Below are 72,089 nucleotides of genomic sequence, written 5' to 3' on the forward strand. Positions count from 1 at the left end.
AATGACTATGAGCCCAAAGAATACTCAAATGTACTTCGTAGCATTAGTTTGCCTAGTGAAACTCAGTTTGTTGATTGAGAAGTGAATGTAGTCTATTGCAACAAATGAACCAATATAAATTGTTTGTGGTTTTGCTCTCTTCCTTATTCTCTTTACATTATATGTTATTATGTTTTGTACTAACCAAGTAAGAAGAATTTATTATAAACACGCATATTTCAAAAATATATTATTTTTAACTCAGGTTTTAAATTGCATTTGCTATAATCCATTAGACGTAAGAAATGTTGTCCAGTAATTTTTTAAAACAAACTAAAAAATATCTAAGTCAAGTGATTTAGTTTAGTTCCTAAATCGTGTGTGATAATATTTTTCAAACGAAAGAATTATAGTTTGGTTACTTAATGAACTAAACTATCATATGAGTATTTCCAATCAGACGATATTTGCGAATTTTTTTAATTTGATAAAAACAGAATTCAACCACCCCTTTTTGTATTTTTTTTTCTTGTTTTCACACTTTTCGAACACATTGTTAATATTTTTTACCCACTCATATACTTGTTGACCATTGCATGATGTTAGTGCAACTTTAATCTTCTGACATCCACTAAATGTTTTCTTTAATATGTAGTATGGATGACTACAAACAAGAAAGTTTTGATGCCTAATGTATACAATCTTTTGTCCATGCTTTAATTGGGTAAAACTTGTGTTTTCCTCACATATAAGGCACAAATAATTGTTTTCCTCACATATAAGGCACAAATAATGATCCTTCACATTGTACCACTAAAGTCACCATATGTTGAAAAATAATTTATTATGCAAAATAACATTGCACGAAACCTAAAATTATCTTTGCAATATGCATCAAATACATCTACTCCCGTTTCCCACAAAATCTACAAATAATCAACTAAGAGATTAAGATACACATTATGCCATTTTTCAATTGTAGAATAACATACTTTCTCTTCATGGATAACCAAGGAGGTGCATTATAAAGGACTAACAAAACTACCATGAATTGTGTTTAATACTTAAGTTTTAACAAGGATTCATGTTATCTATAACTAGTTCAATTCTTAAGTTTCTTGACTCTGCAACCAAATTCTCGAAATGTTTCATCAATTCTCTTCCATTATGGAGAATCAATTGGATGTCGAATAAATTCGTCACATTTTCTACCATTTGCATGTCATGTCAGGTTTTTTTTTAACCCTCATTAATAACAAATAATCTTTTAAACTTAGGTATTATTGACAAGTACCATAACACATTAGCAATATATCCTTTGTTTCTTCCTCACCATTACTTTGCATTAGTTTTTTTTGAATCATGACAACCCCGTGTCAGATACACATCAATGAAATCATGGATGAACCATAATAAAGGACCACAAAGAAGGATTAAGGTTAGGATAAAAATTTAGTATTTTTGTAATTTTTTATATTAGACATTTATTAGGCCTTGCATTTGTGTTGTAATTTTTTGTAATAGACTTTTATTGAGTCTTTTAATTGTTTTCTATAATTATTTTAATTGGAGACTTTTAGATATTAATTTTTTCAAAAAAACTATTGGATGAGGCTTAATAGTAATTGGGCCTTTGAGTAGAATGTCCATCGTATAAAAGATTATTTATAAACTCTTGTAATTAGAATTGTTTATTTAGAATTTGAATCATTAAGAAATTTTCAATAAGTTTTTCATTAGAATTTTTTATTCTTATATTTGAATTTCAATAACTTAACCGAATATTCCTTCATCTCAAATTTTCTTGAATATGGAGTCAATCAAGTTAAAGTGTGGTATCAATCAACATAAATTGAAATTTCTTCATTTAGTTATCTTCCAAATGGAAATTGTTGGAAACGATCCCACTCTATTTCATCATTTTCAAGTGAGAGTTCATAGATCCCACATTTTCGTGGTAGATCTAGAATTTCAGTAACATTTTCAAAAAAATTCGTAAAGTTCTTTTTGTTATAAAGTGGTGCAATTGGCAATCACATTCTTGGTTATTGTTTTTTCACGCGGGTGAAGTACTTGTTTTGGTTCACATTGATCCACATTTGGCGCGTTATTTGAAAACGTAAAATCGATGCAAATTTCGTTCCATTTGCGTGGATCCAAAACGTGAAGCAACTGTATGAGATTTCGAGAACATGAGAAAATTCAATGTCTCACGTCGAAGTTGATCCTTGTGTTTGAATCATTGATGCCAGCACTTGAAGCGCTGAACTGAAGCCGAATTCAAATTTGTTGAGTGCATTCGTTCATACGTGAACTGAAACTGACGCAAGTTGTTCGTCGAATTGCATAAACGCAGCTAAAGCGAAATTAATTGAAGCTGGTCGTGATCGAAGCAATTCAAGTGGTGGATAAGAATTTGAAGCTTGCGGTGCTGTTGTGGAAGAAAGTTGGTGCCTGTGTGCAATTAAAATGAAGAACTCAGTGTGAATGAAGTGATTCAACCGGTGGCTTTGTTGACTCGGTGCGAATAGTGATTGAAATTTCCGGTGAATATTTCTTGATCCGTTCGGTAAACTTGTCCTTTTTGGAGAAATTAAATTTTTGATCCAGAGCAAATCGGAAGCATTGGTGTTGGTCTGTTCAATCAGAAAACATGAACCCTTGCTGATGAAGGCCTTGAAGCAATGGTGAATTCAATTCGTAAGTCGTACGAGTAAGTCAAATTGAAGCCAAAACTTGATTCGCGACAATTATAGCGATCTGTTGTGTGGTTGAAACTGTTGATTCAGATTTCAATTTTGTTGTTCAGTGCTAAGTTGCGAATTTCTGAAAGCATCATAGAGTAGCCAGTTCAAATTCACGTGAAGGAGATTTCCTAATTCGTGAAGCAGCTCAATTTTATATGATTAACTGAATCAGAATGATTAGTTCCACGTCTAGTCTTTGCGGGTGTTGGAGGAGACTAATACCCATTTACTTTTTTAGTGCAGAATTTTTTGGTTATTGTAGAATTATTATTGTGTATGGTTGGATGTGCAGATCGTGTTTCTCAATGCTCCATTACATAATTTTTTTCAGTTTAGGATGAGCAACGCGCCTGCTTTGGTGAATGAGGTTTGGAAAGTTATTTAGATCTTAGTAGTCAACGAGATTTGGAAGTATAGAAACAAGGTAATCTTTAAAGGAGAAGTAGATGTAGTGGAAGTTTTTGCTTTAGTCCAATTAAAGGCTTGGTCTTGAGTCAGATCCAAGTCAAGTCTGTGCATTTTTCCTTTTCTGATTGGTGCATAGATCCGTTGTTTTGTATGAGGATGATCTCATGATGTATTCATTTAAGTTGTATGATTGTTTGCCTCAGATGACTTTATTTGGATTAAGCTATGAGTGTTCTGTATAGATATACATGAGAGTATATCTAATGAGTAAGGTTAAAGTTGTATTCATGTATAAGAGTTTAATTATATTTCTCAAGTGATTCACATTTATTTATTTTTTATTACGGATAAAAAAATAAAAAAATTGTGTAGAATAAGAATGAGAATTAAAGCAGTTATTATTGAAGTTTTTCAATTGGTGCACTAGTAGCAGTGAAGAAATAAAGCGTACAAACTTCATGTTCGCGTAATCATAAGTATCCATAATTTTTAAATATTAACTTTGTATAAATATATAATTCTTTTTTGTGTGTTTGAGTTATTCTTAGCTAAAAAAATAAGAGTAAATATATTTTAAAAAGTTTAATTATTTTAAAAATAGATATTTTTAGAGGAGAAATAAAGTTGATATGTGAGCAGTATTAATGTCAATTAAAAAGAATTTAAATTAGTGTATAACTACTCATGAATCACAATTAGGAGGAATACTGATAATAAAAATATAATTTTCTTATTAAAAGAAGTGTTGAAGAGAGTAGATGCATATCATAATTGAATTTTACGATAAGATCAACTAAAGTTTTAGAACTTAAGAAAAGAGGTAGAATAGGAAGGAAATAGAGAAATTAGTTCATGAAGAAGGAAGTTATTATTTTTATTATAATTCTTTTATAATAAGGGAAGTCCTTTTTTTATTTTATTTATTATAATTTTTATATTATTGTTAGGATTAAAAAGAAAGAATTGAGAATCCTTCGTTAGATTCTTTGTTCTTGTTTAACCCTTTATTCACATTAATAGATGAATATTTCTCTATTTTGGTTTTTGATTCGTTTTTCTGTAAATCTGCAATATCATTTTTAAGATCTCATAATTTTCTATCAATATAAGAAAATTTGTTGAATTCTAATATTTATGGTTTCTTCTACAATCAATGCGTGAGTTGTAAACTTTGTATGCCTTTGATTTTTCAAGAAATGTACCTTTGTTAGCTTTGGAGTCAAAATTTCCAATTTAATCCTTGGTGTTATGGATATAACATATACAACTGAAAGCATGAAACTGAAAGCATGAAAATAATTTAGGTTGGATTTCCTTTTCCTCCATAACTCATAAGGAGCCTCTTCCAGAATGGGAATTATACTATTCTATTATGTACATAGCAAGCAGTTAACTGCCTCTGCCCAGAAATGCTTTTGAATTGAGTTTTCTTAAATAATGGTTCTTGTGATCTCCTAAAGAGTTTAGTTGAGTTTTCTTGATGAAGAGAAATTGTGGTGTATATTTGTTTCACAAAATATTTGAAATTATCCATTTTTAAACTTTGTTCCATGGTCAATTTTGATACTAGAGATATAGTAATCTTGTTCAATTTGTACTCTATTGTTGAATACTTCAAATACATGGAAAGACTCTTTTTGTGAGCTAGGAAGAAAATCATGCTTACAACATATCTCTCTTTCTTGCAAAAGTTTTATTTTTTTAAGCATCTAACTTTTTTGTTTGTTTAAAAGACAATATATTTTCACTGGTTGTAACTTGATCTCTTTGAGCTTCTCATTTTCTAAATGTAAGGCTTTAAACCTTTGTGTTAACTTAAAATATTTTTTAGAGATAAAGTTACAATTAATGAGGAGATCCTCAAAAAGATATATCATTATCTTCATCTTCATCAAATGATGAGTATAATGAGTCTGAGACTCTTTTAAAACAGGTGTTAGGTTTATAAATTACCTCTTTTGTATCTTCCATAAGACAGGGTGTGTTCGTTTATGCCTGAATTTGACCTCGAGCCTGAGTCTTTCCAAGTTTCTATTAGACTTTTCTTTGTTACGCCATGCTTTCTACTTAGCTTGGGACATTCATTTCTTACATGTTAAAGTTTATTGCACCCGAAGCAGACAATGTCCTATAAGGCTTTTTTTTTATCTTTCTACCTATATGAGCTTTCTCTTCTTCAGAAAGGAAACTTTCTATTTCCTTGCCCTCTTCTTTTGAGTAGTTTCTTAAACCTTTAAGATATTAGGGAGATTTCATCATTAGTTGAATAGTCTAACTCCTCCCCTAATATGTTTAAGTTATTTTCTTGACTCTTAACAACCTTGTTTTTCTTCTGTCTATTGGTCATCCACCTTGAGGAAGCTTTGGCTTACAATCCTTTCTCTATGACTTTTGTAGCTTCCTTCTATTCTCTATCATGCAATGAACTTTATGAACTCTTAGGATCTTGAAAAACTCATCCCAAGTGATCTTTTTAAGGTCTCTAGCCTTAGAAATGGTTGTTGCCTTAGGTTCCCAAATCTTAGGCATGTTGTCCAACAACTTCAGATTGATATGGGCCTTCAAGAAGCCTTGTCCAAGAGCTTCTAACCCATTTAGGAGTACCTGCATCCTCCCAAACATGTTGGCAATGCTTTCACCATCCTTTATAGTGAAAGATTTGTATGGGCGGGTAAGAGTGACAACTTTATGAAGTTGTACATCCTCATTTCTTTCGTAGTTGACAACTAGAGAATCCCAATTTTTTTTTGTAGTTTTCAGTATGCACACTTTGTTATACTCATTCTTATAAAGTGCACAAATAAGGGTATATCTTGCCTTGTTTTTTAATTACTATTTATTGTTTTCTCCCACGTCCTAATCTTCCTTTGAGGATGAGATCTTTATATCACCCTTAGTGATGATTTTCCATAATTGGTAATGCATAGACTTTATATACATTTCCATCATATCTTTCCAGTATGGAAAACCTTCTCCTAAAAAATCAGAGAGAGATGCTTCTTGTGCGATCATTTATGGTTCCATGCTTGCCATATTTGTTGTTTGATCTTTTCCTCTAACCGCAATCAAGTGTTCAACCCTTTAGTGGCTGAGCTTTGATACAACCTGTTAAAAACAGGAAAAACACCAAGGAGGATTGACTTGTGTTTTTAAAACTTGTCACTTTTTTCCGCAAGTATCGTTTGATATTGTGTTATCAAATGATAAGTTTGATTCATATTAGATATTTTGATAAAATATTTTCAAAAACTTAGTTTTATAGCTCCTCCTTCTTATTAATTATAGATAGATAATATGCAAACACATAAGAGAGTTTGTGTGTGTGTGTTTGTATAATATTCTATATTGGTTTGTATGCCACAACAGACTATGTCTAGTTCTTGACTAACCAATCAAGTTCTACTAGGCAGACTACCCTTGCAAAGTACACTTAAGTATTCTTTCACCAAGCCACTTTTGGCTTAACTCGAGGATTCTTTTATCTCGCAACCACTCCTTGCTGATCTCGTTTAAGTATTTTTTATCACAAGTCACTTCTGACTTAACTAAGTACTCTTTGGGCAGTCTACTCTTAGCTTAGGACAAATAGAATCTCCGAGTGATCAAAAGATCATAATTTTTCTCATTATAGAGGATAACGTCTTTCGATGTATACAATGATTTAGGCTCTCTCTACTAGTTTCCTAGGATGAACACAAACAATGTTCTTACAAAGCTTTAAGGTGTAGAGAAATTTTAACAGAGTTTCAGCACTTGCAAAATCTCTTCTTCTTGATCTTATCTTTGAAGTATGTCTTTATATATGCTTGGAAAAAGTAGTCATTGCATTCCGTTTTTTGGCATTGAGTAGCTTTTAACTCTCTTGGTTGTCTTATTCTTCTATTACTATTGTACGATGAGCTTTAGTTGTTGAGAAGCATTAAATACATAACATGTAGCATTAATCTCTCTTCTCTACTTCTGATATGACCTAACTTTACAAAAAGTTGACCTCGAACCCAAATGACTATTCAAGGCTAGGCCAAACATCTCAGGAGGAGACACAAGGCCCCATCATCCATTAGAAGATTCTTAGGAGAAGAACAATCGGTCATGGGTCAAAGACACGAGGCCCAACCTTCTAGTCTTTTTAAGACAAATTTAATTTGTAATCAATTGGGCTCACATTGGCCCAATTAGAAGAAGAATAAGCTAGTTTATGCTTCTAAAAACCCTAGTTTCTAGAAGATCACCCATGTGTCACTCATGTGCTCATCTTTGACCTAGATTCTAGAAGACTCCCCTATGTGCTCACATTTGACCTAGTTTCTAGAAGTTTGTAGTCATTTACGACCCTACCCTTCCTCTCTTCCTCTCTAATGTACTCATATCTATAAATAGGGTGTCTTAACTCTTGTAAATCACATTGAATATTGAAGAAAAGAAACTTTATTAGAGTGTGCTTCAAGTGGCGGCTCACTGATGACTTTTCTACTGCAAGTGATTGTGTTGTCAAAAGTAATAGTTTTTCTCTAAGGACGGATATCGAACCCAAGGGAACAGTTGAATAATCAAGTAAAAGATTCACTAAATATAAAACAGAATAATAAAAATTGTTGGTATTTGTTAAGATGACAATGATTAATAAGGAAACAAGTCAAAGAGTTTGTTGTTTCAATTGGAAAAGTAGAGATTGGGTTCATCTTTATCTCTCTTTTCTATTTTGATTAGCATGATAATATTGTGTCATTTGATTGATATTCATGCCCGCATAAAAATCATTTATATTGATTCCTCGTATATTTATAAAAACAACTTATCATTAAGATTAAACGTTGATAGCAATTAACATTTCAAATCTATTCCTAACATTCAAATATGTTAAGCATTATCGTTTGGGTCAGAACCTTAGAAGTACTTTCCAGTCAAATCTAAGTTTCGAGATCATGGAAAACCAAGCATTATGAACAAAACAATAATACCAATCATCAATCAAGAACAAAATATTATGTTTAGATATCATCTCAACACATAAGAGTTTGAATAGATTACTCCCAATCATAAAGGCTAGAATTAGCCACACATGATGGCTCTAACAAATAGGGAGAGCAAGAAAAGAAGATTCTGGGTGTTTCTCCTTGATAGATGCCTCATCTAGAGTTTCTAACACCTTTTATCCTCCCAATTCAGTTACAATTCACTCAATGGTGTTTTCCTCCCAATCTTGCACACTAGGGTTGTGTCTCAAGCCTCCTATTTAACCTAATTTTCTTGGGCTTAAGTGACTTTTCACTTGGACGTTAATGGGCTCTCTTGGGCGAGTAAAACGTTGAACAACCCAATGTTTATGGCGCTATTTCGCTCAAGTGAGATTGAGCTCACTTGAGTGAGATCCGCTGGTGGCGTCTTGACTTTATGCGAGTTTGGGGCAGCTTTGGTGATGCTGGTGAATTCCAACTTTCCCTTTTTAGCTTTGTATATTCTCGTTTTTCCCAGTTATCTCCATTCTTCCTTAGAATCCTGAAATTAACACAAATTTGGGAATAAATTGTTCTTATTTAAATTAAAATCACAAAACATGTTAAATGGTATAATTTCATAAATTAGGGGTTATTTTATACTTATTTTAGCAATTAACATCCATAAGTGCCTATATTTTAATATGAAATATTACTGAAATTTGACACTTATCACTCACTCCTCACTCATCTTGGAGCTTTCTCCCCCAAGTGGCGTGACTCTATCTCAATTTCTATCCATTATTCCTAAGCTTTCTCTACTCCGTCTTACTCTTCATTTCCGCCTTTTATCTTCATCTTCTTTGTTCCTTATTGCTTTACTGATTCCGCCATTATGCTTTCCATTTCTTGTTCCTTTTCTTTATTTTAGTTTCAGATTCCTCATTTATGTGCTTTATTATAATTTCTGCAATCATTATCATCATCATCTTAATTTTGTTTTCTCTTTGCTTTCTTGAAGAGAACCTTCACACTTACTTAATCACTTGGTTAAGTTTGTATCCAGTGACAATCTTCATTGAGTCTCACCATATCCTGTTAAATAAAAATTCATAATCCAAGTAAACACATCTAAAATGTGCAATTCAAAAATCAACTTCACAGAATCTCTTTGATAAATGACAATACTTATCTTCCTCGGTAACAAAACCTTTTACACCAAACAATGGTAAAAGTGTAACTGCATAGGATAGATAGTTGGGGTAGAGTTGAAAATAGCTCATGTAAAGAGAGTTGACGAATGTTGGAGCTTTTTCTCGAAACCCATGAGATATTTGAATGATGTTTTGTTTTATTGTGGTCTCTCTTTGTGACAGACTTTGAAGACATTCTCTAAGTGACAAATTTTAATCTTCAAGATATTCAGAGTTTAAGTCAGCTTATGGTCTTCATGTGTACTTATCGTATGATCTTCATTTATTTTTTATCAAACGCAATTGATAGTATGCTTTGTGCTCTTATCATTTGTCAGAGGATGCACTTGTATGATTTGATCAGACGCATCTTCATGCCTTGTTGGTTTAATCACTTAATCAAAATTGTAAGGTGTTTGAATATTGGTCTAACAATTCCAATTTTTATATTGAATTGTTGAAATTCTTCTTCTTTTAATTGTAATTGACTTGTTCTTGAGTTCTTGAACTCATACTATTGTACTAAGACCAATACAAGTCATTGAAGGAGATTCCAACAACTTCAAGTGATTAAATAATTTGTTCTTGGTTTTTAAGGATTAATCCATCAAATTACTTCCATTTCAATCAATTAGTTTTGTTATATTATATGATTCTATGAGTTCTATTGATTGGTTTGACTCATTAATCATTTTACTGTAAGTTCTTGGTTCGTCATTGATTTTAAGTCATGTTTGATTGATCCTACTTGCCTTGTTCATACATTGAACCCTATCACTCTTTCAAAGTTGGTGTGTCCTTCAGATCTCTTTCCTTAATTCATTTTCTATCTCTTTTTTCATCTTGTACTTATTTTCATCTTGTTTTCCATTGTTACGAAAATGAATCAGCGTGGAACCCATGCTCTAACAAGCTTTCAATGTTCATCCATGAAGTTACCTCTTGAGTTTATCAAAATCATATCACCCTCTAAAGAATTGTGTTAACATAATCAATTATATTGTTCCAATTATGTTTCCAAAAACATCAAAGAACAAATAATCAATTATTGACAGATAAAAATTCCTTTTACAAGTTATTACTTTAGACATTCAAGAATCTCTCCAAGAAGCTTCTACCTCTATGAAATACATGTTTTTTTTCATAAGATCATTTGAAGATTGTTTGGTGATTTTCTTTCTTGATTACTCATTATCCTACACCTTTGAAATTCATCACTTTGAGGTGATATATTTCTAAATTCTTTTAATATCTTACTATACATCTGATTGGTTGTATTCGTTGTAGAGTATCTGAATTATTTGATAATTTATCTTGAGGTTTATTCAAGCGAATTGTAGGTGCATTGTCTAGAAGTATGATTGCAAAATCCACATGTGCAAATGTGGTTGTAATCTGAATATTTTGAGATAGAGAAAATAATCACTCTATATGAAGAACAAAATTTGTCGATTATTACTTAGCGTAGTGAATTAAATAACATCTGCTATATTTTCTATACAATTTTATTGGAGATTTATTGACAGATACAAATTAATTTTACAAGTTACTACTTTCATGCATTCAAGAATATTTCCAAAAAGCTTTTATCTACATGAAAAACACTTTCTTGTCATAAGATTATTAGAAGACTCTTGGGTGTTATTTGTTTATTTACTCCCTGTTCTACATCTTTGTAATGCATAACTGTGATAACTGTGAGGCCATATCTTTATAAATTTTTGTAATCTCTTGCCGTACATTTGTTCGGTGTATTTGTTGCATAGTATATTTACATTACTTAGTATTTTTTCTTTGGAATGAGAATTGTAGTTACATTGTCTTGGATTGTGATTGCATGTTTCATATATGAAATGTAGTTGTAATATAAACATTTTAAAATATTTAAAAGTGTCACTTTAAGGTTTAGTTGATTGACATTAGATGTATAATTAGTTATCTTCAAATCTCACTCTCTGTACCTTTAGTATACTTGTTTCTTTGTCTTTCTAATCTCTATTGTTCTTATTTCTTTATTTTATCCTAACTCTTTATGAAATGTTTCAAGAAAGTTTTCAAAATTTATTAATTGGAAAAATATTTAAAAAAAACACCAATTCATCTTTTTTCTTACATTTTGTCATAGAATACTTGTTATAGGTTTTCTAGTTTTGTCCATTACTATATATTTGCCATTTTCAAGTCTATTCATCACATCTATATATGATAGCACTCAAAGAAAGTGACTATCCTTTATTTTTAGTATTCATAATTCTCTCCTTTAAACAAATGGAATATTTTTATTTAAACAAATGGAATATTTTTATTCTCTTATATTCGTTTTTCATGTATGTTCAAAGTCTACTCTTCTAAAAAAGTTGATACTAACTCAAATAAAATATTAATTCTAGAAAATGAAATATAAAATAAAGCCATAACAAAATTTGAAATTTTGTTACTCAAGAAATTATAGTTTTATAAAAAAAAAATCTTCATAAATATTTTTAAAAGTAAAGTTAAAAATTAATGAATCATGTAATAGAAGAGAACAACAATGTCACAAACTTTATATTAATTTACTCAAAAAAACCATGTTACCTATTATAGAGAATTCCACTAATTAGAAATATGTACCACTTCTACTTATAAAAACTATATAAAATTACTCCTTTCTCTACTAAGAGGGTAGTGTGTGTTTAACAGTTCATGGTTACATTTTGCATCATCCCTGTTGAAATTTAAGATATTTTTTTTTTAAAATGGAATGTACTTTTATTCTAAATATTCTAAATAAAAACCTGTATGTATGCCATTATCATATCTTTGACGTTTTATGGGATAGTTGCCGTACATGCGCGCGCTGTGACCAATTGCCATGCCAGCAAGCTAGTGACATTATTATTTTCTCCGAAATTGGTAGCTCATTTAGATTGGTGCTTCCGTATATTTTGGCTTTATTTAATGAAGCCAATTTAAGTGAATCTGTACACAAAAAACCATGAATGTAGCTACTACAGCTACAAGAGAACGATGTGACCACTTCTGCCCAAAAGCAAAGATCCTTCCACATACAAGTTTTTTTCAAGAATCTTATTTTTAACTACTGCTGTTGGACTTGCATCTTTGTGCAGTTTACTTTCATATGAGATATTATTGTAACATTAAATCATAGACTGTATTAAACTTCTTTACTTTTTTAGGTTTTATTTTCTTATCTTTTCAAATATTTGATATAACCTTTTGAGGATCTCATTTTTAACTACTGCTGTTGGACTTGCATATTTGTGCAGTTTAGTTTAGTTTCATGAGATATTACTGTGACATTAAATCATAGGCTAAATTCTCCTTCTAGTTCTTTGTTTTTTTAAGTTTTATTTTTTTATCTTTTAAAAAAATTGTATAACTTTTAATGTTTTAACGTGATTGAAAAAATTCTGTAGTTAAAAATGGACTGTTTTGAATATTTTCAAAATATAAAGAATTGAATTTAACTTTTAATAAAGTAAATGAACAAATTGAATAAGTGCTAAATTCATAATCACATTGTTATTTCCGTTGATAATGAAATATATGTTTCAGTGAAGGTGTATTAAGGTTGAGTTCAACTTTTTTATTTACCTTGATCATTTTTTTCTATAAAACTCATATTAGATCACTATGAATTTAACATTTCAAGTAGGTTCAAATATGTCATCATTTAAAACATATATAACATAAAAGAGAAAAGAAAAAACAAACAAACATGGAAGACAAAATAAATTCATGAAATTTTTTTTAAAAAAAAACTTCCTAAAACAATCTAAGCAAAACTATACATAAAAAGTTTATAATTATTATAACAAAAATCTAAAGAAATGATAGATAACATACTGCTCTATCACACTTTCAAATTTATCAGCAGCGTAATGATTGTCTTTTTTTAAAAATTAGTTTAGTTGTATCTATATTATATAATTATTTTGTATTTGTGTAGTATTAGATCAAATTTATTAACTTATCATTTATGCTATGTTTAGATTAGACGTTTTGGGGGAGTGAAAAGTTGAGGGTGAGAGAGAGTGAAAATGTGAGAATTTGAGAAGAAAGTGTGAAGAAAGTTGAAGGTGTTTGAATTGAGATATGTTAGAGTGGATGTGTGAGAAAAATTTATTGAATTTTGTGAGTGATGTGATAGTTGTGATAAAATTTTAATTTTTTTAAATATAAAAAATGTAAGTTTACAAATTTACCGTTGTTTTTAAAATATTTAAATAATAAAATATGAAATATAAAAAATTTAAGTTCCTTTTAGAACATAAAATTTGTCATAAAAAATTATAAATAATACGATGAATGTGATTGATAAAAAATTTAAAATTTACAAATTCATTTAATATATAAAAAATAATTAAGTATTTTGAATATTACAAATTTATCCTTGTTTTTTAAATATTTAAATAATAAAATATGAAATATAAAAAAAATACAGGTCTCTTTTATATTTTTTTTATTTGACTTTTACCTTTGGTTGTAAAGTTATTTTTTTAGGAATCATTACAAAATTCCAAGATTTAGATTTTGTTACGCTTCTTGCTGTTTTGGTTATGCTTGTGTATTTTATTTTTAATTGTTTATTGGACATTTATGTGATAACAGATGGTGATTGAAGTTTTCGGGTGTAAGCTTAAAAATACTAAAATGTTATAGTAGCAGCACCTAACATGATTTAAAATGATAAAATTAAAATGACAATGGTTAAAAATTGACACTAATTAGCTTCTATTTAAAGTCACCAAAATTTCAAAAACTAATTAATGATACTAATTTATGTTGGATCGAGAGTATCGTGCATAGATTTTGAAATTTAATGGACTAAATTAAACTTTATAATAACAAAATGAAAAGATTTAATCAATAAGAAATAAAAAAAAATTACAAGACTCCGAAATTTATATATCACATGGTTAAGTCCATTTCACATTAAAATTAAACTTGATAGGTTTAGTCGACGTATATTTAAAGATAATTTGGTTTTTCAGGTAAGATTTATCTAGTTATTAATTAAGTTGGAGGAAATTTAGAGAAAATTATTTAATAGTTTGGTATGAGCTAGGTAATTATTTAAGTGATATTCTTGTTTGGTCTTTGATATTTTTATTATTGGTGGTATTTTATTACTCAATTTGGATTAATAGTACCATTTTTTCAACCCTTAGCAAAATAGTACGAGTTCTACTGAGGATGAAATTATTGTTGGGAAAAACGGGTAATTTTTCCACTAAAACAAAACCCTAACAGAGCTACCCGACAAATAATATTGAATAAATAAAGTGGAATAATAAAAGAGATAAAGAGGAAAATACACACCAGAAAATTGTTAACGGAGTTCGGCCAATTTAGCCTAATATCCAAGCACAGCAAAAACAGCTCACTTTTACTATTATGAGAGAAGATATTACAAATTGGGATATATAACAGTGAAGGAGGAGAGTTTAATTTATAACCCTCAAACCTCCTTCCCAAACAATGAACCCACCGAGACTTGGGATTAAGCCAAAATCAACAAATCTCCACCTTGGCTTAATTTCAAGTCCTACCTAAAACAAATCTTCTCAAAACATAACAAAAACAAACTTTACAGTGCTTCAAATTTGCGCCTCCAGGCGCCAACTTCAAATGTGCAAGATATTAACCAAGTCTAAACAGTGTTCAAACTTGGTCCTTGTAACCACCTTGGTGAGCATATCTGCAGGATTCTCCGTAGTGTGAATCTTCTGGAGAACAATCTCCTCTTCTTCGAGAATCTCACGCACAAAGTGATAACGAACATCAATGTGCTTCGTCCGTGCATGAAAGACTTGATTCTTTGCTAAATGAATAGCACTCTGACTGTCAAAATATAACTCAAGTTGTTTCTGACCAACTCCCAAGTCTTTAAGCAACCCATGAAGCCAAATTGCTTCATTCACAGCCTCTGTAATCGCCATATACTCTGCCTCTGTTGTAGACAAAGCCACCGTAGACTTCAAGGTAGACTTCCAACTAACTGGCGCTTTTGCTAAAGTGAACAAATAGCCAGTTGTAGACCGTGGTTTATCCAAATCACCTGCATAATCAGAATCACAATATCCAACTATGCATTGACCAAGTGATTCATCTTGCTCAAATATCAATCCAACATCTAAGGTATTTTAGAGGTACCGTAGAATCCATCTCACAGCTTGCCAATGACCTTTGCCCGGATTATGCATGTACCTGCTAACAACACTCACAGCCTGTGAAATATCCAGTCTTGTACACACCATTGCATACATCAAGCTTCCAACTGCATTTGCATATGGGACTTTCGCCATGTATTCTCGTTCTTCATCAGTCGTCGGAGATAAACGACTACTCAATTTCAAATGAGGAGCAAGTGGGGTACTTACAGGTTTTGTATCTTCGTGTATACCAAAACGTTGTAGTACCTTCTGCAAATACTGCTTCTGTGACAGCCAAAGTTTTCCCCTCTCTCTGTCCCTGTTTATCTCCATGCCGAGAATCTTCTTGACTTCCCCCAAATCCTTCATCTCGAACTCTTTACTCAACTGAGCCTTTAACCTGTCAATCTCAACTTGGCTCTTTGCTGCAATCAGCATATCATCAACATATAAGAGTAAGTAAATGTAGGAACCATCTTCAAGTCTGCGCAAATACACACAGTGATCATATTTGCTTCTCTTGTACTTCTGATCCTTCATGAACTTATCAAATCGTTTGTACCACTGTCTCGGATATTGTTTCAGTCCGTACAACGATTTGCTAAGTTTACAAACCCAATCTTCTTTACCATCAACCTTGTATCCTTCTGGTTGAGTCATATAGATTTCCTCCTCCAAATCACCGTGTAGGAACGCGGTCTTTACATCAAGTTGAGCAAGCTCCAAATTCAACTGTGCTACCAAGGCCAACAAAATTCGAATGGAGGAATGTTTAACAACTGGAGAAAATACCTCATTATAATAAATTCCCTCCCTCTGAGCAAAGCCTTTAGTAACCAACCTTGCCTTGTAGCGAACAACTTCTTTATTAGGAAATCCTTCTTTCTTTGCAAATACCCATTTGCACCCAATTGCCTTCTTACCTTTTGGTAATTGTGTCAGCTTCCACGTCTTGTTCTTCATCAAAGACTGAATCTCCTCTTCCATCGCACCTACCCAATTACCACTCTCTGAACTCATAATGGCTTCTGGGTAAGTGGATGGAATGTCATCAACAACTGGAAGTGCATAGGCAACCATATCCATGAAACGAGCAGGCTTCTGAATATCTCATCTCTGTCTTCTAACTGCAATTGGTGTTGATTGCTGTTGAGGTTCTTGGGTAGGAACCTCTTCCTCATCTGACTCTTCTTCTGCCATAGGAGAGTCACTTGTGATATTTTGTGTTGGGATCACCACTGTCTGCTCAAACTCCACCTGCTTCCGGACACACTCCACCTGTTGTGGAGTACTATCAGCTCCTTCTGGATTTACCTTCTTTAACATGGCAGATTCATCAAATGTAACATCCCTGCTGATAATCGTCTTCTTTGCCTCTAGACACCACAAACGGTATCCCTTCACTCCAGGACTAAAGCCCATGAAAAGAGCCTTCTTTGCCCGTGGATCCAACTTTGATTCAATCACATGATAATAAGCAATAGAACCAAAAACATGCAAAGAATCATAATCAGTTGCAGGTTTTCCAGACCATACCTCTAACGGGGTTTTGCCATCTATAGCAGATAATGGCAAACGATTGACAAGATGTTGAGCGTATGTCACAGCCTCAGCCCAAAACTCTCTCCCTAACTCAACATTAGACAACATACAACGAACTTTCTCCACAAGTGTCTTGTTCATACGCTCCGACACCCCATTTTGTTGTGGTGTTTTTCTAACAGTGAAGTGTCGAACTATGCCACAATCTTGGCATACCTTCAGGAACGGATCACTCTTGTATTCTCCTCCATTGTCTGTTCGGAGAACCTTAATCTTCCTTCCTGTCTGGTTTTCAACTTGAGCTTTCCACTTAAGGAAAATTTCAAGCACATCATTTTTGTTCTTCATAGTAAACACCCAAACTCTCCTGGAAAAATCATCCACAAAAGTGACAAAATAATGCCTACCTCTGATTGACGGAGTCTTGGCAGGTCCCCACACATCTGAATGCACATAATCCAAAATACCCTTAGTATTGTGAATTGCAGTGCCAAACTTCACTCTTCGTTGTTTTCCCAGAACACAATGCTCACAAAATTCAAGTTTGCAAGCCTTCGTACCTTTCAACAATCCCTGCTTGGTAAGAATTTGCAAGGATTTCTCTCCAGCATGTCCAAACCTCATATGCCACAACTTCGTTGCCTCAACATCCTTCTTAGAGCTAGAAGTTGTTGTCACTACTGTCCCCACCACTGTACTACCTTGATAGTAATACAAATTGTTCTTCCTCACGCCTTTCAACATCACCAGTGCTCCTGAAGTTGCTTTAAGAACTCCATCTCGCATCGTCACAACTAGGCCTTTAGATTCTAAATCCCCCAATGAGATGAGATTCTTCTTCAACTTTGGCACATATCGTACATCCCGCAAAATTCTGGTGGATCCATCATGATTCCGCAGCTTGATTGAACCTATCCCAGCTGTCTTACATGGATTATCATTACCCATGTAAACAACCCCGCCATCGAGTTCTTGAAATTCAAAGAACCATTCCTGAATGGGACACATATGATAGGTACAACCTGAATCCAATATCCACTCATCTGGATACGATGATGCTGAAAGCGAGACAATTAAAGAGATATCTGATTCCACATCACTTTTGCATTCTGCAACATTTGCATCTTGTGGAGCCTTCCCTTTCTTCTGCAGTTTTGGACAGTCTTTCTTACAGTGTCCTTTCTCATGATAGAAAGCACACTCATCTTTGGCAACGGCTCGACCTTTAGACTTAGACCTCCCTCTTCTCCCCTTTGTCTGACTTTGCTGACGACCTCTTGCCATCACAAACTCAAAATATTGTATTCAATATTACAAACAACCCAAGGCGAACCTTCGGCTCTGATACCACTTGTTGGGAAAAACGGGTAATTTTCCCACTAAAACAAAACCCTAACAGAGCTACCCGACAAATAATATTGAATAAATAAAGCGGAATAATAAAAGAGATAAAGAGGAAAATACACACCAGAAAATTGTTAACGGAGTTCGGCCAATTTAGCCTAATCTCCGAGCACAGCAAAAACAGCTCACTTTTACTATTATGGGAGAAGATATTACAAATTGGGATATATAACAGTGAAGGAGGAGAGTTTAATTTATAACCCTCAAACCTCCTTCCCAAACAATGAACCCACCGATGTGGGACTTGGGATTAAGCCAAAATCAACAATTATGATCCATCTAACTCATATTTACGTGCATATTTATAACTTATGAGTTAATTCTTTTAGCTCATAGATTAAACAATTTTTTTTTTCTGGTAAGAAAAGGAAATAAATAAACGTGACTAATGTAGTAAGTTAAGAAGGATTGTATCTTTAATCTTATGACGAGGAATAATAAAATTGATATATATATATATATATATATATTCTTCTTAAAAACTTACAAGAGAGAAGAAAATAAACTTTTTCATAAGTTAAAAGTAACTTATATACAAGTTGAAAAATGAAATTTAGAAAAATCATAACTTTCAAATAAACTTATTTTAGTTTTTTTTTATCTAAGAAGTTTTTATGAAGAAATTTGTTAAAACAAGATATTTATTACTATTAATATTTCAAGCTTCTAAACCATTAATCAATGAATGTGTCAAAATATATATATATATATATATATTATATATTATATATATAAATAAAAGTTTGATATTGATTGGTTAGTCATGAACTAATATATTTTAAATCTACAAAGCATTAATACACATTTGGTAGTAATCTATCTCTTCGACTTAATGATACATAAATCCTAAACTCTAAACTCTAATTCTTAACCTCTAAATTCTAAACTCTAAATCATAAATTCTAAATATCTAATAGATCAAGCATAACAATACTTATTCTCACATTTTCTAGCTCCACAAGCAAGACCTCGTACGTCGACAAAAATATAAAAGTCAAAGATCTCGTTATCTTGATTATCCTAATAACATCATCAATTCGTATTGCATTATGTCTTAATCAAACTTTATCATTATTCAGTTTGACAAACATAGTCCATTCCTGGTGCATTATGTCTTAATCAAAAAAGAGTCCAAGTATTATTTGCAAGTTGATTTTTTTTATCTTGTTTCTCCAATAACAATGGAATTCTAAGATTCTTTTTTAGCATAGTAACATAATATGATGTGTTCCAATTATATAACAAGAATATGAAATGTTCCAATGATCTAACAAAAATATGATATCTTCCAATGATTTGACAAGAAGGATTGTTAACATCCGAGATTTTTTCTATAAAACAAAATCTTAGTTAAGCCAGAGTAGGTATCCATATTGGGAAAATTTACGTATGAGGACAATTTAAAAGATATATTATGAAAATGAGTAAAAAAATATTACGAAAATAGGTAAGTCATGCCAATATGACACAACTTCACTTTACTAAAGTCGTTCCAAGCAAAGACAATTTTAATCAAGCAAAGAAGTCATAATGTGCTCCCACGACTTTAGTGTTATAGGTGAATTCGTGCTTTTGTTTCACAAATTTGTTTAAGATATCAAGTAATTCATTTAAAGAAATTGTGCTAAGTAAAGATGACTTCAACATAAAAGTCATTAGAGAGTAACACGACTTCACCTTCAATACCATTTTGCAATTAAATTCCCAGAAACTCAGTTATTTAACCCGCCCCAAAAGATATGACTAAATTTCTATTTATTAACATGCAAATTCCTTACAATTAGTTCTTGAGAAGGAGACTGCTAAGAGAAATCCTGCAAGATCGCAACAATAAATATAAATCCAAGAAATTAGCATATTCAATAAATAAGTTGACTTCATGTAATATGGTCTTTTTCACAAAGGTTTACCAATGTAGGAACATTTTTTTTAGCTGCACGATGAGGTATAGAGAATCTCTCATGACTGCTTGTGTCACTTGCAATCACTTTTTGCAGAAATAGTTCATTAGCTGTTAATTGAGAGTACCCAACTTTACTGAACAGTATGCTTCCTTTGCTCTTGCTGAAACACATACATAGTTAAAAGATGAAAAATGACCACAACTCTAAAAGCTCCAAAACCATTTATCACTTAAGATTTGAGATCGTGATATCATACAGGATTCAGAGGTTGAAAGGTCATTTGTGCACACACTTCATGAGTCTCTTGCATAAGCCTAAATCCTAAATAAAAAAATAGATAAATAAAGCAAAAAGGTTGCAAGATCCAATAAGAAACAATTTAAACAATCAAAGGTCAAAACAAACCAATCTTATCACTAAAAAAATAAGTAATTCGTACATGCATGGTCATGTTATGAAGTTGACAAATGAGTTGAGGAGATAAGCTTAGGTAGTTTAGGATATGAGCATCTACTTCCTTGTTGGTCAAGACAACCGCTTGAGAAAAAATAGTGCAAAGTTAGGATATAATTGTTCATGTAGTTTATGCAAAAAAAAAAAAAAGGAGAAAGTTTTGAATGAGAAGGTTCGTGTGGTGATTTATGGGAGGTAAGTGAAGTTACTTCCTTAGCCTTCAACATTTCAAGATTAAAGAATTGAGCTTGGGAACACCAAGTACGCATAAATATAAAGTAATTGGCTAAAGGTGTGTTAAAGGTATAGTTGTGTTACTCTCTAACGACTTCTATGTTGAAGTCGTCATTATTAGGCATGATTTCTTTACACTAATTATTGAATAACTTAAACAAAGTCGTCGAAGAAGAGCACAAATTCACCTATAATACTAAAGTCGTGGGAGCACATCACAACTTTTTTTTCGTTTAGTTAAAATCATATTTGCTTGGAAGAACTTTAATAAGATGAAATTGCATCGCGTTGGCTCAACTTAACTATTTTTGTAATAAATATTTTTATCTATTTTTATATTATATTCTTTAAATTGCCTCATGAGAACATCAAAGTTGAAAATTCATTAAGCTTTAAATTATATGTAAATTTATTGATAATTTCTTATTCATACCATGCTATTTCAAATGAGTTCTTAGGAATGCCAATATTATTAATTGTCGGATGTGTTGGTAGTTGTATAAAAAATCTACCAAAGTTCCAATTTTCTCGAGACTCTACAATATTGACATATGAAATTCATAACAAAGTTTATTTGTAAAACCAACTTTTTCTATCGAAAATTTGATCGAACAACACTTAGTTTGAGTCTAAAAGTTTTTGTATTTTTTTTGCATTTAAATAATTATCATAATGAAGATATTTACGCTTGTGATCTAAACCCATGACATTGAAAGAAATTATAAGAATTCTTATAATATATTGTGAAGGAGAGATATTTGTAGCTTGAGTCTCTTTAACATGTAACTCAATGACATGTTTGACTTTTATTACTTTTTTCCATGTCAATAAATTCAAACCTCTATCTATTCTTATACCATAACACATACCTATAATACATATTTATATATGGATAAAACATAATTTAAAAAATCAGAATAATTATAATATATAATATTTAATTAATATAGTAACTAATTAATTTTTATTTTTAAAAATAGTTTATATTTAATAATTTTCTTATAGTGTTTGTTTTTTTTTTATTTTACTTCATTTTACAAATTAAAAAAAATATACAAAAATTGATTTTTTTTTCAATGAGAAATTTGTGAATGATATAACAATTGAATGATAAAATGTAAAATTAAATCTATTTTTATTTAAATCAATTACTAGCTTGTAGACCAATAAAAATATATCCTGGGCAATCCAAATTGACTTATATACGTGGCTTTAATACCATATACGAACTCATATTCAACCTTTTGGCCTTTTATAGAGAGTGTACAATTTTCCAACTTCGTCATAATACTTTTTTTTTTCTTTCATAAGGATTAGCTAAATGTAAAGTCAATAAAATAGTATTTTAATTCAACATTTCTTTCATTTTTAAAATATTCTTATTGTAATTTAACTATAATTTACAACATTAATTATTCTTTTACCAACTATTATGTTTGTCAAATGTTTTTAATGAATTTATTTATATATATATATATTATGATGTATAAACTAAAAAATAAGTTGTATTACTATTTTATTAAGATGAAAAAAGATTATATTTTTAAAAATAATTTTAAAAGAGAGATAAAAAAAAGTAAAAGTAAAAAGTCAATTGATTTAGGAGTCCTGGAAGATACTGTTTAATCCTGATTAATGAACGTGATTGAATTGGGTTTGACTTATTTTCTTAATGTAATTATTGAATTAAATATCATAATAAATCTGAACAAAGTAAAATGTGCTGATAAGTAAGTACTTCATAAATCGTTATTATTGCATATTTATGTTATGATATTTTAATATTTTTATTTTTAACGTTTAAATAATTTGATTAAATAACTTGTTTAATCTACCGAGTCAATTGAATTAACTCATTTTGAGTTATGACGAACTGGGAAGTAAAAATAACTCTATTGCCTTCATAGGTAGCATTTGAAAGAAAGGAAAAAAAATAGACTAAAAAAGGAGGTAAGTTGACAGAAAAAAATACAGTGTAAATTAATTTTGATTTTTTTAGTTTCAAAATAGAAATATTATTATTAATAATATTAATAATATTTTGGAAGAGTTTCTAAAGTTGCAAACTATGGCTCACTTCTTTGTTCCTCTCTATGAAGCATGTCTTGTTACAAGCTTGTGAAAAGTAGTCATTGCATTTTATTTTCTGGTCATTGAGTAACTTTGATCTCTCTTCATTGTCTTCTTCTTCTTTTGTTATTGTTTTATGAGCTCTTATGTTGAAAAACATTAAATGCAAGACATGCAACATCAGTTTCTCTTCTCTTCTTTATGCAAATTCTCTAATAGCTAAAAATACTTATCTTTCTTGGTAGTAGGACCGTCCATGATAGACAACTGGGTCATAATTGAAAAATAGTTGTGTTAGGAGTTGATGGTTATTATAGCTTTAACTCACACCCCAAGAGATATTTGAACATTATTCTTTGACACGAATCTTCTTGAAGGAAAACGTATAATACATTATTTGTATCCTCATACTCAAGTTTTAGAATATTATTCATGCGTATCAGCTTGAAGTCTTGGTCTATACTAATTGTCTGATTGATCTTCAATTAATTGATCAAACGAAGTGAAACTTGACATAATGTTTTATCGTTTGTCAAACAAATCATGTAGACTCATGATTTGATCAACGTCTGTCAGATGCAACTGCTTCATGTTTTTCAAGCTCTCGGCTTGTTGTGTTTAAGCGTATAATCAAAACATTCAGGGTGTTGTATTTTTGTGATAACATTCACATAGGCAAATCAAATGAAAAAAAAGTCATAAGATCTGGTCAAAGAGTCATGTGCAGTTAAAGAGTCAGACAAAGGACCATTAGACCCAATTCATACTTGTTAGACCTTTCAAAGGGAGTAGAGATATGTTTCGTCTCATCCTCAAAATCAGATCTTAGGAGAAAGAAATGAAGGTGTCAGAACCAGATCATTTTTCAAAGACATAACTACTGGCTTTGGAGTCTCAAGTAAAATGAAAGAATATAGAGGAGGCTATGACAAATGGAGGTAGAGCTCAACCAATTTATTAGAAACTATGTCTAGACGTTGGTGCCTCCGCCATCTGACCAAAGTGTGATTGGAACGAGATGGGTCTTTATGAACAAATTGGATGAAGATGTCAACATGGTAAGAAATAAGGCTATATTGGTTTCACATTGCTACAATTAACAAGAAGATATTGATTTCATATAAACCTTTGCTTCTGTTGTGCATTGATAAGTGTCATATTTCAATAATATTTCATTTTAAAAGACAAACACTTATGGATATTTACTATAATTTAACCCCTAATTTATAAATTTAAACTTTTTTTTTTTACATATTTTGTGATTATAATATGAATAAGAACGATTTATTCTTAAATTTGTGTTAATTTCAGGATTCTATGAGAAAATGGAAATGAAAGGGCTAAAGGAGAATAAACAAGATGAAAAGGGAAGGTTGGAATGCTCAAAACTTGCCTTTACAACTCGCCTAAGCCAAACCACTCCAGAGGAACTCGTCCAAGCAAGCCCAATCTCACCCAGGCGAGATCACTCCAGAGAAGTTGGGCTTTTTCTCGTCCAACTCGCCCAAGCAAGTTGTAGCTCGCCCAGGCCATAAGTCACATAGCCCAAGCCCAACTAGGTTAAATATGAGGCGTGAGACATAACCCTAGAGATTATTGGAAGAATAGAAGGTGATTGATGAGCACATATTTATTCACACTCAATAGCTTTAATCATGGATTATTGAACTATAATAATAATTAAATCCATTGTTTTAATTTAGATTCATATAATTGGGTTTATTTGGGCTTTAACTATTATTATAGTTAACTTTGTGTTTTTAGAGTAAATTATCCGGAGGAAGCAACTACCTTTGTGAATGAGCCAAATATGCAAAAGTTCAAACCAAAACAGGAAACAAATTCTGAGGAGAAGAAAGAGAAAATAAAATCTACAATATCTCAGAAACAGAATTGGAAGCAAATCTTTTGCAAAATACAAGAATTCTGGAAAGTTGGAAACTTGGAAAATGTTAACAAAATATAAACTACAATATTTTCCCAAGATCCTTGGAGCATAAAAGCCTATAAAAGGACACAAGCATCAAAGAGAAAAGGAGGAGCTTCATAGGGTTTTCTTAGTTTATTTTCTTCTTAGTAATTCTTTTGTTTTGCCTCCGCATGGAAGCCTAAACCTTTTTGGTTAATTCTTTTGAAATTCCCCATTGAGTTTTGAGGTTTTGCTCAATAAAAGTTTCGATTTTTAATTCTCTATAGCGGTTGTTTTAATAGTCCAATCTCTTGGAAAACTGGTTTTTGTGAGAAGTTGTACTTGAACGCTTGATTGAGAGTCTTCCTTATCTTAAACTTTGGTTTCTATGTTAGTTCACATTGTTCTAATTAATTTCTTGGGCGCATGATTCAAGAGAGAGGAGGTAAGCATTCTCATGGAGTATACACATGGAACAAAGTGGGTATTGATTAAACCAGTAGACACATGTTTTTACTGGTGAGTTTCAATTGAATTAAATTGGCGCATGTTCAATCTGGTTTAAATCTGTTGGAGGATTGAGAAAAGATTAATCTTTAGAGAATCTGTGAAGAATTCAATGGTGGAAGAACTTGGGGATCTACCGCTTTTTATTTGTTGTTTCAAATCTCTTTTATATTTCCTGCATAACTATCTCAATCCCATTTTTATTATTATTGTTATTATTAACTCTTATTATTGCAGATAGATTCTAAACACCGATCTGTTAATTTCATTATTGGATTCATTGGGAGAAAACTTAGGGTCATCTGACCACAATTATACTATCATCTCTCTAGTGTTAGACAAATCTACACTAGAATTATATTAATTTGACAACAAAACGACAACTATCAGTGATAGAAAACCCTATAGAAGGCAACTGTCAAGGAGAAACATTCTGGATCTTCTACTATACTTGATTATACTTCTTACACTATTGGTACATGTACTTTTATTAATTTCTGGAATGATAAATGGTGTTCTACTACTTCTTTAGCAAATATTACGGGGTTATCTAATGGTGCTAGCATTCCGGATACAATCTTTCAATTTTGGACAAGTTGTGATTGGAATATTCGCTTGTCTTTACAACAGATGTCTCATTTTTTTAATCATATCATGGTTAGGGAGGAACAAGATATTCCTAATTGGATTCTATATGAGTTTGGTCGTTTCTCTCTTAAATCGACTAGGACTTTTTTCTTGGAACCAAGAGTTCCATGTGGTTGGGGTAAATTCATTTGGTCTTCATCTATTCCGGCTTCCAAAACTCAGTACTCTGGAAAGTTTTTCATGGTACAAATCAATATATTCAGAATAAAGGTTTGCATATATGTTTTATGTGTACGCTTTGTGAAAAGCATGAGAAATCTATCCAACATTTATTTTTGAATGTTCTAATGCTTTGCATATTTGGAGTTGGGTTCGACAGATTTTTCTTACTTCTCATTTTTCTAATAAGGATTATCTTCTTTCTCTTTATTAAGAGTGATGGTAGTCATTTGGTTAAATTGATTAAGCTTACTGTGATAATTTTTTCTATTTGGATGATATGGCGTATGAGGAATTATGCTAGATTTCAGGATAAGATTATGGCTATTTCGGTAATTAAAGACTTAACTTGCCTAGTGGGAAATTCGTCTAAAACTTCAATGAAGAATGATATGTTGGATTTCAACGTGATTAATTTTTTTGATATTAATACTTGTAGTGGTAAAGTTCTTCGTCCTCTTCCTGTTATATGAGAGTTTCCTTCACCAGGTTGGGTTAAAATTAACACTGATGGGGCTGCTAGGGGGTATCCTGGTCTTGCTACTTGTGGAGGTATTTTCCGTGGGCGTATAAAGGAGTTTATTGGTGCTTTCTCTGCATTTCTTGAAGTTCAAACTGTTATGATTGTTGAGTTTTATGGAGTTATACATGCTATGGAGGAAGCTAAAAAGATGGGACTTACTAATGTTTGGCTTGAATGTGATTCTGCCTTGGTTTGTATTGCGTTTACTACTAGGACTAATGTTCCATGGATGTTTCGTAATCGATGAAATACTTGTCTTAATTATTGTGAGAAAATCAGGTTTAGGGTTACTCATATTTTTCGTGAAGGAAATGCATGTGCTGATAAGTTGGCTAATTTAGGATTTATTCATAGAGAACCATTTCATTGGTATAATAGACTTCCATCTAGTTTGTTCTTAGAATTCTTTATGAATAGGTATAGTCTACTTATGTATCGTTTTTGTTAGCATATGAGTTTTGATCTAATCTCCCCATATTTTTGTATTTTCTTTCTTTTTTCTTTTTTTTAATAACATTTTTTTTCATGTGATGACATATAATTGTTGTTGCATGAGGTGTCAGCCTACCTGAGATGTCAAGTTGCATAGTAATGCGTAACATGAAAACTTTTATATAAAAAAAATAAAGATAGAGGGTTTATAAAGTAAAATTTTTATAATTTATCTTCTCTTAATCACCATCACACTAATATAATCTGCTTTAAAAAAAATAGCTCTCAAAAAGCTAAAAAAAGTTTTTTTTTCAAAAGATGATAATATTTAAAAAAGAAATAACTAAATTTTTTGAAATTTTATTTTATATTCGTATACATAACTTCAAATTTAACCTTTAAAAGAAATAATTAAAATTCTATTTTATATACTTAAATTATAACTTACCATTTTAATCTTAATTTTTTTAACCATTCTCTACTAAACAGAAAATAGAGTCATACTGTTTAACACTATAAATCTGTAACTTATTTAAAAAAAAAGTATAATCTATAGATCTTATAATCTTTAGTAAATTTTAACATTCTTAAAATATATCAAGTTATTTTAAAAGTAATTTTAAGGGTCATTCTTTATTCTTAAGTTTTATTTTTTGAATTTAATGTTTTAAAAATGAGCTCACCTTTAATCTTTAACTAAAAATAAAATAAAAGTTTAAGATACAAAAATTTAAAACTATTTTTAAAATAATCTAATTTCTCCACTTAAAAAAAGGTTTGAAAATATATTACTATACACTTATCAGACTCTGTTAAAAAACCAATATCTCTTCCTGCCAGATCAACACAACAGTTAACAGCAGAAAAGAAAAGAAAAAGTAACATGATAATAGATTCTGTCTTTCATAGTTTTGCCCCCATTTTACTTGCAGTATTTTTTCAGTTTTTACCATCATGTGTTGCATGATGCTGCAGAAATGATTATTTTGGTGTAAGATAAAAGGCCTTTTGACACTTTTTGACTTTGTTGCCTATTACCTATTGCCTATTGGGCATGGATGGAGAGTTTAGGTAAAGTCTCAGAGTTGGAGCAGATAATTGTATTGACAAAACTAAAATCACTGCATACATCTGCAAGCTGATCAATTCCACCTTTGCATAAGTGCTTCTCCAATAAGTTGCTTTCCAATGATGCTCCAAGATCCTCAACATGCTATTGCTACTACTCCTTATCCTACCTTCCATGCATGTTAAATCAGCCCTACTTTTCTTCTTCCTTCATAATTAATATTAACATCAAGACCATCATATAAATAATACTAATATAACTAATAATTTCTTTTTGTTTCCACTGCACCAGACCCAACATTATACAGTGTTCTTCACCTTCACTGCTGTAACATGTTTACTGCTGTAAATGAAGTAAACACATACTTAAATGTTTTGACCTGAGAAATTAAAGGGTTAGTTTAGTTTTACAGCAATAAAAGCTTTTTATGCATTAAAAGTAAAACTAAATGACTATTAGTTTTTAAAAAATTATATTATTAAAATATAATTTTAAAAAAGTTAAAAAGTACTTTTAAGACTAAAAATGACTTATTTACATTAAAAGTTATTAATTGTAGAAATTATTAACTGTCATTTTCACATTAAAAAGGGAAAATAATTACAAGAGGGCAGCTGTAGTAAGGAACAGTGAAGGTAATCCTGATGTATTTTCACATTAATTTTTTTAACACAAAAAAAGAATGTCATATCACATTCACATGTGTACATAAATACTTAGACTAGATATAAAGAAATAATGTATAAATATTTATAAAGCAAAATGCTATCAACTGTGAAACCTTCTCCTCTCCCTTTTCTCTCCCTACAAAAGATAAATCATCTGACATAGAAACACACTCTCTTTCTCCTCCTTAAAAAACACCCAAAAACAATGGCGCTTCTGTCTTCATTCTTTCAAGCAGCATAGAAAGAGAAAAATAACAGTAACAGCACGACCAGAGTCCCTGCGCCGAAATTGCTACCCATTTTCCATCAACTTGGAAAAACACAACCCGACCCGTTTTTTTTTTTTCTTTTTTTAATCTCTAAAAGGAGGTGTGTTACACACTGTTTTCTTGTCTGCTCCGTGTGAAAAAGGACTACCTACGCTTGTAACTGTGGTCGTTTTCAGTTGCAAGTTTGTTTCAGTTTTTTATATTCTGTAGGGAGCGTGGTGTGTTGATTCAGAGTTCATTTTGTGTTTTTTTTTCTGGCTTTGCCCGAGATCCGTTACCCTTTTGGATTTGTAGCTTCTTTAACTGAGATCTGTTTGTTTTTGGAGTTTCTTTTCTTGTATGGTTTCTGGGCTGTGCTTGGTTTTTTGAGTTGTTGTCAATTTTATTGGTGATATAAAAAGAGAAGAAAAAAGGATACTGGTGGGTTACTTGCTGTTGGTGCTTCAAGCTTTGTAGGATGAAGTGTTTGGTTGAAGATTGGAACTTGGGGTTGTGGGGGTTGAAGAGGATTGGTAGCGAATGAAGGGTAGGAGTAGAATAAGTGCGTATTGTAGTGAGACTGGTATTGGATGAGAGTTGAAACTGTGGGGATTTCAGAGTTTATTAGCATGTCTCTTTGATGGTTGAAGGAATTTTGTATTTTGGGTGGTTGAGTTTTGTTTAGATTCAAATTTGTTTTGGTTGGTGAAGTAGTAAAGGTAAAAGAAGAATGATATTGTGGAGTAAGAAAGAAGAGAAAAAAGGGATTGTTATTTGGTTCTGGGTGAAGGTTGTAGGAATTTTATAGCTCCTAAATTGGTCTATTTAAAAGTGTGCTTAAAATCATTGATTTTGGGACTGGGTCAAGGTTTGAAATTGCTGAAACTTTACTGAAATGAAACTTTCATCAGCAGGTTTTAGTACTCCACCCCAGGAAGGTACGTTTTATGGTCTTTGTTGTATTATGTTTTTCTTCCATTTCCTCTCTCCTTGTATTCTCCATTTCTATTTTTGGGGAGCTAGTTGTTTCTTCCCGGTTCCTGTGGAATTTGTGCTCAATACATACAGTTTTATGTCTAACATGGTGGCGGGACTCCCTTGATTTTTTTGAGGTGGTGATTTGGAGAATTTCTCCCTTGTAGCTACAGTTTATCTTCTTTCTGATGTAGCTAAGAGATCAGAGAAGGGATTCGGTTTTCGTTTGATATTTTGAGATCTTGGCTCTGTCAACAACGTGCCAAAATCCATTTTGTCCTTTGAGGCATTTAGGGGGCAGTAATGAGCTTTAACTGCCATATTCATGACATTGGGATGGGTTTTTTGCAGGAGAAAAGCGAGTACTAGATTCAGAACTTTGGCATGCATGTGCTGGTCCACTTGTTTCTTTACCAGCTGTTGGAAGCCGTGTAGTATATTTTCCACAAGGTCACAGTGAACAGGTGAGTTGGATTATAGCATGCACAGAGAAATCCTTATGGGTGTTATCTGGATTTTCTGTTACTATGGTATGTTAAAGTAATAAAACGAATCTTCTGCCCGTGGACATGAAGATGCGGTTTTGGTTGCTTGTCTTCTAAATTGTGACTCAAATTGGTTCTTTTGCCTTGTCTCTTTGGTCCATATGACCCTGTGGGCTGCTAATCTAAGGGCTGGGTTACTTCTACACTTTCATAACAAAACTGGCTTTAGTCTTTCACTATAGTAACTCTTTTGTATACTAATGCTTAACTCACTCTTGAGAATAATTCTTTAGTCTTAAACTGTTGCAGTTTAATGAATTAGCTCTTAGAAATTAGAAATATAATATCTTCACCAACTACCCTGAGACTATCAGCACCTGAACCTTTTACATTTTATAACAGCTATGTTCTTTTTCTGCATAAGCTACACGCATAACCAGTATCGGAATTTTTCTGCTTAGGTTGCTGTGTCTACCAACAGGGAAGTGGATGGCCATATACCCAATTATCCAAGCTTACCACCACAGCTTATTTGTCAACTTCATAATGTGACTATGCATGTAAGGCTTATTTATTTATTTGTTCTTTTTACAGTAATAATCTTATTTATCTTGGTTTCCTTGTTTTAAAATTCTCCCAATGCTGATTTCTGCACTCTCTTTTTCTTTTAACTTTTGTTCATTTCTTTTGTATTCAGGCAGATACCGAGACTGATGAAGTATATGCACAGATGACTTTACAACCTCTGAGTCCTGTATGATTCTCTTTCTTAACTGATAACTTATTGTGTGGGTTTTATGTTTAGATTCTAATACAATCTTTTGACTATGGCCGTGTGTTCAGCAAGAGCAGAAAGAGGCATACCTTCCAGCAGAGTTGGGCACTCCAAGTAAACAGCCAACAAACTACTTTTGCAAAATTCTGACTGCCAGTGACACCAGCACTCATGGGGGATTTTCTGTTCCTCGTAGGGCAGCTGAAAAAGTTTTTCCTCCTTTGGTAAAATATTATAGCATTATGCTCTAAAACTTTTAACTTGTCCATAAAATCTCTGGATTTCTTAACTTTGTAATTTTGACCTACAGGACTTTTCACAACAGCCTCCTGCTCAAGAGTTAATTGCAAGGGATTTGCATGGTAACGAATGGAAATTCAGACATATCTTCCGAGGTGGGTTGTAAAATCTGATTTGCCTTGCGTCTTTTTCATTGCAAATGTAGGAGTTATTTTTTCTTTAAATAATTAATAAATTTTTACTTCAGTATGTTTCTTAGTGGGATAGGGTTTCTGTTGTATGTTTCTTGCCTGATGCTGAAAGTAAGTGCTCTTTCCATTTGTAATGTTTGAATTTGGTGTTTTTTTTTTCTGCAGGTCAGCCCAAAAGGCATCTACTTACAACTGGATGGAGTGTCTTTGTGAGTGCTAAAAGACTTGTTGCTGGCGATTCAGTTCTGTTTATCTGGTAAGTAATTTATTGCTCCTCTCGTTCCAAATTTTTTATCATGTGTGTTGAAATGGCCTTTGGCAGTAATATTCGGTTGGTTAATTTGTCTCCTTGAACCAAGCCATATGATTTGTATGTCATTTGGCCATTCAAAAGAATATAGGAAAATCTTTTTATTGATGTGTGTTAGGAACTAAGAAATAAAGAGAGAAAGAAAAAGAAAGATTTTTATTGAATAGAATGATAAGAACAATAGGAGAGCACTCTCTCCTCCAAGGCTTTTCCCTTCACAAAGAGCTTCAATCTACAAAATTAACATCCTTTTCTCGTCTCCTTCTTCCCCTATTTATATATCTAACGAACACCTCAACTAACTAACTCATTAATATTATAATTCTTAACTAATTTTTCTTTTCCTTATATCCTAACAATATGCTCCTCCTAAAATAAGCTTTATCCCATGGCTCATCTTCATCACCATGATCTTCGTCTGCCCTTCCTGAAAGCATTGTGATACTTTCCTGCCATAGGAGGGAAACCCACTGGCAACTGCTAGCAAATTCAAGGTTTGGGTTGTGGTGGGGATGAGGGTGGATTTTGTATAACAGCCTCTGAACCTGCCTTCTGCTTTGACTCCATTACCAAGCTGTCATCCATAGATGCAGTGAAGTTTATGCTTGCCCAGTAAGTTGAAATTTCAATCTTCCAATGCCATTGATGTTCCAACCACCTTCATTATCAAATCTGGGTCCAACAACTTACTGATCCATATTATGGAAATCTGAATTTGGTAAAAAAATGATGCTTGGTTCCCCTCTTCAACTTCCTTATCGGTTGACTATACAATTGGGTTATCAAGAAACTGATCTGTACAGCCCATAATTTTCACTCTATTTATTGATGCATTCACTTCTTCCTCCATTTAATCTTTGTTTCTCTTGCTAATCTCATTTCATTTGTGGTTTCTCATGCTCTACAAAGGGTGTGATTCTTGATTACTGAACCTTCTTTACTTCTACCTTCTGATTTCAAGAATGGCAATGGATTACCATCACACTTAAAACTGCTACTCTTTGAATCAGTTTCCCCTTCTATATACTTCCATCAATGGTGGGTAGTTCCACCTTTCTTGTCCTAGAACTTGCCTCTGCTTCAATGCATTTTGACCCACTTCCCTCAATGCTATTTTTTGTCTTGCTCAACATCTTGTGCAGCAATGGTTTGAGCTCTAAATGGTTGGTTCTCTCTTTCAAGGACATTGGAGAAGTCTCCATTTCTTTGCTGCAAGATTCCATCTCAGTTTGCTCTTGTGCTTCATGGCAGTCAATCTTTCAAAAATGTGGCTGCAATAGCTATCTTTGAATCTTTTCATCAAATCTGTGGAAAATGCTTCTCAATCTGAATCTGGGTTGTCTTGACACCAATCATAGAACCAAAGCATTACCATGCCATCCATGCTCATGAATACAATGCATCTTATCAAATGAATGAATATCTTGCACGTCAAAGATTTTTTCAGCCCTTGCAATCCAACCAATTGGATCTGGCCCCACAAAGGCTGGCAGCTTCCATGTGACCCAAATTTGTGCTTCCTCCATCTCTAACACTGGCTCTCCCTCGAAGATCTGGCAGGCCAAACCAATTTGTTAGGAACCAAGAATTGAAAACATAAAGAAAAGAATTTTTTTTTTTATTGAATAGAACAAGAAACAAGAGAGCAATCTATCATTGAAGGGTTTTGCCTTCAGAAAGAGCTAATCCCAATCTACAAAATTAACATCCTTTTCTCTCCTCTCTTCCTTCTCCTATTTATATCTAACTAATACCTCGAGTAACTAACTTAATATTCTAACTATCTTAACTAATTTCTGTTCTCCTTAACTTATATCCTAATAACATGTTTCATGTGTTGTAATATTTAATCAGTTTCTATTTTGACCCAGGGATCCTTAATTGGGTTTCCATTGACGTATGGTCTTCCTGATTATTGTGATGATTCAGGCTTTATGGGAGTTGTTGCTTCTTATTTCTTCCAGCCATTTGCTTTTTTATCCAGACTTGAATGATACTATGTTGAGCATGGTTACTTTTATTATTAATTATCTAACAATTGGTCTAATTAAAGTGTATTTTCTTCAACAGGAATGAAAAGAATCAATTGCTTCTTGGCATTCGGCGTGCTAATCGTCCTCAACCTGTGATGCCGTCATCAGTCTTGTCAAGTGATAGCATGCACTTGGGGCTTCTTGCTGCAGCAGCTCATGCAGCTGCGACTAATAGTCGTTTCACCATCTTTTATAACCCACGGTACAACTGCCATACATTTGTAGACTTTCATGTTGTGATATATTTACTTAAATTGACAATTTTTTTCTTTTGAATTCAGAGCTAGCCCATCAGAATTTGTCATACCTTTAGCAAAGTATGTTAAAGCTGTATACCATACTCGAGTTTCAGTCGGCATGCGCTTCAGGATGCTGTTTGAAACAGAGGAATCCGGTGTTCGTCGGTATGTTTTTATAACTCATTGAAAATGATAGTGGAAATGCTTTGATTTCTTATTTTCTACATTCTGGTAATGGAGGCCAGTATTCAATATGATTTAAGAAATCATATAGGGTTTAAATTTGAAAATTTTCAATACGCATAAGCTGCAACCTGTATTTGTAATTCTTGGCTTGTTTTGAATGATGACTATGATTTTCTCTTTTGATGAGCTTTTAGTTGCTCATACTTTTGTATACATATAATTGGGGAGCCAAATATTCTACAAGGCTGGGAGCTATAGAAAACATTAATCTGGTCACTGCATTTATGTCGTAAATATTAGATTAATGAATTTCATTATGTGCTTATTCTGATAAAGAATTAATGTGGAGCTTTATTCTAACTGTTGCTATGTGCATAAGATTTTCTCTAAAATAAGTTGAAATTCATATATTGTTTCCAATGACATGAAATATAGGTGAATGGCGTTATAAAGTATGATTTTTTATTGACACTTGAATCAAATGCAGCGGACACATTTTTAATTCATTTATCTAGAGATGGTGTAAATCAATTGCTTTGGCATCACTTGGCCTTCTTTTTATTTTTTTCACTGATGGTCTATAATTTGTTACAATGAGATGAAATGGAAACATGAATACAAATGAAATGAATGATTATTTTGACCCTCAATAATACTGTATTATGTATAAAGTTGTTAAAATAAATTCTGATTGACATTGATATGGTCAGTCAGTTCGTAGAGTTGGTGTTCATATGTTTGTACCACTAATTTGTATATGTATCTATATGTTCATGCAGATACATGGGCACAATAACTGGCATTAGTGACCTGGATTCTGTTCGGTGGCCAAATTCCCATTGGCGCTCAGTCAAGGTTTAAATTTGAGATATCTCATTTATGTGATATAGTTATATTAGAAAGATTAATAATATCTTGCTTAGGAAACAGTTTCTGTCTCATTAAGGGTTGAGGAAGGATTTTAAAAATGGTTTTGACTTGAGATGCAGGTTGGCTGGGATGAATCCACAGCAGGAGAGAGGCAACCCCGGGTGTCTCTATGGGAAATTGAGCCATTAACAACATTTCCAATGTATCCTTCTCCATTTCCCCTCAGACTCAAGAGACCATGGCCTCCAGGACTGCCTTCTTTCCATGGTATGCTTGCTAAATTTGAGCTGAAAATATTAATGAACTATGTGATGACCTGATCTATGTTCAACTTAAAAAGCAGTTTTACATTTCTAAGTCAATTTCATTTATGCATCAACGTATTGACTCTCCCCTATGGATCGTAGCAGGCATGAAGGATGATGATTTTGGTATAAATTCTTCACTGATGTGGCTTCGAGACACTGAGAGAGGTCTTCCATCTCTTAATTTTCCGGGGGTTGGTGTTAGTCCTTGGATGCAGCCAAGGCTTGATCCCTCAATGATGAATTATCAAACAGACGTGTACCAAGCTATGGCTGCCGCTGCACTTCAGGATATGTGGACTTCAGATCCTTCTAAACAACATCCTACTTCCTTACTTCAATTTCAGCAACCACAGAACTTCCTGAATAGGAGTTCTCCCTTAGTGCAGACTCAAATCTTGCAGCAGTCTCAATCTCAGCAGTCTTTTCCAAATAGTCAAGAAATACCTCATCCATCTCAATCTCAGGCTCAAACTCATTTTCAGCAGCATTTGCAGCATCAGCATTCATTCAATAATCAGAATCAGCATCATCTTCTACAGCAGCAACAACAGCAGCAACAATCACAACAACCACAGCAGCAACAACAGCAACTGCAGCAGCAACAAGTGGTTGATCATCAGCAGATTTCAAATGCTGTCTCTACGATGTCTCAGTTTGTTTCAGCACCTCAATCTCAATCGCCACCCATGCAAGCTATCTCTTCACTGGGACATCAGCAGAGTTTTTCTGATTCAAACGGAAACCCTGTGACTAATGCTATTGTTTCTCCCCTGCATAGTATTTTGGGTTCATTTTCCCAGGATGAAACATCTCACCTTCTCAATCTTCCTAGAACCTCTTGGGTTCCTGTTCAACCTTCAACTGCATGGCCACCCTCCAAACGTGTTGCAGTGGATCCTCTCTTTTCTTCTGGGGCATCTCAATGTGTTCTGCCTCAAGTGGAGCAGTTAGGGCAACCACAGAGTACCATGGCTCAAAATGCAATTACATTGCCACCCTTTCCTAGTAGGGAGTGTGCTATAGAAGGAAGCACTGATCCGCAAAATCATCTTTTGTTTGGAGTAAATATAGAGCCCTCATCACTGCTAATGCATAATGGGTTGTCAAGCCTCAAGGGAGTTAGCAGTAACAGCGGCCCACCAACTATACCTTTTCAATCATCTAATTACCTGAACACCACAGGCACTGATTCTTCAATGAATCCTGGAATGACACACAATATTGGTGAAGCGGGCTTCCTGCAAACCCCAGAAAATGGAGGGCAAGGAAACCCATCGATCAAAACCTTTGTGAAGGTGAGCTTTTCCAGTGGATGTATTTTCTTTCAAATTAAATGTTCTATTTTTTTCTCATTGCTATGTTTTTGTGATTCACAATAAAAGTGGCCAATTAATAGTCTTGATTTTTATGCCGCATACATAATTTTGACAGGTTTACAAGTCAGGGTCCTTTGGAAGATCATTGGATATCACAAAATTCACCAACTACCATGAGCTACGCGGTGAGCTTGCTCGCATGTTTGGCCTTGAAGGTGAGTTGGAGGACCCTGTGAGATCAGGCTGGCAGCTTGTATTCGTTGACCAAGAGAATGATGTTCTTCTCCTCGGTGATGGCCCATGGCCGTAAGTATTCTTGGTTTCTTTTCTTTCTAAATGAAATCCCATAGCACTTCAGAATATCTGCTTAGACAATCTTCATTGTCTACCATCTGTTCTTATCCTTAAAGTGGTGGTGGTAGCTTGTATATTCTGGATTTCATTTCTCTCTTTAGCTTTTGTAAAGCAAATGAAATGACCAATTCACCAGGTTTCTCTTCTCACATATTTAATTTCATACATGGTCTTTTGGTGTAACAGGGAATTTGTAAATAGTGTAGGGTGCATCAAGATACTTTCCCCTCAGGAAGTGCAGCAAATGGGCAACAATGGCCTTGAGCTTCTTAACTCAGTCCCAATTCAGAGGCTCTCTAGTGGCGTGTGTGATGACTATGCAGGCCATGAGGACCCAAGAAGTATAAGCACTGGGATAACAACTGTGGGTTCTTTAAACTACTGAATGATATGATAAATTAATACTATGAATCTCTTCTCTCACTTGTATTATTACTCCTTCTCCACCCTTTGTCAGTGGTGGGAAGTACTACCTAGTTGTAGTTTATAGGCTACTTGTAAGCCTTTTGTTTTTGTTTTCATGCTTTTTATGCTTAGGACCGCTTATAAGCTAAACATGTAACTATATGGCATCTTGACAACTTGCTATCTACAATATATTGATTACTTGATCTTTTAGAAGCACAATCCCTATCTGGATAATTATTGTTACTTTTCTTGTACTGTTTACTTGTACTAGATCATTGGGGGCATGTATAATGTATTTAACCAAGAATTTACTTCACAACTGAAGATAATATTAGACTTCAATTGGTAAACCTTATCATACATGTAGATTAAGTGGTGGGTGATAGAGGAAATTGCAGTGTTGGACTTATTGATCGTTTTGACATCTAAACATTTTGGGAAAGGTTGATGTGACACTTAAAACATGAAGAGGACACCAAAACCATGTGATGTGTCTCTCTTAACATAAAAGGACGGTGAACAGATCACTTTGTGCTTCCATTAATGTGAAAGTGGCCTGTTTTGTATTCTTCTTGGTTTTGGCGATGCACCCTTTCACTTTAATTGTGATGGATTTGGTTCATGAATGGCAAAGCTGAAAGCTGTATATTTGTCCATTTCAAACTTGTTTATTCCTCCACTTACAAGTATTTGGTATCTAGAATCTGAAACCTAAAAGCATCCAAATTTTGTGCCACTACTAAGGTATCCTTTATATGAGAGCTTGACAATTTGTGTCTTAATGATGGTAGTTGGTTCATTGCAACTTTCAAATCACTTACCTAACTATGAGGGACACCATCACTACTAATTGCCACAGCTAAAGTTAACTCAATAAATCTTCACCTACAAAGTATAGTTTTGGTTAAAGATACATACTTAACTGATGGGAGGAGGCAAAGGAGAAAGACTATATTGCACATATTGACTCTGTTTTCAGAAAGTTTTAAGCAAGTTAGTAATATTATTCATAATAACTAACTATTAAATGTTGTGGTAGGTTATAAACAAATTCTCAATTTCTCTAATAATTTCAGTGACTTGCCGTATACAAATCTGTGCATTGCCATTTTTAACATCCCGGGTGGATTAACTAAAAATGAAAAATTCACCTTAATTTTTTTTTAATATGTTCTTACAATTTATTACCACTTCACTGGTAGAATGCTGACAAAAAAATGAAGATAACAATTTTACACAATGACCGGTCTTTTAAGGAGGGACGAGACTGTGATTTTTCAATTTTATATTGTTTTTAACAATTTTTCAATAATATTTTGAAATTTTGTTACCAAAAAGTTATCTATAAAATGTGTATTTGTGGGTTCATGATGATTTTAACTCGTTGCATAGACATAACACTTGTAAAGGAAACCTTTCACATTGAAAATACATTTTTTGAGTTTTAACTCATGTTGTCTTGGCATACCTTTAAGACCTTTATGAGATGTTGAGGATGATTTTTTGCGAGGGTCCATTAATCGTGAATGTCATATTTTATTCATTTGACAAATGCGTTCTAATCAAACTGTACCCTAAACACGAGTATAAAAAGTTGTTAAGCTCATACCCAATCATGTTATCTACAAGTTGATCTATGTTCGACAAGGGATACATGTCCTTTTGGCATGCTCTAAGTAATATAACCTACCCTGCTCTTTAGCAATTCCAATCGTCCTCCCCGTGGCAAGATTATGGAAAACACAATGGGAATGAAAAAAATATCACTACACAATTTAAATCATGGGTAATATTATGAATAAACAAGATGTTATTAGATAGTTTGGGAACATGAAACACATTTTTTAAAGGAAATGAAGGTTAAAGGTGGATGTTACCACAACTAGTAACGAGGGTATTAGAACCATTAGCAATAGTAATATGTTGGTTACTAGATAAAACATTGTAAGGATGAAAAATAAGAGGAAAGAGGTGTCATATGATCAGTAGCACTAGAGTCTATAATTAATATATTCTCAATACTAGAAACATTAAAAGATAAAGAAAATAGCTAGAAGTCTTACTAAGAGAGTTCATGAGAGCTCATAAACATTCCAACTTTTTTTTTACTGATATTTGGGACCTCCTCTGCTACTTGAGGGAAAAGTAGGGCTACCTCACTTTCAGAGTCAAACGATGCTTCATTAGCATGGCTTTGTATGATACCTTTGAATCCTCTGGTACGTTCCAAGACCTTCTCCTTTCCATGAAGTTTGAAGCACCTTTCCTTAGTATGACCCGTCTTCTTACAATAGTTGCACCAACGATCATCACAATTAGCCTTTGTGGGAGTCTTTCCAAATGAAGGGAATGGACCTCTCACAGTGCCCTTGCCAGTAGCCAGAGCTGAACTATCAACAAAGTTGCCCCTATCCAACATATTGACCTTTGAGTTTCTTCCCCTCGTACAACGTGAAAACTTCTCAGAGAGAAGGGAGTTTTTCCTTACCCACAATCTGAATATGAATTGGATCAAATTTAGAGTTTATTCCACAAAGAAATTTTCACGAAACTGTGTTGGTGTGATAGAGTCATATGTGATATTGATCTAATTTGATCCACAAACCATTCAACATACCATAGTACTTTGTTACTAAAAGGCTCCCTTGGTTGGTATTGAAGATCTTGTTTTCTATCTCGTAACATGCTGTAATATCCTTTTTCATAGAGTACGTCTGACAAAGGAATTTCGGCTGATCTCTGGTGTCATAGAATGCCATAACCAAGTCATAATAAGAGAGTTTTCATCGTCCCAGTCTTCATATTTAGGATCGGTATTTGTTACGAAGTGGACTTTAAGCCTAACTCAACCCCATAAAACCGGCTCATAGGGTTGAGGTTTGCACCCACTTATATACTATGAAAGGCTCTCATCTCTAGTCGATGTGGGATCTCCAACACACCCCCCTCACGCCGAGAGTGATAGATAGAAGCTCGTGCGTGGGACTATATATTATGGGTGGTCCGATAGCGGCCCGATAGCGGGTGGCACGATAGGCCCAACACAAATACTCGCTAGGATAGGCTCGAAATGGCTCTGATACCATGTTACGAAGTGGACTTTAAGCCTAACTCAACCCCATAAAACCGACTCATAGGGTTGAGGTTTGCACCCACTTATATACTATGAAAGGCTCTCATCTCTAGTCGATGTGGGATCTCCAACAATATTGGTTGGAGGGTTCCCTTCTAGGTGATTCAATTTCTTTCTCCCCTTGAGGGTAGCACGAACCAACTAGACCCATTGCAGGTAGTTCAGTCCATCAAGACAATAGTTGCTTTGCAACACCCCAAATCGTTGGGGCTAAGAGGGGTTGTTTTTCAATCCGATATCGGTAAGAGTTGGCATTAATGAGACAAAATCGATTGGGTTTTGTAGATCGGAAAAAAATTTGGTGGTGGTCTTGTTAAAAAAAATTTGCCGAAATTTTTTTTTGGTGGCGATCAACGGTGGTAGCGGTGGTCAACAATGCAAGGTGGTGGTCAACAAAGAAATAAAAAACAGTTGTAGCAATGAAGGCTACGCAGAAAAAAAAATTGTAGCAATGAAGACTACCCAGAAAAATAATTACAACAATGAAGACTATCCAGAAAAAAAAAAAAAAAATTACAGAAGCAAAGTCTCCCAGATATACCATGTTGAAAGAAATAGATGAAATGCATTTATGAGATGTGTTTACAAATATGATTATAATATAAATTTACAGACTATTTACAACCTAAATAAGGAAAAAAATAATTAAAGCAAGAAACAATAGGTAATTAAAGCTATACAAATCAAATCACTTAAATATATCAAATTTGTCCTAATTAGTAAAGAATGAAATTTGCACTTAATTATGGAATAATTATCTCCTAATTATGCAATAGAAGCTTTAACTCCAATTAACTTGAGTATTTTGTTCAAATTTGCATAGTTGTTATTTCTTCATGTAGTAGACAACACTCTATAATGCAACTTTGACTTTGATGCAATTTGTGCATCTTAATAACATATTTAACCTTTTAAAAAGTTTATTTATCTGTATAAATTTGAACGTTGAAGCTTTAACACGTTGAAATATTCTGGTATTGGAGTTTTACTGTGTCTTGATCACTCATTGTACTTTGAATCATTTCTCTGCTTTTATATCTTTGTTGATAGAAGCTTGATATTGCTTTAATCATCATTCGCACAAATCTCGTAGTGTAGCATCATTGTGTTCCCATTAGACGCTTAATAAGAAAACTTTAGGTTTGATGTTTTCTTCACGTCTTTATCAATTAATATCACATTGTTGCATTTTATAGTCCGTCTTTGCTCATATATATTTGAACTTTGAAGTATTTCTTTGAAACTACACAAATCTCGTTTTACACTTCATCCTTTTACCATTAGACGTTTGAAGAGTAAACTTTTGATTTGATCTTCCTACACATCTTTAAGTGTTGTAAATTCTTCTAGACATGTTTTGAATATTAGAATAAATAAATAATAATCATTATTTAAAGGCAGAGGTATCACTAAAACATAATATATAATATGTTAATTTTCAAAATTATTTAAATCTTTTATTCCAAAATTTCAATTTTAAATATACTTTCAAATATTTTCTAAGTTTGTGCAAATTATATTTGTTGAGGTAAATTAAACCTATAAATGAAATTCAATTTATCAAAACACATTTTTGAAAAATCCATTCAATATCAAAATCAAGATGTATCTCTGTTTTACAAACACTCTTCAACGTTTTTCAAAAACTTTCCATATTAATATAATTTTAGTAAAGCATATTAGTACTTGAAACACTTTGTGATCATCATTAAAATGTATTTCCTTCAAAATTCGTTTAATCAAACAAGATTCACACTTTTCATGATGCTCTATTTTCATTCAGAAATACAAAAACTCTTTCCATACCAGGTTAATCAACAATTCCTACTTAATGTGAAAGAGTCTAAAATAAGTTAAAAATTGTTCTTAAAGTTTTTTTGTGTGTGTAAATTATGTGATCAACACTTGTAAATTAGATCAAGAAATAGAAATCTTAATCTCTTTAGTTGTTTCTTGATTTAATTTAGTTTTAAATGTGTGCACTCGTTTTAAAAACAACCAAATTTTGAAATTTCAAAGATTTAATAAGATTCTTATCCAAGTATCTATAAAATTTTTTATTAAACTTCTTTTGAACTCTTCTAGCAAAGTAACAGCTTATTGGTTTGTCTAGTATGCATTGAGATAGGAAAAAGAATTAGTTGAGGTTTTAAAAGAACACTTTACAATAGAAAAAAGTCTTGCAAATTATAAAAGATTTTGTAAAATCTTATGAATTATAATATTTTTTTAAAATACCTTTATAATTAAAATTTGGTAATTTGAATTTATTGGATTTATATAATAAGAAATTAAAAAAATTTAAAAGAAATTTATGGATTTATAACTTTTAAAAAATTCAACGGGATTTATAAGATTTATGGATTTATAATTTGAATGTTACCATATCCTTTATTAACTTTTAAAAAATCTTAATTCGTCAATTATACTTCTTCATAGCCATTAAGTTATCCTGGTTAGAATTGTTAAAATGAAAGTGTTTGTGGATTCTATTATTGGGTATTTCTTGCTGCACCCCATCAAAGTTTGCATCCCATCAATATTCTAAAAGACGATTTTACCCCTTTTCTTAAAATAATTTATGGATTAACTTTTTCAGAATCTTCCTTAACATCTTTTTCTAGAATTTACAAGTGTATTAAAAAACGTGGATAATACATTTTACAATGTGTTTTTGGAAATAAATTTCCTGAAATATATTTCAGAAAAAGCTTTTCAGAATGAGACTGAATTAGATAAGGTATTTTGATTATTTTCCTTATTTGATGGGGTGCCGAAAGAACATTGACGAAGTGCAGGAAGAATATTTTGTAGATGGAGTCAAATTAGGTTCTAAAAAGAGGCCCAAATTTGATTAGGTTTTCAGCGGGTCAATTTTATTTTGTTGGGTCGGACAGTCCTTTTTCAAAATTAACTAAAGTTAATTTTAGATTTGGTTCCTAATAAATTTTATTTATTTTCTTATTTTTAATTGTTCTTAATTTTGTTTTACCTCGTCTGTATTCACATGTTTTATTCTATTACCCAAAAAATATAAAAAAAATATAAAATTAAATAAGTATTTTTAGAAATTAATTAATAGAGTCAATATAACAACATTAGTAAATAATGTAAACTAAATAGTTTTTAGGGATCAAATGTAAAATCTATAAATAATACAAAATAAAAAAATGAAAATTTATTAAAAACTAGATACAAAATTTGTAAAATTTTCTAGAACTAAAGAACATATTTTAACTAAATTTATGTTATTGAAAGAAATATTAGTTTATTAAAACACATTTATACAAATTTAATAATTATAAGTAGTTTAATTGTAATTAATTTATATGAAAATTATCCCTTTCATGATATAAAAGAATGACTAACATATTCCTATCACAACCTTTCATAACCAATTTGATTCCAAAATATATAATTTACTACATTTTTTATCATATAATTTAAAATAGTCATTTATTAGGAATATATTGACATTTTTTTATATTGTATGGGAGTTAATACGTGAAATAATAATTTTATTTTATTTCCATCTTTTTTATTGACATCTTTCTTCTCATTCTTTTTTCGGATTCATACAATTTTGTACTACAAAAATTCTATAGCTCAAAAGGTATCTTTTAGGTTTAAAAATTAAAATTTGAAAATCTTATAAACTATATAAAAGTTGGAATACAAAATTGTATTCAAACCCCTATAAAATACTATCCAAACTCTAAAATTTGAATTATAGAATTTGGAAGATATACGAATTATACAATTTAAAAATGAAAAAAAAAACAAAAATTCTGCACCTTTTATTCAAGGGTAATTCCGAAATTGAAAACTTGATGGAGGTAAAGAAAGAAACTATGGATGCGAAAAAATAAATTACAAATGGTTTGGGCTTGGGGTTCAGTCCAAACCCAATACCCGATTGATATTCTAGGGTTTACGTAAGTAGTACTGCAACACCGATCTCTACATATTGAAGAGGCGCTCAAATAACCGTGTTTCTTCGCCGTCGCCACTCGCAAGACGAAGTCAAAATGGTAATTGCAATTTCGTTTTCTTGTTCTCTGCTACTTAGGATGTTTATTCGTGTGGAGTCCGATGAATAATGTTGTTTGTGTGACCTTGTGTGACATTACAGCCTAAGCAGATCCACGAGATTAAGGATTTCCTTCTGACGGCGCGGAGGAAGGATGCGAGGTCGGTGAAAATCAAGAGGAGCAGGGATGTGGTTAAGTTCAAGATTCGATGCTCCAAGTATTTGTACACGCTTTGTGTCTTTGACCCTGAGAAAGCCGATAAATTGAAGCAATCTCTCCCTCCCGGTTAGTTACATACAATCTAATACCATGCATTTTTAACTTAATTTTTTGGAATTATGATTGTGAATGTGAATATGTCATTTCCAGGTTTGAGTGTTCAAGACCTATGAAGGTACTCAGTGCGGCAACATTAATTTCTCCTTTTGTTCCTTCATGTTCTAGATTTGTGGCTTGTTTTATATTATCGTAATTGTTACGAGGACATGGTTGTTTTAATTTTGTTATGAAATGTGGAATTTTGATTTTTGAGCACATTTCAATCGAATTACCCATTAATTTTGTGGTTTATATTGTTATTATGCTGTACTGTGCTTCCATTTGCTTACATAGAGTGAAGGATGTCATGTATGTTAACTCACCATTTGTTTGGCTTAATCAATCATACTAATTTTTCATCATAATAACGATTTTAGCAAGGAAAATTGAGTTAATTCACTTCTTAATGCAGTTGCCTGACATGATGTTTAGTCTGTGGGCGATTTGATCAGCTGTGTTGATCAAAGTTGTACAAGTTGTTACCTGGAAAATTGTGCTTCTTAACGTGTGCATTTTCATTTTGATGTATTAGACGTTCTTTGTTTGCTTATATTGATTAAGGGCAAGTTGTACAACGATTTCTTAGATTGATAGTTATTCCCAATGAAATGGGACACTAGGGTAGCTGTTTTAGTTCTCTTAGCTATGGAATGATTTTACTTTTTACAATATAAAATTAATTTTTAGTTCCTAAGAGGATTTTAAAAATAATAATTGCACTAAAATTATAAAATGGTATTGTAGTCATTTTTTGTGGTTCAAACTAAACTCATGCTTGAGGTGAATCGGATTATCAGCCACTAAATTGGCATCCAGACCCATGTGTTGGATAATGGATAAGTTTAGTCTAATAGCTGGTTGTGAATTCATAAGAATACAACAAGCATTATGTAAGTCTACTGCATTTGAATCTCAACAAAAATATCTTTTTAACTGAGAATGACATAATTTTTTTTAGTGAATTACAATGATATTTGTTGAGATTTTCTTGGATTGTACATGCTGTAATTGTTTTCAAACAAGCAAAGTGTGCTATAAAAAGGTTGAGATATTGGACAAAATCCTTAGTACAGGAAGACCGGGATTTACCAGACCGGAATGAAATCTTATCTAGCAGCTCAAGAGTCTTTTGGATTGCAGAAATATATATTATAATATATAGTACTTATTATACAAAAACTTTAGTTTTTGGTTTAATTAGATTTTAATTTGGGCTTATTTACTTGAATTTTATTCAATTTGGGCATATTTATTTGAGTTTTATTAAAAATATTTGTTTTGTTGTTTGTCTAAAACTTAAATTATTCAAATTTTAAAGTTGACAGTTAAATCTTATTAGCTAATTAAATGTCAATTTATAAATTATTTATTAATAATAAAAATTAATTTAAATACTAATATTTTTTTAATCTTTCAAATAACATTTAATTTAATTAATATAATAATTTTTTTTAAATTAGTTTTTATTTGATGATAGATAGAATTAGATGATGTTGAGAGTATTTTTTTCCTAAGATATGATTTTTTTGAATTTTTTTTTTAAAAGCACATGATCATTTATGAAGTCCCTTCATCAACGCTTTAACTAAAAGCTTGACATGGAAAGATATTGTATGCTTCATCATTCACGATTTTGCCTTTAACTGTTATGGAAACAATTTAAACAAGTTTTACATATATAACAATTCAGTTCAGTTAATCAAAGTCGCTCAAATATTGTTTCTTTAATTGTGTGATTGCTTGACCATTTGTCACAAAATCTTTCTAAACTTACATAAACACATATTGAAGATATTACATCATTTAATTTTAAAAACTTTGTTTTTTATGTAGAAATTATTTTATCGTCACAACTTGATTACTGTTTTAATTTACAATATGAATATATAATACTAATGCATGCTCTAGGGATCTTTTAGTTATTTTTTATTTATTTTATTGACAAAAATAAATAAAAAATAAATAAATGTGAATCAGAATCTGAGTTAAAAGATAAATCAAGAGACCATCGTCTTACAGGTCAAAAGTTCGAGACATCACTCAGAAAAGAAGAACAAACCAAAGAAAAGCTTGGACGTAATCCAAGACCAAGCCTTCACTTCTAAATCATCGACAACTCCCCCCTACATTGTTTCTATGTTTCCACAACTCACTTACCATTGCAGTCCAAATTACTTCCCACATCCCATTTGTTGAAGCAGATATACCACTCAGCTAATACAAAAACACAAAACACATTAAAATGTATACTGAACTAATAAATATCGTTTGTTATCATAAAAAAACTCAGATATTTTATTGATATTAGATCATCTAGAAGGATTATATGAATTAAACCGCTTAGGGTATCAGCTAAACAAGCTCAAGGATTACATTAGCATTTCGTGTAACTCCAATAAGTGATATCTAACAAATACATTTACCAATTATCAATTGGTTTGTTTTTTAAGTGCCAATAATTATTGATAGTGTTTGGAACCAGAAATGTAAACTAAAGAAAGAAAGTGGTTGGATTATAAGCGGAAAAAGATGAAATAAAGTACAATTAGGTTAAATTATTGTGGTCACTACGATCCAAATGTGTGTTTCGTTTTTTTCTGTTTATCCGAATCCAAATATTTTGTGGAGCATTGCAGATGTTGCTATGTGGGATTGAACCCAATGCCCTACATCATTGGCGATTCCCTGAGTTTTCTTTCAGTTCTTAGCCAATTCAAAGTCCATTCCTAGTGACCATGTGACTGTGGTCCCTGCTTCTTTCTCCACTTTTACATCCTTATGGAAACTTGTGTCATGCTCAAACCAAAACTAAGCCATGGAATTTGCCCATTACACAGGATGGCTGTGTGGCTAGTGAAAGGGTCGAGTCAATAAAAGGAACTCAGCATGCTCACTAAACAAGGCCAGTGCACATCTTTTCCAAATCCACCACTATTTTATTCTTTTCAAATATCTTAGTTCTCCTTCAGAGTCATGACAGCGGAGGCAACAGCAAGAAGTCCTTGATGAGGTTTTAAATAGCCCAAACCAAAATCTACGTAAACATGTGCATATAAATCTTAAACACAAATCTGATTGCAAGAGTTTTAAACAGCCAGAAATTGCTCAGCACTTATTTATTGCATGTTATGATTTATGAAGAAGTAGCTTTGTGTATTTATTTATGCATTTATCCATATATTATTACACAGTGTGGTTTGTACAAACTTGACAGCTATGTCTTAAGAGTGAGACAGAAGACATAGTCTACTTTATTGTGTATAGCTCTTGTTGCACGCACACAAGCAACCAGTGCAAATTTAACTTATAGTTGCATTTCGTAATAAAGCTCCCCAAAGGGTCAAAACGTGCTTTTGAATATCACAGAAAAAGCAGTTTTACCGGTCAAAGTCTAGGATGTGAAAGAATTTTTTTGTAATAGTGCACAATAAAGTCGCTGAATCACTTGCTGGATGCTAAAAAAGATCTTGTTTACATTGTAACAAACTTTATTAAGAAAGAAAAAAAGGCACAGAACTCAGAAAATATCAGAAAAGTTGAGTGATAAAAGATAACTCACTGTCTTTGTTACGTGTAGAGGATTGGTTTATATACAATGGAAAAACATAGCACACGTAATAGAAAACAACTATAATAAACGAAAGTTATGATCGTGAAATAGAAAGAATTTACCTATGCAAACATATGAGATGGGGGTTAAGAGCTCCTCTCAAGGAATATAGGAATATATGTTTTGCATTCCCATTTTGAAGCCAAAATCTTGAAAAACAGCTAGAAAAAGAGTTTTCGTGAAGATATCTATAATTTGAAAAGGAGATTTAGAACTTTGATTGAATCAACCTTAGCCTTTTAATAAAATGTGGTAATCGGTATCTATATATTTCGTATGGTAATGAAATAAGTAATTTGCAAAAGTAAAAGGTTATCACAATATAGTAAAGATGGATGAATCAACATAAGTTAAATATCTTGTAAGAGAAATATAAACAATTGAAAGTCTTTGGATTCTAATTTTTGTTTTAATAGAATGACAAAGCTTATGCCTTCTAAGGCTTTAAGTTGTGTAGTGGTATTGGCATCAAGAAAAATACTAGATCATGGTGCAACCTTTAAGTAATACAAACTTCGAAAAAGTGTTTAATTAGGTCAAATGTGGGATGAGAGACAAAATAGCTAAGATGTTGAACCACATATGTAATATTAGACAAATTATAATAAGGTAGATTAACTTACTAATTAAACATCAATAAGCAATGAATCAATGAAAGGTGTGTCGAATGTGGCATGTGGACAATCAGTGTTGAATATGCCAAGAGTATATTTTCTTTTATATTAATGAATTTGAGTTTTATTCTGAGTAACTTCTAAACCAAGAAAAACTTTCAAGTAACAAAAGTCTTTGATCTTAAAGTTGTGATAAAGAAGTGAGACGTGTGTAACTTCAAAAATCTTATTACTAGTAAGTACAATACATCAACATATACAAGAAGATAACTTGAGAAACAAAAAGAGAATAGAAGGATATTTTTTTATATCCATGAGATGAGAATAAAGAAGAAAGTCAAGTGTACTCTCAACTAACTTGTTTAAGAATGTATGAATTATCAAGTCTTTTTATTCTCATATATTCAAAAATATTATCAAGATATTCCAAGTTTATACTTAGATTAATTCTTTTTTGTTATTTCTCTTCAATATTTTTTATTAAATTTATTTTGAAAAACCTTTTCAATATGTGATGTATGTGTACTATGTTTTTCAAAATCTTTCTCGTTCAAGCACTGAGTGTACAAAATCATTCTCATACAGTAAAAAAAGTTAATCATCAGTATATAGCGGTATTCAAAATCAGTTTATAATCACTTAGAAAATTATATTTATTCCTTGAAACAATTAAACACATATACTTTCATAAAATCAATTGTGCCTTGTATTTCAAATCAATTTGCAAACACATTATATTCTTGGTTTGAACTATTCGTTTTTATTTAGTTTGTTATCAATGAATACTTAATGTCAAAACAAGTATAGAAAACATTTAAGAATGGTTATAGAATGTAAATTCTGAGTTTGTGAACTTCCTTTTGAAGATCGTCTAATGTGTATCATTGTTTGTCATGTATGACTTGAGTATAGTTTGACACATTGTAGAGCTTTCATCGTCTGTCAGTTGTGTTAGCTTTCTCTAACACTTATGCATTGAGCTTGGTCCATTGAGTTTTTATGTAGACGCAGTTTACTATGCTACTATGCTTTTAGCTAAGACTTCATCTAGCATGTTCTCTAGTTGGTGCTTGTTTCTCAAACTCTAGTAAGTCTTGCTCATCTTCTTTAGATTATCCAAACTTAGATTATAACAATTGTTCACCAGAGAGCTTTGATCGTCTTTTATGAATTTTGTAACATCATCTTTCTCTTTCTTGGATACGTTGTATATATTGAAACTCATGGTCTGTTAAGTTACTTTTGATAGTGTTGTTAGAAATCATAGCACATCTTTCTAATTTCCTGTTATCATCAAAACATACTTAAAGTCTCTTATCATGAGATCGTCTAGTAAGTCAAGGAATCATTTAATAATGATTGGATCGTCTAGTGTCTTAACAATAATGGGTGTAAATATTGAAGTGGAAAAATGAGAAATATTGAGGAAGGTTCAATGGATTAGGTATGATAGTTATACTCAGAAAAATGGTAATGATAGATGAATGATATAGGTAGTGGAAAAGATGGATAAGATATACGTTGGGTTTATTCGAATAAAGAAAACGATATTTGTCAAATATAACATTGCCGAAAACTTCTAAAGATTGAAATTGTAGATTAAAAATTATTTAACCTTTAGTCAGAGGTTTGAAACTAAAAAAAGGGCAAAGGTGGGCATGAGGATCAAGTTTTTTCTTATATATTATGATGATTTCACTATAACATAGACAACTGAAAACAAAACTATTGCATATTTCACATGAATAGTTATATAGCCCTTCAAATGGGAATATATGAATCAAGAAGGGGTAGACATGTAATTAATAGGATATGCAACATGTAAAATAACATAACACCGAAAGTTTGAAAGTAATTTCGATTGAAATAACTAAGCATGAGTAACATTTAAAATATGTTAGTGTTTACTTTCAACCTTGTCATTTTGTTCTCGAGTTTCAATGCATTTTGTTAAGTGCATTATTCATTTTGATTGAAAATATTGATGAATTATGTAATAGTAAGCGTTTAAAATTGTGGAAGTATTCCAATGGTTCACAAGTGTTACTTGAACTTCCACATTAGGCATCCGCCTAGTTTTCATTTTTGTTGAATTTTCTTTCTTTATCTTAAATTTTTTGTTAGTAGTCGAACCTATGAAAAAAAAATTAGGTCTCGTCTTAATACATTTAATAGACCTTCATTTGGTCCAAATAAGAGTTCGTGCACACACACTTAAAAATTTTGGTGATTTTCACTTCATTTTTAAAAAAAACTTAAAAAACTTTTCAGAATATCTTTTGATAAAAAATAGTAATAATTTTCTTTCTAGACATTCTAGTGTACATGGAAACTATAGGAATCACGAAATAAACTTAAAAGAGATGAGATCATAAATTTAAAAAGAAAATTTTGAGAAAAAGGGATAAAGATCCATAGAACATGTTTGTTAACTTATGCAACAAAGAGAAGAAAAAACTAGGAACAAATATGGTGAAGGTTCATAGAAGGGAAAAATATCATGATGACCATATGATAGAGGACCATCCAAGCCACCACACACAAAAATAAAGGTAGAACTATATAAATAGTAGAATAATCATATATAGAAAGTATATTTTGATTTACTTTCAAGGGTATTTTGTAAATGAATTAAAGACACTTTAAAAATCTTCCCTTGTCACATAAGCAATGATCTCTAGAGCATTTCAAGTGGACATACACGACCCTCCTTAAGTCATCATACCTCACCATAGTTAAGTCTACTTAATTAGGATTATGGTAGCTTAAGGAGTAAGCTACTCTCCTCATCTATAAATACCTCAAACAATGTTCATGTATTCAAATTTACCATTATTAAATGAAGTATTCAAACTTTGAAACTCATTCTCTTCCAAATCTTCACATTTTCCTCTCATTTTCAGTGCACAATTCCAATCACTTCCATGCCACCGTTACTCTCCACAAAGTGAAGGGGTGTATAACAATCATCAGTGATGATTATTATCAACCTTCCTCTTTTTTATGGAAAAGATAATGCAAAAGAATATATAAATTTGAGAGATGAAGGTAGAGCAAGTGTTTGAATATCTGCATGTGGCAACCTTAAGTGTCAAGGACATGCAATGCATTTGGTAAAATTCCTTAGTAAGAGATAGAAGTATTCATAATGTGCATCAAGTGAGGCATTGGAAAGAACTTAGGAATACTCTAAGGAAGAAACATGTACTCCAACAAAGAAATATAACTATAAAACAACACTCTCAAGTATGTAGTATGATACAAAGTTCGGGTGCTGTTGACATTTTCATTCAAGCTTGCACCTTGTTAATTTCTATTCCATTCATCCATTGAATATTCTCTGTCCTGCATCACTGATTTGAAATTGCACCAGAAAATAACATAATCTAAAATCAAAATCACAAGAAAATTTACATCAGATTAAAATTAAAAAAAAAAAAGGCCAGGTACATCAAAGCAAACCTTTCTCTCTCATTTTTTTTTTCTTTTTTCTTTAAAAAAGACAAGTTTTGTGACTTGTAAACATCACTCAGCAATGACTTTAATAAAGTAGCAACTTGCACTCTCAGTTGTTTGAAAATTACAAGGTTTCAAGTAACGTATAAGATGATACGAGAGTTTTGATGACCCATATCATCAAGGTAAGAAAGATAAGCAATCTTGAGTGAGGTGCATCTTCTTTTAAGGTATATATCACAGCCAACCACAACATATGTAACTGGAAGAGGGTAATCGTCCTGTTTGGCGTATGTATTCTGCTTGAGCAACAGTTCTTTCTGCTTCTCTATTTTTTCTAGCTTCAGCTGCAACACGCTTTTCTTCGGACCTTTGCCTCGCCATAGCAATCTTTTTCACCATTTTTGCATGCGTCTGTGCTCTCATTTGCTCCACTTTGGCCTAAAATGCATTTAGTTTCAATCAAAAGCAATGCAGTAACAAAGATAACAGACTTCAACTAAAGTATATCCAAACAGTCATATTGCAATTAAATATGACCCAAGAACCATATGCATTAGTTCTTATGTTGACATGTTTTTATCTTTTGATCAAATCTTACAAAATCAAAGACTCACTCCATATTACATCAGATCCAGATACATAAGGCATGAACTATAAATTATGATGCCTCTCTCTCTCTCTCTCTCCTCTTCTCCCTCTCCATATACTTGATTTAAAATGTTCTGTAATCTACAAAACTACATATTAAGTTTTAAACATGCAATAACTTTGTTTGCAGTGAGTAAAATAATTACCTCGGTTCTTCTCATTTCTGCTTCTAATATTGCCTTTTGTTGACTTTCCCATGCTTGAATTTTGATTTCTTCACGCTTAAATCTGCAAATTTAAAATCACATTAGTAACAATGAACAAATTGCATGTTTCTATAATTCTTTTCTAAAAGCATGATTTAATTAGTCTACAGAGAATGTGAGTAAAAATAAAACCTAGCAGTATGTTTAGATTTCTCAGCTTCTTCCCACAGAGCAGCACGTTTTTCAAATTCAATTCTCTCCTGTTCTTGCACATTGGTGCCCCGAGGAGAAGATTGGTTGTTTTCCTGCTCATCTTTGCTTGCCCATGCAGCAATATTCATCTTCCCAAGCTGCACTCCAAGGGCTGCAATCTCTCTCCTTGTCTTTATCTTCATCTCTTCTTCAGACAAATGTGTTCTGCCATTTTCAACATGAAACTGGGAATCCTCATCGGTCATGTTGTCCAAAGGTGTTGGAGCAGGTGCTCCCCCCCTTGGAGTCGACGGCATTGAGGAAACTGGGCTCCGTAGTGGAGTTGCAGACCCAACTGGAGTAGCTGTCCGCGAAGGTTCTTGACTTGGCACAGGGGTCATTTCAGTTCCCATGTCTCTCATGGCAACGGATCTTATCCCAGGCATCACTGTATCATGAAAACCAAGTTAACCTCACTCTCTACACTTTGAAATGTCACAAGTGGAAAAATTCTGCATATAATAAGAACATGCACCAGGAAGTCCAAATGGCACGGTTAATGTTTCAATGTTTCACTCAGAATCTCAGATCATTTATCACCTAAATTAGGAAATTTGTTGTCTATGGATATGGATATTAATCTTGGTCGAGGCACTAGAGCATAGCAAAGCAAACACATCCACACTCTATATCATAACTTCTGGGGTTGAATAGCATACCTGATTGATCATCTGTGCTTCTTGAGCAAGATAGACCCAATTCATTCACTTCCTTCAGATCTTTGCTTTGGGGAAAAGACTCCACTACTGGATTTCCTCCATGTGCTTGACCTGAAACTGAATGAGAATCGGAGGGAACAAAAGAGAACTTTTCAAATCCCATATGTGACGTTGGTTGACAGAAATCAACTCTCTTCGTTTCGGTCACCTTGCCTGCGGGGAGCTTATGATCATAATGAGAAGAATCAGGAGCAACCCTCACCATACTTGTTGCCATGCGATTTGCTTGGTTATGTGCAACATGTTTTTTTGAGTGATTAGCCTGAATGTTTTGCCTATTCATTATCCATTTCTCGGCATCATTCCACTTAGAAGGAATTGGTCTGAATAGAGATCTAGTGGCAGGATTGTTCCCTGCTCTCTCTCCTTTATCAAACTCAAAACTTGACGAGCTAGCATTGCTGTCATAATCAAGATTTTCATCTTCCATTGATCTCAGCGCGTGAATTGTGCTTGAAGTTCCAGTGCCAACCTTCTGAAAATGCTGCATCTTTACTCGACCCGTGTCACCATACTCCTTTGGTTCATAGGAACTCTTCCCACTATGTCTCCTGTCCAGCACAGCATCACTAGATGGCTTTAATGATAGAACCTCTAAGCTTGGAGATGTAACTGGAAGGAATAAGTTTCTAATTAGTCAATAAACAAATCTTTTTATTATTACTATTGCAATGTACATGAAAACATAAATAAATTGCAATTGCAATTGCAGACCTTCGTCATCAAGGTTGTCATTTTTTGAAGCAAGTAAGCTGTTAACAAATTCAGCATCTTCTTCAAGCCTTGCAGGGGAAGTTCTGGATGAATTAGTATTGGATCCATCCTTCTTCCTATGATGGTGAGGCCCTAATAACTTCATCCTCAGTTTACTGGGGGAAATTATTCCAGCCTGCATAACAAATGGCATACTTGTCCTTATCAAAATCCTAGAAGAACTCAAGAACCAAATTTCTACCAGAATCCACCTTGAAGCACACTGCATAATCAATTATACCCAATACATGACCACTTTCTTTTCTACCAAAAGGCCCACCCCACCGTTTCAACCCACACACAACCTTTTTTCACTCAAAAGAAAAATGAGGGCAAATGAATCCTACCCTTTTTCTCTTTCCCTTTTCAGCCTTTTTTTCTCTCTTCCTCACCCACCCACCCACCAAATAATAATGACAAACCCCATCCTTCCATTCAATACAAAAGTAGAAAAAGTAAAAGCGTGATTTTTGAACCATGTTAAAAATTCACTTGGAGGGAATCACTGAAACCAAGCCCTGGAGGAAACAGAAGGGGTTACTATTCTCTACTCCTACAACACAAACCTTGAATTACATGAACTATTCTCCCACCAATCAACCCAAAAGAAAAAAACAATTAATTTTGATGAAGAAACAAACACGAGGAGAGTAGTAGATAAGAGGCAGCAGTGAGTGAGGCTAAATGCCAAACCTGAACTTTCTCTATCCTCTCGTACTCCATTAGATCTCTGACTGTCTCTTTCTCTATAGCTTGGAAACTAGCTCATGCAGCAGTGGAAGGGGAAAAAAGTTGAATTTTGCAGCTTTGGATGGAAGTTATGACTGGTTTACTTGTGAATGAATGATAACAATAACACATGAGAGAGAGAGAGAGAGAGAAAGAGAGAGAGTTTATGAATGTGATGCAGCAAAAAAAGGAGCAGAAGAAGAACAGGAACAGGTGTTTAGTTGGTGAAGAAAGTGTTGAAGTTGGGCTTCTCTGCAGTACCTTAGATGCAGTATCTATCTATCATCTGGCCACGCCATCAGAATGACCCCGCCTGCTACAGTATTAATCAATATTATTATCTCATTTAAAATTATACAAAATAAATAGGTTTATAATCTATACTAATTTATAATTATTTTTAATGTATGATACTTTTTCTTTACAATAATTAACTTAGAACTTTAGAATAACAAAATATGCTTGTTGATTGTATTTGATAATTTAAAATTAGTTCCCAAAAGTTTTAAATCAAATATAGGATAATGTGTGGGAATTACTGTGGTTGTTTTTCACTTCTACTTTTACTTACGGTTTTCCCCTCCAATTGGTCCTCTCCTATTATTAGAGAGAAAAAAACTGGTGAAAGGCTTTACTCGTTACATTTAAAAAAAAACTTGTTTTTTCTTAAATAAATATTCATTTTTTTATTTTTAATAAAATAATACTCTATTTATTTATTTTTTAAATAAATATTTATTCTTATAATATTTTGTAAGACAAATATAAAAAATGTGAAATTAAGCGTAACAAATTTAGTAAAAGTGATTAATAATTATTATATAATATTTAAGCATTTTTTATACGAATATTTTAAAATTTGAAAAGTCTTTCATCTTTCATTTAATTATTTTGTCTGTGAGTCAAACTGAGAATTAACAAGTCTTTATGGATTTAATTGGTTGCTTTATTCTAATTGCTTTTCAAGAGAAAGGGTAGATTAGTAAATGAGTTTAGGGTAGTCTTCGAGATCGAAGCTTGAGCATGATCAGAAGTCTGCATTATCAATTTTCTCTGTATAGTAACTGTTTGTGCTATTATAGGTCGTAATCAATCAATTACGAAAAAATACTACAAAAGAAAAAAAAGTTATAAATTAGAATAAGATTTTATTTTTAATGAAGGATCAGGATACATTTCCAGTGAAACTTTGGATAAAAATAATGTAATGTGCTAGTGTGTGTATGCAAAGATAATCTTATTATTGATAACTCGGATGAAGAATTACAATGTGTTAAAGTTTAGAAAGTCTTACTTAAAAAAGAATTAGACGATCTTTTGAGAGTATCTAATGTTGAATATGTTGTTTTTAAGAAAAAAAATTCTAACGCGATTGTCTTTACATTCTCACTAGATTACCTGAACTTATTCATCCTCATCTTGCTACGTCTAAGTTGATTAAGATTGACAAACCTGTTGGTATACCATTGAATCACTCTCAGCATATAGAAAAGATTTATGTGCAAATACTGTTGATTTGTGCAAAATTGGTAACATAATAATTTAATCATTTGTGAAAAATCATATATTTGTTATTCGTCCAACTATGAAGATGTCTATGGATATTAAGTTCAAAGTTCAATATAACATGATTTGTCTCCGTCTTTTTATATTGAACTTTAGGACGTTTAAGGAGTGTATAAAAAATAATTATATGACTTTATTTTATGTTTGATGGAATTTATGTAACAACTCAAATAGTATATGTATATTTTAAAAAAAATATTTTAAATTTTATATAATCACATTGATGAAATTGAAATGAAATTTAGTCTATTTATTTTCTGAGTTTAAATAAATTATTCCTATTTACACAACTAGATTAATTACAACTTAATAATATGTGTAATAATTACATTACATAAACAAACATTTGATTATATGTGTTTCTAAAATAAAAGAAAAAGTGTAAAGGAAAGAGCATAAAAAAAACAAAAGATAAAATATATTTAATTCTTTGGATAGTGATTGCGTTCAAGAGTTTTCAGAAATGAGTTGTTATTATAAAAAAAAAAACACACACACATACATTTTATATATATATATATATATATTTTGCTACATCTTATTTTGAATTTTAAAATACGTATTGAATTGGAGTTGCACATTCGCGAGGTGGTCCAATCATGTAGTAATTGCTCCATCAAGCATTTTTGAATTTCAATACATAATTGACTTTTAATACTTCCTAAACTACTTTTCTTTCATTCAAAAACTTCTCTAACTTTTTCTCTAAACTATCTCCATCTTCACCATTCCAATTTTATCACTGATATTATTTTTCTGAGCTTATCAATATATAATGTTTCTCTCTATACATATATCATTATTTGTGTTATCTTACTTTTCAGTGAACATTTTTATATTAAAACTCTTTATCGAATTAATTCTTCATATCCTATCAATCATACCTTAAGATTTTAATTGGGTATTTTAGGCTAAAAAAAAGTTTAAGCATATATAATTAATTCTTACATAATAGTTTTTTACTTTTAAAAGCATTTCTGGTTATTTTTACTTTTCTCTGTTATTTGTAACTTTGTTATTATTTATCTATTTTTATATTATTAATTTAATGTTGATATGAAAAAAAAAATCATTTTCTTCAAATAGTTGTATTTTGAAATTAAACAAAATTTTAAAAAAATCATGCATTGATATTTGCTAGCTAGTGGGTATTTTGTACTTGCAAGATCTGAATTTAATTCTAATTGATACTGATAAATTTGAAGTCATTATAAGGGTTAAATTTTGGTTGAGGTTTGCATCTTAAAACATAATTTCAGAATTATTTGTAAAAGAAAATGCTAATAATAAGTATAGTCGGTGTTCAAAGTTCAAACAAAAAATAAAATAAAATTCCCGTTGATGACTTTGGTAGCTCGCTAATTATTCCGATAATCTCGCCTCCGAAAACTTTTCTTAATATAATAAAAAATTACACTAATTAGCAATAATTGGTAAAACAAACAAATACATGGTAGTTTGAAATTTTGAATTCTCGAGGAGGAACTAAACAATTATTGGATAGAAAATTCCACCTTCTTCTCTTTTATCATTTTATTTTATACACTAATCAAAAATTTGTTTTCACGTTTAGCACGTGAATTTATAAATTTTACTAATCAATGATTATCATTTAAAAAAGATATCACTTAATTTTTAGATACATTCTTTTGTGTGCAAATTTTACACATATGTTAAATTTAATAGAATACGAGGTGTAAAAAACCAGAATAATGTTTTTTTACAAACCATCGTTTCAATTAAATTACATTTTCAATAATATAGTTCTGCTTCTTTTATTTTACTTCAAATGAATTTGTATTAAAAAAAAAATCCATTTCTACTTTTTTGACAAACGTAAAAAAGCAAAATATTATTGAAAATTTGAATTTTAAAAATGGAAAATAAATAAGGAGAAAATTAAAAAAAAAAACACTTAAAAGAACAAATAAAGAATATGGTAAAAAAGGAACAATGGTGTACTTTTTATTAAAAGAAAATTGAGATATTTCTTTTAAAAATAAAAATTTAAGTTTTTAAAAAGTTATTTTTTTTTTCTCTCACAGACAATAGGATTAGTATTAGTAGTTAGCTAAAAGTAGATGAGGAAATATCAATAGTAATATATATTAGGGTTGGAATACCCTGAATTGCTTTATTTAATTTAATTAATTTTTTTGATAAAAAAATAGTAATATATATTATTATTGGAAAGTACAATTTAATGAAAGAAAGATAGAGATGAAGATGAAGAGATGAATATATTCCTATTCCTATTCCTATTCCTTGGTGGGTCAAAGATACTTGTGGGAACATGCACAGCACATATGCTTCTATTAAGGCATGTTCATAGTTTTTGTTAAAAAAAATTAAAATATTTTGGCAGAATGGAGGGAATATGAACAAATTAATTGGTGTGTCAGAACACAGAAGCCAAAGGGGTTCAGAATTCTATAATGTGACTCCTTCTTCCTTTCACTCTGCCTCATTTGACCACAGTCATCACCTAATCCACTTTCATTTTTATGCCTCTGTTTATCCCTTCCACACACCATTTCAAATCTATACTTCAAAATAATCACTACAAATACTTCTAAATTATGTTGCTGTTATAACATATTATTTAGATTCAGGAATAAAGGAAAGTGTGAAAAAATAAAAAAGGAATCAAGGAAAAGTTTATAAATGGTTAGAATAGTTTTTTATATTAGTATATTTCATGTAAAAAATTAAAAATACAAATCAAGGTCCAAATAAATGTCAAATTAATATGAAAAACTATTATGAAATACTAATAAATAAATAAAGTTATATTTCGGAATAATAATATTAAAATAAATTATTTCATAATCTTCACACTTATATATGAAATGCCAAACGTTAGAATGGGTATCAATATATGTCTTGCCACATTATTAAGAAGTTTAATGAAATGCAAACACGTACTTCTTTTTATAATTATATTTTTAATTGTTCAACTATTCAAATCAATTAATAAAAGATTAAATAATTATTTATCTAAAAATATTATGTTTTTCTAAATACAATTTTTTTAAAATATATTAAATCCAATAACTGAGATTATTTAATATTGTCGACAAGCCGAAACTTTTTTTTGACTAATTTCAAAGTGCAAATGAGCAACCCTTTGTAGTCAACTAAGAAAGAGAAGTAGAAACAAGTCACTATTTATGACATACGTGCACCATTCAAATCATTTTTTTTAGTTAATTATCATTTTTTTTTAATTTACAAAATCGATCAAATTAGTAAATAACATGCTCCTTAAAACTCAAATAATAATTAGATAAACAAACATCATTATATTGATAAACAAATAGCATGTCTTTGTGTACATAATAAAAATAAATAAAATTAAAAAGTTATTAAAATAATATATTAAATTTGACGCATTGGGCAAAGAAGTGTATATAATTTACATTATCCGAGATGTGAATAAAAATTGAAGAGCTCAAAAGCCAATGAAAAAAGTATGGAACTTTTTGTATGCTTTTCATTATGTAAAATGCTTTTATACAGTAATGTTGCACTTTTGTGTTATTTACTCGAATTAGGAGCTCAAGAAACGTTGTTTAATTATTGTTAATTTGATGAAGTTATTAAGAAAAAGTTGATGAAAGAGGAGAGAGATAACTAGTATTTCACATGGTGTTTCAGTGTCGTTTTGGGGATGACGTGTATCATGCATACCCTTCAAAGGGGCTTTGACCAATTTCTTCTCTTCTTCATTGGTTTTGGTATGCAATGTGAAGTGTGAACTCTTTAACTCGCCTACATCTTTGACCACCTTCCAATTCCACACATGATAAAGGTTTTTCCATTTTCTTCTCATTTTTATTTTTTGGATTAATATAGGTGAGGAGGGAAGAACATCCACTTCTAAAAAATTATTAAATATTAGATTAATATTGGTAAGAGGGAAGAAGATTCACTTTTAAAAAATTATTAAATAAAAATTAATTTGAAAAACTAAAAATAATTAATTATTATATTAATTAAATTAGATATTATTTTAAAAATTTAATTTTTTTTATATCGAATTAATTTCTAGAATAATTTTTAAATTGTATCTAATTGCTATCAAAGTTTTAACTACTAACATAATAATTTTTTTAGTTTTTAAAATAATATATAGTTTAGTTAAAATAACAATTAATTATTTTATTTTTAAAATTAATTTCTATTTAATGATTTTTTAAAATTATTAATTTTTACTTTAAATATTGTAACTTTAAAATTAAAAAAATATAGCCATTTGTTTTATTTTATACTTTTCTAACGCGAGTTCATTTATACAGTTGCAAATTAATAGAGTTCAATTCAACTTTGTATTGCCTATGGAAGAAAGTACAAGGAAGGAAAGGCTCTTGGGTTTTTCAAAACTAGACAAATATGCAGAGAAGCAAAGAATAAAAGTATAAAAATACCCCCAAAAAATGAAAACAATCAAAGTTTGTGTTTTATGGCTAACAAATAAATTTTTCTTTTAAATATATGATTAGTAGTTTGTTAATCTATAAAAACTGAAATGGATAAATAAAAATTCAAGGATTTATAATTAATAACTATATAAATAAGAAGATTGTAAATAAGTATAGAATAAATATTATAATTATTTTAAGTTATATATATATATATATAACATAAAATAAATTTGATTATTTTTTAAAATTACTTTTTACTAGAACTTATAAATCTATTGTTTCCTTGTAAACTTTTGAGGTAGCAGTTTTATTTACTCTTGTAGAATCTACTATCTAGAAGATAATAGATTTTAGGTTAATACTAATATAAAACTTTTTTTTATTTGAATAAGGTTTTTTTAAAGCAAGTCATATATCACAAGTTCTACAAGATTGAAGATTGTTAAAAGTTTATCAACAAAGGTTTGTGTATTTTAAGCAACCAACTTTCTCTTTGGTTAACATAAGATAGATATAGTTAGATTTACTTAGGAGTCTATGAGTTTGTCTTTGTGAAAGATAAGATAGAGGAGATTGAAGATGAGCAAAATTTGCACATAACAAAGTGTAAGAAAAAAGAGCTAGTAGTTGCTAACAATCCATCTATGAGTAGTGACTCATGAGATTGGTCCACCGAAACATCAACAAGAAGAATCATTCACCAAACTCTTACTTAAGGTGATTAATTTTTTCTCCAAAAAAGAATAAGGATAAACCCTTTTATGAGGTCAGAAGGGGAAACAACATCTGATAAAGGCACACACAAAAAGCTCAAGATTATAATTGAACCATCATCTGCTCAAAATCTAAATCATAATACATAGTGAGAGCATTGAATCTCAAAAGTTAGTGTTTACCTCTCTAAGAAAACGGTTTAAAAGAATCTCTCAGGTACAACAACCAACTATCCAAACCTCTGTACTATCTTTAGTAGAGGTAACCCCACCAAAGCATACCCTACAACACCCTAAATCATCCTCTCTTGAAGCAAATACCTTAAAAATCATACCATTAGAAACTACACCTCTCTTTAGAAAATACACCTTTTACCTCTCAACCACAATTATCTGATGTCAACTTGCTATTAGTATCTGATATCATTTTGTGGAATCTAGACAATCCTCGAGGTCATAACCTACCAGAAACTATCATGATTTCAACACAACACATATACCAAAACCTTTTATCGCATGACCTTTATTTAATCTTCCACAACATGTAAACTATCTACCATATGACCTTCTACCCATCGAAAAGCAAACAAATTTTAGCCCCTCATGCACTACACATACAAACATGATACATGACCTTCTCTTTCATCTTAAATATCCTTTACCCTTCTTCAGAATACCTTTACCTTCTAGACGATAGCAACACTTGGAACCTCCTCCTACATGGACTCGACCCTTTTAGCCTAATCTTATATGTCTCCCATGACTCTTCCTACCTGATCAAATCATCCAGAGATATGTTTTTGAAGAATAAGATGTAGAACCAAGACCATCTATCTTGGATAATGAATCTCTTATGATTGTTAAAGGTCACCAATAAAGGAAAGAAGAAATAATCTAAATCAAATGCAACAAAAGAAAAATAACAAAGATAATTGCTTATTGGAATTTCATAAAGCAACATGGTGGCATATGAGTGTTGTAACAACTGACTCTAGAAGGAGGTTTGAATAGAGTCATGGACTCATTTTGCAAAGAATTAGACCAAACTGTCTAATCTATTAGTAACACAAGAAAATTGTATACTGGTTCACCTAAACACATGAGCTACGTTTAGTTCTCCCTTATTCAAACTGCTCAAGAGGTTCCATTAATAAAATAAATGATTACACAAGAACACAAACCACCCCTAATTACAAGGAGTACACAAACCACTCTTGGTTACAAGGAGCACACAAGACACTCTTGGTTATATCGATTTAACCTCCCTTTGAGAATAAGAACTCTCAGAAAAGAAAAAGAACAAATCTCACAGAGAGAAAAATTTTAGCTCACTAGGATTACTTCATATTGTGAAGAGTTGCAATTGCTTTGTTCACCTACAAAGAACACTTAACAGTATTATAGCACTAGAAGATTAAGAATGTATATTGTAGTTCTTTGTTTTTCTTCTTCAGCTTCACTCCTTTACATAATATTTCTTACATGATCGTTGTAACATTTCTCTAGCTAAGATCTTATCTTTGCTTGATCATTGTCATCAACATATAATCTTCTATATTTTCCTTGATAAGCACTTTGACTAGAAGCTTGATATGAGAAGTCTTGATATTTATCTTTATTTTTTCTTATGACATTAACTGATAGGGAAACAATTAAAAAACAAATTGTTTATGTAACAATTAATCATTGTTTATTTCATATAACACATAATATTGTTTCCATAAAAGATTTATTTCTTGACTATTTGTCATTTAAAATCTTTCTATATTTAGATTTTCAACCATTAAAGATATAAGATTGTTTTGTTAAAATAAATATCTTATAATCTATCTTGAAAGTATTTATTATTACGATTTAATTATGAAAGACAATGTTTAAACACAATATAATCATATGAACATGTGAAGAACATTAAAGTGTATGTTATTAAGTCTTATGATACCATTTGATGGTCTAAAGGTCCTTCAACTTGCACAAAACACACATTAGAATGCTCGAATATTAAATGCATGAATACACAAATAATTCAAAATTAGTTTTGGTTATCATCATAACTCATAAAGAGTTTATTGGGATTAGAACATCTAGATGGACTACAAAGGTTAAACCATTTATGGTCTCAACAATATCCCATTTTTTATGATGACAAAAACTTTTGACGAAAAGCAAGTATATCATATAGGATGCACAACATGACAAATGTTTATTTCATGAGATTGAGTTTTGTGTACAAGCAATCTCCACTTAGAATTCAAGAAACAACAAATACATAGAAGGTAAATACATACCAGAGTAATAGGAAAAAAATAACATTAAGGAAAACATTCAAAATTGTTTGTTAAAACTAATTCTCCCATTTTTTTGAAAACGTAAAAAAAGGGATCATGCAAGGAACCATAATGAAGGTGGAATTTGGGTTTTCACTTGGTTTAGCATAAGGTGAGGTAGAAGGTACATTTAATTGTCGAAGAAGTTGAGAAAAGGGAATTTGAATAAGATTGAGTGTATGTTCCCTGAAGAATAAAGCTATTTTTGTAGGCTTTTAGGCCTAGTAAAATATTAAGTAAGTTGGTTATCAAATATTGGGATGATTAATCTATTATCAACTATTAGGCCGATTTTTTTTTCCACCTTGTAGGTGGTTTGGCCCAACTATCTTAAGTGGGTATTATATTTTCAATATTATGATATTGGGCAGTACACAAGCCCCTCAAGCTTGAGAACCAGATTTTAGGGTAATTGTTTTTATTTGAAATTTGTAGCTTTGATCATATTTTTGGTCAAGCTTTTCAAAATGGATCGTATTTTCATCACTAGCTAGAGGTTGAACTTTGCAACTTTTCATTTAGCTCGATGGTCTAATCTTATCTAGTCCGATGATTCAAACTTTCTATTATTAAAGTGTAACAGTAATTATTACAATGAAAAGATACTTCTAAGTTTTGTTTTGGTAAGATGGCTTTTGCTTTGACATTGTTCATTTTTTAATGTATTAACCAAATTACTTTAATCCAATTAGTTGAGATAACAAGATGACTTTGATCTGATTAGTGGTGATAACCAAATTACTTTGATCCGATTATATGCGTTAACCAAATTACTTTGATTTGATTGTCAGATTACTTTGATATGAACATCATATGTTGTTCGTTTCCGAACGTATTAGCCAAATTACTCTTATCCGATTAGTTTAGATAATCAGATGACTTTGATATGATTAATGGTGATAACCAAATTACTTTGATCTGCATCATATGCTGTTAGATTTTGAATGTATTAACTGATTTACTTTGATCCTATTAGTTTAGATAATCAGGTGACTTTGATCTGATTAGTGGTGATAACCGAATTACTTTGATATGATTATATGCGTTAACAAAATTACTTTGATTTGATTGTTAGATTACATTGATCCGAGTAGTTGAGATAATTGAATAACTTTGATTTGATTGTGATAATCAAATAACCCTGATTCAAATAATTGTGATAACCAAATAAATTTGATCTAATTGTGATAGTCAAATAACTTTGATTCAATTAATTGTGATAACCAAATAACTTTAATTTGATTAACTTTGAACAGAGTAACTTTGATCCGATTAATTGTGATAATCGAATACTTTGATTTGGTTGTGATAATCAAATAACTTTGTTTTGATTAATTATGATAACTGAATAACTTTGATTCGATTATGATAATCGATTAATTGTAATTACCGAATAACTTTGATCCAATTAGTTGTGATAACCAAATAACTTTAATTCGGTTTTCATAATCAAATAACTTTGATTTGATTAGTTGTGATAATAGAATAACTTTGATCTGATTAACTGAATAACTTTGATCTGATTAGTGACTCTTATTTACAAACAATCTCACATAGTTTTGGATTTCTTTCATCTGATGTGATGGTTGTTTATTTTCAAATGACTTTGGACAACTGTGGATGTAATTTCTTAAATATAAAAAATAAAATTTTATTTTAAGAATGTGTTTCATTAAAACTTTGCTTGAAAATACTCTTCTTGGAACAAAAATCGAGATAAGGAATAATAGTACATCATTCCATTAGAATCAACTGTATATCTTTAAGTTGTACTATACATTGTTAAGTGATAAAAAAAACCAATAAATTTTCCTTCACATACCATTTTTGTATGCCTATGATTGTATGTTGAAGAGTGTCCTCATTCTTTTGAAAAAAAAATTCATGCGTGTTTTAAAGGTATTGATAAATGATGGGTTCATCTCACGAAGGGATGAAGTTGAGATGATAGTTTGACTTCTAGTAAGAATCATAAGAGTTATGGTTTGGGAAGGGTTTTCCTCGAACCACACGGTGGACGCCAAATATTTTTACCTTAAATGAACTAGAATCATTCGAAGTGGATAAACAAGTTGTTTAGGCGAGTTGACCTCTTCGTTGAAGGGTTGACGAACTTTGACACCTAAAAAAAACTCTACGACACTCAAGTTAATAAGAGCTCAAAGAGAGATTTAAGTAAGTATATAAAATTGAGTGTATATTTCCTTAAGAGTAAAACTATATTTATAGGCTCTGGACTTAGTAAAATATCCAATAAATTGATTACCAAATATTGAAATAATTATTTTATTATCAAATATTAGATTAATTTCTGTTTTTTCAATTTTATCGTCTTATTACTATATTTTCAATATGTAGTATATTTATGTTTTCTGAAATTATGTTTTACTGAAAACAAAATGAATGAGACTTGTATTCCAAACTCAACGAGGAAAAGTATAATTAGTCATGCTCATTTATCTTTAATGATAACTCTCTATCTTAGAGATTAAAGCAAACACTATTGTGGCAACATTTTAATGGCTTTATGACGACACTGACCAATGATAAAATGAAAGCAACAATTGGAAATGAGTTGAAACAAACACGAGTGGATCAAAATCTGCTGAAGCTTTTTATTTGTGTGTTGTCACCTTTCCAGCTTGTAGACAGAAATTATCCCTAATTGAAACAAAAGAACCCTTTTAGGGTTTCACTATCCCAACCCTAAGGATAGCATTCATTAACATATAATTATGCAAAAACTAAATCACTTATTTATTTATTTAGATTTTGACATTTATAAATTCATTGAAAATTTATTTAATTACTTGTGAAAATAATGTGAGATTTTGACTAATGAATATTTGATAATCAGTAAAAAGTAACATATATTTTACATGTTAAATACTTTATAATTTTGTTTGTTTTAGAGTTTCTTTAAATTTTATTTTTCATGGCATTGATTAAAAGCACCAACACTTACTTAGTATTAAGCTAGGATGGATGATACTTGACTTGATGGGATTATTTTGCATTTTTTTTAGTTCAGATTCTTCAAAATATCACTGCATTTCATATAAGTTTACGAATATTTAGTGATAAATAATTTTTTTTCATTATTTAGATATTATATGTGATTAATTATTTTTTTGTCATAAATATTATTTAAAATAGTAATAAATTAAAAAAATGCCAAAATAATTATATTAAAAATTAAAATGCATATGTTATAGGTAATTATTAAAAAGATTGTAATAACATTATTTTTCTTATGATAAAAGTACAATTAATATAAAATATATAAAAGTTAATAGTTATTTATTATTAGTGAGAAACCTTTACTTATTGAAATATTTGTGTCAATTAAAAATATAAAATTTGTCATTATTATTTTTTATTACTTTTTAATTTGTCACAAACTTTTATTAAAAATAATAAAATATACATGTGACAAATAATTACTAATTAATATAAAATGTTATATATAAAATTATTTTTCTTTTTGATAAAAATATAGTTAATAAAAAATTTATTGAATGTTTATAAGTTAATAATAATTATATAATATTATCAAGTTGGTAAAAATAGACTAATTCTTATATATTTTTTTTTTCTTCTTGATAAACTTAAGGACTATGTATCTTCATCAACAAGGACACACAAATTTTCCTTCCTTAAGTACTGCATCCTGACATGGGAGAAGATAATTTATAGTCTACAAAGTATATGCATGTAATGAAAATGTTTCTTTCCTTAATGCCTCATTTGTCTCTACACCGTTATCTTATAGTTATTTCAATTCATCAATAAAAGGTTGTAACATATATAATCCAATTCAAGTTGATAGTGTAACATGATAATTTTTTCTTTATTTTTTTTAAATAAAAATAATTGTTATAACTTATCTTATTTCTTAAAAAAAATCTTACTTTTGTGATTATTTACTTCAACTTTTGTGATTAGTTACTTTTATATTTTGTAGATAACAAGACCATTAAAATTAAATTTTAAGAGGGTCAATGCCTCAAGTGCATTAATGTTGTTGAAACAAGTACAATTTGTATGCCGATAAAAAAAAAGTATTTGTATAATATGTTGTTTTTTCTCTAAAATTAAATAAATTATTACTAAAATTAGTATTGATTTATTTTTCCTAATTTATTTTTGCTCAATATCTTGTTAGAAAGATAATGCACAACTTTCAAAGAAAAGATAAAAGTTAACGATAACCAGCAAAACATTTGACATCTATTTTTCTCTTCCATAAAAATTCCAACATTGAAGTAACTGGGTGTATGCCAAAAGTTACAAGTTAAAACTTAGAAAAACACATAAAGATAGTTTTTTACAAATTAAAACTTGAAAAAAATATATAAAGATGATTTAAATGTAATGTGGAAACATATAAAAGTTAATATAACTATATTAATTTAAGAGATTACACTTTTATTTGAATATATTTAAGTTATATTTCTTTTCTCGTTAAAGTTTTAAAAAGTATAGATATTTGAATTATGAATAAAAAATTTAAGTTGGAAATTTTTATAGAGTTATCCGGAGTTGTTTTATGGTTTGTTTTATATGTTGACATTTTTAGTGTCATATTACCATTAATATATTTTATATTTTTTTTTATTTGGTCTAATCATATTTATAACTCTTTTATTTTAGTATTATGAAATATTTTAAGTGTTAATTACTTTGTCTTAACATTGGATAACAAGACAATTTGAAAGATGTAGGTGAAGTTTATGAAGAAGAAATTTCAAAAGCACTTGTACCATTGGTTAAACATTTGTAGTAGGAACAAAATCAAATCACTCACAAGTATAAGAAGTGTATCAATAACAAAAGAAAATATAAAGAGACAAATTCATTTAAAGTCAAGTGGAGAATGTGAAAAAAAAAAAAAAACACAAATGATTTAGAGTTAGAAGTGCATAATTTGACTAATATTTTCCAAAATGGAGTAGAGACTAACATTCGACTTCAGAATGAATTACAATCTTAACGTCAATTAATTAAAGATCAAATGAAAACTCAAAATAATCCAATGAAACAAAAAATTATTGAAAAAGAGATGAAATGTGAAATGACTACTTTATTCTATGTTTATTATTTAAATATTTAAATGTCTCATTAAATATGTTAAGTGGTATTATTACATGTTTAGTTTAGATTTATTGTTGAATATTTTTATTATTTCCATTTTAAATCTAGATATTTTATATTTATATTTTATGTTTATTTATTTTAATTAATATTTATTTTGAAATTCTAAATATGATTTGCATATTAATTATGATATGATAGTTATTTGTAACAACTACCAACTATCATAATTTCTAATAATTAAAAAAATATTAATAATCAATTATCACATAAAGTCTAACAGTAATTATTATTATAAATTAATAATAATAATAATAATAATAAATAATCTAATTTTTTATATATTTATAATAACTCATTATTATCACTATTACATTAAATATATTAGAAACAATTAATCTATCACATAATATTTTATTATTATCATTGTTATAAAAAGTTACTAGTAATAGTTATTTTTTTTCAATATAATTTATTTTTAAAAATATTTAAAATTATTGTAATTAGTATTGATGACAATTTAATTTAATTATTGTTACAAAATATTAACAAGGTATTAACAGTTACATATTTATAATTTTAATAGACTAAAACTAATTTTTGTAGTGTCACATTTTAATATATTAAAAAATAATATATTTTAAAAATTAAAATTAATATGACTTGAAAATACAGGGAGACACGACAAAAAAAAATCCAAATTGGTATTTCTCATTGTACTCTGTCTTGTCGTGAAGCAATGCAAACTTGTCACTTGTCATTACTATCATGTAACCAAGGCAAGTCCTTTTCTCAAATTATATCAGCCACATGCTCTTGCCATTGTTATCAGCTTAAAAAACGTACCAATTTTTTTTTTCTTTCTGTTTTTCAAGTTAATTTATAATTACTAGGCATATTTCTCCAATCTCCATCACATTCTTAATAATCTAGCAACAATATCAGAAAAATATGTAACATATTTAATTAGAAGAAAAAGTTTCACAAGTTAAAATTAACTTATATATAAATTAATTTTAAAAAAATTTCATATAATTTTAAAAATTCTATTTTTAATTTATATATAGATTGATTTTAAATTATAAACAAATTGATTTATCTTTTCTTCGAAAAGAGACTATGAGAAACTCGGTAAATCCTCAATTTAATATCGCAAGTTTTTTTTTTGCAGCAAACACTATAAAATTTAATCTAGTTTCTCAAAAAACAAATTCACTATAATTTACACTGAAATGGTTTTGAACATTATACTAATTTCCTCCATTAATGAGTGTATCTCTAATTTAAGATATAAGTGCATTTATAAGTTCCAACCCTTTTTGCCCAAACGTAGTTTGAATTATCATATTTAATTTTTTTATTATAAGTTATATAAAGTTCGAATATGTTTGGGTGAAACAAAGATGTGAAAATGATATACAGAAATAGATAATTCAAAAAAATTGCATACTTTAAGAGGTTAACGCTAATTGTTTTTAAGAAAATTGAAAATGTTAAAGATTCTAATGAAAAAACAAAATAATTTTAGATATTATACTATAAGAAAATCATTAAATATCAACTAATTTAAAGATAAATAATAATTAGTTATTATATTAACTAATTATATACTATTTTACAAACTAAAAAAATATTAGTATTTAAAGTAATTTCTATTATTAATAAAAAAAT

The 72,089-nt window shown here is 30.8% G+C and overlaps 3 protein-coding genes across 4 annotated transcripts; 2 read left to right on the forward strand and 1 right to left on the reverse strand.

Annotated features, from left to right (window-relative positions):
* The first annotated feature begins 29,013 nt into the window (after positions 1-29,013).
* On the forward strand, positions 29,014-38,101 carry LOC137811590 (auxin response factor 6). Of its 2 annotated transcripts, none has more exons than XM_068613383.1 (14): positions 29,014-30,130; positions 30,519-30,631; positions 31,114-31,212; positions 31,350-31,406; positions 31,496-31,651; positions 31,738-31,822; positions 32,024-32,114; positions 34,239-34,403; positions 34,483-34,605; positions 35,406-35,481; positions 35,616-35,763; positions 35,904-37,099; positions 37,236-37,426; positions 37,661-38,101. In XM_068613383.1, the coding sequence occupies exons 1-14, from the start codon at positions 30,088-30,090 to the stop codon at positions 37,857-37,859; spliced, it is 2,742 nt and encodes a 913-aa protein (XP_068469484.1). In that variant the 5' UTR covers positions 29,014-30,087; the 3' UTR covers positions 37,860-38,101. The 2 variants fall into 2 exon arrangements, with proteins under 2 accessions (XP_068469484.1, XP_068469485.1); XM_068613384.1 differs by having other exon boundaries at positions 29,017-30,130; positions 35,907-37,099.
* Positions 38,102-44,907: 6,806 nt separating this feature from the next.
* LOC137811592 (large ribosomal subunit protein eL38z/eL38y) lies at positions 44,908-45,616 on the forward strand. Its single transcript, XM_068613387.2, has 3 exons — positions 44,908-45,046; positions 45,148-45,331; positions 45,416-45,616. The coding sequence occupies exons 1-3, from the start codon at positions 45,044-45,046 to the stop codon at positions 45,436-45,438; spliced, it is 210 nt and encodes a 69-aa protein (XP_068469488.2). The 5' UTR covers positions 44,908-45,043; the 3' UTR covers positions 45,439-45,616.
* A 7,329-nt stretch (positions 45,617-52,945) lies between these two features.
* LOC137811591 (Remorin family protein) lies at positions 52,946-56,599 on the reverse strand. The gene is made up of 6 exons (XM_068613385.2): positions 56,259-56,599; positions 55,527-55,701; positions 54,753-55,424; positions 54,034-54,481; positions 53,842-53,923; positions 52,946-53,485 (listed from the first exon to the last, which is right to left on the reverse strand). Exons 1-6 carry the CDS (start codon positions 56,286-56,288, stop codon positions 53,282-53,284), a joined length of 1,611 nt encoding a protein of 536 aa, XP_068469486.1. The 5' UTR covers positions 56,289-56,599; the 3' UTR covers positions 52,946-53,281.
* Positions 56,600-72,089: the final 15,490 nt, after the last annotated feature.

Source organism: Phaseolus vulgaris, chromosome 2 (assembly GCF_051622355.1).
Source record: "Phaseolus vulgaris cultivar YP4 chromosome 2, ASM5162235v1, whole genome shotgun sequence".
NCBI lineage: Eukaryota > Viridiplantae > Streptophyta > Magnoliopsida > Fabales > Fabaceae > Phaseolus > Phaseolus vulgaris.

Bases quoted from the DNA above. Each gene is read 5' to 3' on its own strand.
- LOC137811591 (XM_068613385.2), bottom strand. From the start codon at position 56,288: ATGGAGTACGAGAGGATAGAGAAAGTTCAG. The intron at 53,924-54,033 runs GTTTTATTTTTA...TTAAATTTGCAG, and splicing joins AAATCTAAACATACTGCTAG to ATTTAAGCGTGAAGAAATCA. The intron at 53,486-53,841 runs GTAATTATTTTA...AATGCATTTTAG, and splicing joins CAGAAATGAGAAGAACCGAG to GCCAAAGTGGAGCAAATGAG.
- LOC137811590 (XM_068613383.1), top strand. From the start codon at position 30,088: ATGAAACTTTCATCAGCAGGTTTTAGTACTCCACCCCAGGAAG. The intron at 31,407-31,495 runs GTATGATTCTCT...CCGTGTGTTCAG, and splicing joins CTTTACAACCTCTGAGTCCT to CAAGAGCAGAAAGAGGCATA. The intron at 31,823-32,023 runs GTGGGTTGTAAA...TTTTTTCTGCAG, and splicing joins ATTCAGACATATCTTCCGAG to GTCAGCCCAAAAGGCATCTA.
- LOC137811592 (XM_068613387.2), top strand. The intron at 45,332-45,415 runs GTTAGTTACATA...TGTCATTTCCAG, and splicing joins GAAGCAATCTCTCCCTCCCG to GTTTGAGTGTTCAAGACCTA.